General features: G+C 43.1%; 1 protein-coding gene across 3 annotated transcripts; it reads right to left on the bottom strand.

Annotated features, from left to right (window-relative positions):
• Window positions 1–11,807: 11,807 nt before the first annotated feature.
• Window positions 11,808–71,086, bottom strand: LOC122928191. 3 transcript variants are annotated; one of them, XM_044280777.1, is made up of 4 exons: window positions 70,812–71,086; window positions 65,289–65,360; window positions 64,798–65,168; window positions 11,808–13,298 (listed from the first exon to the last, which is right to left on the bottom strand). In XM_044280777.1, the coding sequence occupies exons 1-4, from the start codon at window positions 70,812–70,814 to the stop codon at window positions 13,106–13,108; spliced, it is 639 nt and encodes a 212-aa protein (XP_044136712.1). In that variant the 5' UTR covers window positions 70,815–71,086; the 3' UTR covers window positions 11,808–13,105. The 3 variants fall into 3 exon arrangements, with proteins under 3 accessions (XP_044136712.1, XP_044136713.1, XP_044136714.1); XM_044280778.1 differs by lacking the exon at window positions 70,812–71,086 and adding an exon at window positions 65,898–66,092; XM_044280779.1 differs by lacking the exon at window positions 11,808–13,298 and adding an exon at window positions 64,055–64,313 and having other exon boundaries at window positions 70,812–71,081.
• Between the last annotated feature and the right edge of the window lie 1,003 nt (window positions 71,087–72,089).

Here is a 72,089-nt window from a genome sequence, read left to right as displayed (position 1 = left end):
TCAGCTACTATGCAAGCCAAATATAAGATTTCCCCACTATACTGACCCTATAATGGATCTACAGATCAAAATACCTTTCAATCCATACATTCTCCTTCATGTTACCATACCCGGAAAACATACTCTTTCCCCCCTATCACGTCTTATTACACAGGGAGTTAAATCCTAGAAGGCCCACTTTAACTATCAGGAAATATGGAGTCCATGATACCGCACTTTGAAATTTACACCTATTTATCCTTGAAATATACAGGGAGACAATCCAAGCAATCTCTGGGTCTAGCATATTACGGACCAGCGATGCAATGAGTGCCTCCCACTATATTTCCATAGATTCCAATTCAAATATAACACCATGATGAGTAATATCCATAATATAAATATTTGGATATCTCAATACCATTTGAGATGGAAAGAACTAATAAAAATACCAATCATGTACATTATCCTTCAATATTAAATTGAACTCCATACTTTGCTAGATCTTTAATCTGCTGTGTTTGGGATGATAAACCATAATATAAAAATGGACCAGTAACCTATGTATCCAAAACATAGAAGCATCAGGTTCACTGACTGTCTCACCCGTATGATAGATTAAGGACCACCATATATATAGGACTGACCTGACATTATAAATTAATTTCTGACTCACTTAGCAAAAAAGACTAACCACTACATTGGAAGAATAATTGATATCAATCACCCTTAATTATGATTTCACCCTTAGATATACACATGTATATACATATATATGTCTACATATGTGATTATATAGATTAATATTTCTCACACCACTCTAACTTTAACCAAATAAGCTGAAAAAATGGGCATGAAAACAACTAATGAACAAATGAACCCTATTCAGTGAATTAGCCAATAAAGGAGTCAATCATTGCCACCCTATAAATACCACAACATGGACTATGATCCTCCACTTACTGATGAAGGGACTAAGTCCCGAAACGCGTTTAAGCAGCCGGGGATCATCACACTAATTGCGACTCTGAACCAGAGCAGGAGGAGCAGAAAATTCAAGCGCTGAATAGGATCGCTACTACGGGCCGCTGACGTCATTTCACAAAGACGCGCGAACCACGCCCCCAGCATCCAAGGCAACACGAGGGACGCCACTGAACACACAGCCTCCCAGGAGGTGCCGACCAGGAGTAGAAGAATACAGTACCAGCGCCAGGAAGGGTAAGTGATCTCTGTGGCCAGAGACAGTGCGGGACGCCGCACCCAGGCACAGAGCACCGCTTCCTTCTACAGCCTGTACCACAACTATATTTATATGGTAATGACATAGAAAAATATTGATACCCTGGATTAAGCGGCATTACTATCTATTGATGAACTGTCTCCACAAAAGAACAATACATTACCCGGGATATCCCTACCAAATATACTTGGTTTGTTTTTACCCTTTGAACAGCAGCTATTGAGATAAAGAAAATAGCACTTGAAAGACGTAACAGACATATCGTTCTTTCCAACTTTTTTATTGCAGCTGACCTTTTTATTGCAGCTGTCCTTTTTATTGCAGCCGTTTTTCTTGCATCATTTTTGATTTTAGACCATTTTTTATCGGAATTCTATTATATTGGACATCTTTTTATGCTACTTTGTCTCCAGGATATTCACCACAGAGTGATAATACCCATACAGCACTCCTATAACCACATATACCTAAACACTAAATTACCCAACATCTGATTATTATTCCAAAATAAATATTTATTAGAACCCAAATAGAGTGTGCCTGCTTAACTTCCTTCTTTTTATGATTACATGCCCCTGACTGGGTGAGTCAGATCTAGCAGCCTGCACCTCTAGCATTTACCTGAGTAGTAGAGCCGTCTATTCTATTCTAACTGTTCCTATATGCATATGTGCCTGGAACTGTTGAAGGACAAGGAGGGTTATAGAATTCTACCCTCCAATCCGACCCAGATATTCTTAGCCGAGCTGAAGCAGATCTTATTGCTCGGTTTGGAGAGCAAAGTAATTGGAGCATCGGAATTTGAATTCCTCCTACCTAATAAACCCCTAATAGTGACCTTTTACGGGCTCCCGAAGGGGACTAACCCGCTTAAAGGTCGTCCCATAGTGTCAGGTGTTAATTCACTCACCCAGAATTGTGGGATATATCTGGACAAGGTGTTGAGGGAGTTCGTTGTGTCCCTCCCAGCATATACGAGGGACACAATGGACTTCCTCAACAAAATTGATGCCCTTACCCTTGACCCTGAGTGCATGCTATGCAGCATTGACGTTGAGTCACTTTATAGCTCCATTCCACATCAGCATGGCCTTAGAGCTATTGAGTATTTTCTATGCGCCAGGGGCATTCAATTTGACTCACATAATGCTTTCATCATTAGGATACTTGAGTATACTCTTACTCATAACTTCTTTCTCTTTAATTCAAATTCTACCACCAGTTCAGGGGGACGGCGATGGGCAGTCCTTGTGCCCCCACCTACGCAAACCTCTTCCTGGGCTGGTGGGAGGATACTCATGTCTTTCCAGACCGCGATGTCTGGTGGTCCAAGAATATCCAGCTATGGACCCGCTACATAGACAATGTTTTCGTCGTCTGGAAGGGCGACTCCTGTAAATTTAAACGTTTTGTCTCGGACCTGAACTTGAATGATATCGGACTCCACTTTACCTTTGAATACCATCCGTCGAGCATTACCTTCCTTGACGTCAAGGTAACAATAGTGGGGGATCGATTATCGACCAACATACACAGGAAAATAACTGCAACTAATTCTCTTCTTCACTGGAGCAGTCACCACCCCCCTTCCCTTAAACAGGGTATTCCCAGGGGACAATATCTCCGTGTACGGAGGAACTGCTCCAGTGATGAAGCATTTTTTAGGGAGGCGAAGGCTCTCGAAGACAGATTTATAGCTAGGGGTTACCCACAACCAGTCCTTAGGGAAGCCTTTAAGCACGCACGGACCAGAGAGCGCAAGGATCTACTCAGTCCTAAAATGAGGACAACAGATAGCTCCCAACCATTGAGAATCATCTCAAACTTCGACACCGCCAATCCTAAATACTGGGCTATCTTAAGGATGGACCCCGATCTTCATCAGGTCGTGACCGAACGCCCATCTGTGTCTTATCGACGGGGTAGAAGTCTCAAAGATCGGTTGGTGGCCAGTCACTTTACACCACCAGTCAGAGTGGGTACCTGGCTAGACCGCAGACCAGTTGGTGTATACAAATGTGGTGGTTGTAAGGCCTGTCTATTCCTGAACACGGCCAAAACCATTACAGGATCCACGCTGGGTCAGACTTTTCAGATACGCAACTTCATTAATTGTAGATCTAGGGGTCTAGTGTATCTGTGTCAGTGCACTTGCCCCCTAGACTACGTTGGGAAGACTATTAGAGAATTTAGAAGGCGTATCCTGGAACACATTCCTTTTTCTCCTTCCCCATCCCACCCTTCCTTCCCTCTTGCCTTCCTCTGGATCAACTTGCAGGATGACAGGTCGAACTGGATGGACAAATGTCTTTATTCGGCCTTATGTACTATGTTACTATGTTACATCAATGATGTTATAAACAAGGAGGTCACCCCGATAGCGACACATGTGAACGATCACCATGGGGGCGATCCCGCATGCCTTCGGTTCACGGTACTTGAAGTGATACATCCATCGCCACGAGGAGGGGATTGGGACAGGAGGATCCTACAAAAGGAAAGTGAATGGATCCATAGACTCTGGTCCCAATCCCCCCTCGGCCTAAATGAAAGACTGACTTTTTCCTGTTTTTTGTAACCTGCTTCATCTATTGGCCTTTGGCCTCTACCAGCTACATCCGTATTCCCTTTCCTTTTTCTCCTTCCCCATCCCACCCTTCCTTCCCTCTTTCCTACCTTTGTCCTTTATCCCGGCAACATATGGGCTCGGATTGACTGTTTTGTCCATTAAGACTGGGCCGGGTGCGTGAAGCACCCAAAAGATTTAGTATCATGAACAGTGAATATGAACCGTTTCACTGGTCTAATTATCTTTTTATCTATAGTTTTCATATCTACTATTGTAACAACGTCTTGTCCTCACAATGGCCTTCCATTGATTTACTCGCTAGAGAGGTATTTATGTCCTCTAAGGAATTTTTTATATCCCTCTGAGAATATCTATGCAGATAAACTTATGTTATTATCATCCACCTTGGGAGCTGATTCCTACCTGTCGCTTAGTCATAATTTATTTTAATATCGCCTGACTGGTAGGGAATTATAGTGTATAACCACCCAATAGCGATCCGGCTATGTGTTTAGTTATTTTTCATATGCGTATTTTTAGGTTACTGGTAGGGCTAGATCTTGGATAACTTCTCTATATTGACCTGGCCCTATGCGTTCCAGCTTGGAACGCAAGGCCTAACTTGATGACGCCTTACCTGACCGCCTGGTTTGCATCGCATCGGTCTGGGATCACTTTGCGTTCCACACTGGAATGCATGGCTCCCTGACGTCACATCCGGACGGTCGAACCGGATGTTCTGCGGCGTGCGCTCCACAGTGGAACGCACGCCGGTCATGCTATAGCATAGACCGCATCCATGGCGGCACCGTAACTACACGCACCAGAGGGACCGCCCTGATACAGGTAACCCCACTTACCAATTAGGCGTTGTGTATAAATATGGCCAGTTTTAGTGATCAAGTATTGGACCCTGGGAGTACATCCACTGCACCTGAGGGATTCACCACCAACAGTGAGTAACCCTACCACACTATGCCTAGACACGAGCTGACTATATGTTTCTATTTGTGACACACACTTTCTTGTCACTAAGTGGACTTTAACCAGTGGATGGCCATATCCTGAGAGGCCGGGTTACGTTATCCAATCTACATCTTAAGGTAACTTCCCCATCCATTATTGTCATTACATCTGGTTGTTAGCTTATCTGACTTAACCTTTATTCGGTATTATATTACCTCTTAGTGTATCGTCACGCTGACTCTGAATTAACCCTGGGACACTAGGAATAAGACTGAGAGTACCAGTATATTGAAGACTCCGGTTTGTGCCTTTTGGTATCAATCTTGGCCACCATTGTGCTCCATACTCTGTCTTGACTTAGTGAGTTATCCCCTGTAATCTGGCATATGTTGGTGGTGGCGCCTCACGTTACTGGGTGGTTGAACTGGAGTACAATTGGACGTCTGTATACAGCATGTACTTTCTTTTTCTTTACAGACATCCATCTCTATTTGTTCGGTGTGACATGCACATACTTGATAGATCAAGACGTCTGGTATAAATATTTCTCTTCCCTCTAAGACCTCCCAGGAATATCATTTGGTCTAATCTTTTAACCTTGTATGTCTTTGTTTGACACCACCTGCCATACGGATATATCATGGATACGCCAACACTGTTTGGACCTCCTTCCGTCTGACATGGTCTTTTCCTTTTTTTCTTATCTACTTACCTTATTCTTATCCACCCCCTGATGATCCCACATCGTGGGGGAAACGCGTTGGGGTTATACACAGATTAGGTCTGTGATATTACTTACTATCCTTCTTTTTTGGTGTCTTTAGATTTATTTAATTGTACCGTGTACCTGCTGGTCTTTGTATCAGCAGGGCTGTATACACTGTGCATTGTTCGTTACTGATCCTCCGTGTCCACGCCTACACCAGCCCACCACATATAATCAAGGCCTTTAACAAACCTTATCTATTAGGGTATATCAGGAGTGTACAGGTAGGTTCGAGGACAGGGGGTCTCCACCATCAGGAGCCGCCCCTGGGCTTAGGGCCAAGGCTTAGGATTTGCAGCTTAGGGCTCTTTTATACATACACTCTGGCCTAATCATCTTGACGGTCTGGTGTACGCTTAATACAACACACCTTTAAGTGGCCCCTTTAAAAAAACTACATAAATACACCCCCTAAGGTGTTTAGGGCCCAATACATCAATGCTACTAAACAGTGTGGTGAAACCAACCTTGCCACTGGGTTTTGGAGGGGCCTGGTTGCTAGCCTCTTGCCCCAGGATTATGGCCCATACTAACTTTGAAGGAGAAGACAAACCGGCGGCACAGCTTAAATCTGTGGAACTGTTTTGGACAGGAAAGCCATGTTTGCGGCTGGCCAAATGTAACCTCCATGGAATTCAGGAACCCCTGCTCAGATCTGGGTGATTTTTGGATATGTTGTTCACCCAGATCAGAGCTATCCATGGATGCATAAATTATGGGGATGTGTGGGGTTTTGAGGTGTTTTCTGTGGGTGGGGGAAAATGTGTGTGGTCAGTCTAGTAGTGATTAGGTTAGCCTATTATGCTTGGCATTTGTATTTTGTTGATTGCGTCTTAGACAATGCCAGTGTGGTAGTTAATTGCGTCTCAGACAATGCCAGTGTGTTAGTTAATTGCGTCAAAGACAATGCTCATTGTATTTTGTTGATTGCATTACAGACAGAGGGAAGGGGGTTTTGTGTACAATTGCTGGGAAGGTGTCAATACTGTAAATGCATGTGATTGGCTGTTTTTTGCCAAAACCCTGTGGGTGGTAACCTTGTTGGAAGATGTGTATAAATCAATGCTGTGTGTTCAAATAAAGAGTTTCTCTTTTACCCTTTACCAAGTTGAGGCTGGTGTTTGGGTAACTGATCGACACTGGGGGATTGATATGCGCTGAAGATTTGCTATACTCCCCTGGCATAACTACTAGCTCTTGTAAGAGCTGTTCTGCTTTCTGGATGTAGGAGAGGTTCACCCACTGGAGCCTGGAGCCTTGTCGTAGGTCCAGGGTGGGTAGGAGACGGTGAGACCTCAACCAAGCTTCGGCGGTTCGTGGGGTCTGCAACGCTTATGGTGTCAAGTGGAGTGCTTGGAGTCCTCGGGAAGCACTAGGAGCATCTATCGACGGAGGTACCCGGTCGGGGTGCCAGGAGATCCGTTACATTGGTGGCTGCAGTGGCATGGCTTCCTAGTGTGAGGAGAAGCAGCTCGGAGACACCGTTCGTGGATTTACAAAATTGAGGGCAACGCTAGTATCCGTACAGCGACCCTGGATACAGCAGGATGGAATCGGCTAGTCTTCGGACAGTGTTTCATGACGAGGAGGAGGAGGCAGCCACGGATTACAGGGATGCAGACAGAAAGGAAGCCTGGTATGATGCCCTGGAAAATGCCCAGCAGCGGCGAGGTGAGAGTCTCCCCAGTTATGAGCAGCGGCTACTGAAGCGTGTGGCGATGCGGATGGGTCTCTTGGGAGAGAAGCCCCTGGACGAGTGGGTAACAGAGCTCGAAAGCCTGGTATGTAAGGAGCTTTGGCTAGAGGACGCTTACCAGGCCCTAAGGTGGCATGTCATTCAACATTCCCCCTGGATGGCTGAGCACGACAGACCCGAGGGTGAGGATTATGATGGACCTGGGTTACTATGAGAGGCCTTGGAGGAGGACATTGATCTCGACAGCACAGAGGAGTCTAGGTTTTGGGACATCTACGACTACCGGATGGGCATGCATGTTTATGCTGACGGATAGGAGGTGAGCAACGACATGACCCTCCTGGTAACCAGGGAGTGGGATCTGGAGCAGACTTACCAACACTTGCACAGCTCCATTCCACCCCAACCTACCCAACAAGCAGAGCCAGATCTGCTCTCCTACAACTGGGAAGACTTGGCAGCGATACCCCCTGCTTCCCTACTAGCTCCCAAAGTAGGGAACTTCATTGACTGGTTCTGGGAAGACCTCCCAATGGCAGGTAGAGATGGGACCGAAGTCTCTCCACCGGCCCTACAGGGATGCTGGGCAGCCGGCCCAGATCCCCAACTACAGCCAGCGTTACCCGGAGTCCAGACAGTCGGTCTGACTCGCCAATGGCAGCCAGAGTTCCAGGGAGTAGGGCCAGTCGGCCCTGCTCCCCAGCAGCAGAATGTTCTGCAGGGAGAGGAGACAACCGTCATCTCTCCACAACCACAGGGGGACAACACCCCTAACTCCGATGGGGCAGATGGGACCGCAGTCTCTGCACCAGGCCTACCGGGATGTTGGACACCCGGTATGGATCCCCCACCAACCCCGCAGGAATGCCAGGAGGAGGAGGTAAGCGATCCCTCCTCTCTACAGCTGATCCGCAACAAGGTCTTGGGGCAGGATTCCCTGACCCCATCCCAGCGGAAGAGCTGGCAGATGCCAGGGCGCAGTTGGCCTCTACCCTCCCCTATCTTCTTTTCCAAACCCGGACTTCCCACAGGCTATCCTAGCGGAAGAGCTGGCATCTGGGCAGAGCGCAGTCGGCCTCTGCCCTCCCCTATACTCTTCTCCAAAGCCGGACATCCCACAGGCTACCCCAGCGGAAGAGCTTGCATCTGGGAAGAGCGCAGTCTGCCTCTGCCCTCCCTTATCCTCTGGTCCAGAGGCGGACTCCCCACTGGCTAACCCAGTGGAAAAGCTGGCATCTGGGCAGAGCGCAGTCGGCCTCTGCTCACCAAGTACCTACAGCTCCAATCTAGAGAACAGCAATGAAGCAAGGAGTACCAGGTGCCCACTCAACAGCTGGGGATGTACAGAACAGAGCCAGGCCCCAAAATTCAACAGGTCCAGTATTTGGTGGCGGGTGGATTGCCAGACTAACTCAGGTACCGACCGGCGTGAGGTCAGGTACCTGGTCAGTCTTCCCTGGGAGGGAAACCAACCTCGCCACTGGGTTTTGCAGGGGCCTGATTGCTAGCCTCTTGCCCCAGGATTATGGCCCATACTAACTTTGAAGGAGAAGACAGACCTGCCGCACAGCTTAAATCTGTGGAACTATTTTGGGCAGGAAAGCCATGTTTGCGGCTGGCCAAATGTGGCTTCCATGGTATTCAGGAACCCCTGCTCAGATCTGGGTGATTTTTGGATATGTTGTTCATCCAGATCAGAGCTATCCATGGATGTATCAATTATGAGGATGTGTGGGGTTTTGAGGGGTTTTCTGTGGGTGGGGGAAAATGTGTGTGGTCTGTCTGGTAGTGATTAAGTTAGCCCATCATGCTTGGCAATTGTATTTTGTTGATTGCGTCTCAGACAATGCCAGTGTGTTAGTTAATTGCGTTTCAGACAATGCCAGTGTGTTAGTTAATTGTATCAAAGACAATGCTTATTGTATTTTGTTGATTGCATTACAGACAGAGGGAAGGGAGTTTTGTGTACAATTGCTGGGAAGGTGTCAATACTGTAAATGCATGTGATTGGCTGTTTTTACAAAACCCTGTGGGTGGTAACCTTGTTGGAAGATGTGTATAAATCAATGCTGTGTGTTCAAATAAAGAGTTCCTGTTTTACCCTTTACCAAGTTGAGGCTGGTGTTTGGGTAACTGATCGACACTGGGGGATTGCTATACGCTGAATATTTGCTATACTCTCCTGGCATAACTACTAGCTCTTGCAAGAGCTGTTCCTGCTCTCTGGATGTAGGAGAGGTTCACCCACTGGAGCCTGGAGCCTTGTCGTAGGTCCAGGATGGGTAAGAGACGGTGAGACCTCAACCAAGCTTCGGCGGTTCATGGGGTCTGCAGCGCTTACGGTGTCAAGTGGAGTGCTTGGAGTCCTCGGGAAGCACTAGGAGCATCTATCGACGGAGGTACCCGGTCGGGGTGCCAGGAGATCCATTACAAACAGTATTACTATTTATATAATATTATGCATATGAAGAAAACAGTAATACTACACTGAGCAAAAATATAAACGCAACACTTTCGGTTTTGCTCCCATTTTGCATGAGCTAAACTCAAAGTTCTGAAACATTTCTACATACACAAAAGACCCATTACTCTCAAATATTGCTCACAAATCTGTCTAAATCTGTGTTTCATATTGCAAGGATCTGTACACAATTCCTGGAAGCTGAAAACATCCCAGTTCTTGCATGGCCAGCATACTCACCGGACATGTCACCCATTGAGCTTGTTTGGGATGCTCTGAATCGGCATATGCGACAGCGTGTTCCAGTTCTTGCCAACATTCTTCAACTTTGCACAGCTATTGAAGAGGAGTGAACCAACATTCCATAGACCACGATCAACAACTTGATCAACTCGATCAGCGACGGATATTCGACGGAGATGTGTTGCACTGCAATGGTAGCCACACCAGATACTGACTGGTTTTCTGTCCCCCCAGTAAGGCAAAACTGTGCACATTTCAGAGTGGTCTTTTATTGTGGGCAGTCTAAGGCACACCTGTGCAATATTCATGCTGTCTGATCAGCTATTTGAAGGGGTAGCGGCACTCATAAAAGAGCGGCATCATCTTCTAAATTATCTGCTCACTGTCTCTATTGTAGAGGCAGCACATTGTAATTGAAACTGCTTGTCCCACTCAAGTGAGTGGGAACTCTGCTAATCTCATATTGATGACCTATCCTGAGGATAGTTCTTCAATATATTAGCACTGCAGAAAGTAAAAGGCACTCAGATCTTTTAATGTGGAAGGGATATGTAGGAATTTGCAATGAACAGCCCCAGAACATTCGGGCTGAGGTCGGCAAGTGGTATAATATGGCTTAGCGTAGTGTCCTTGTGTCACAGTGGTCCTACTTTCAGGCCATTGCTCCCTGGGGTTGAGTCAGTGGTAGATCCAAGGGGGGGGGGCTACAGTTCAATTGCCTACCCCCCCCCCCCCCCCCGAGAATATAGTGAGAGTGGGCGCCGCTCCGTTCGCCCGCTGTGGCCCTGTTAACTTCTACCGCGCTGTATGGTAACTGCTACTATAGGAACACCAGGGAGGAGTCTGCCGTTTTTCCCTGGGCCTTCCTTCTCCCTGGCTGTAGCGCTGTCCAATCGCAGAGCTCACAGCCAGGGAGAAAAAAGAAACAGGGCAGACTCCCCCCTGGTGTTCCGATAGTAGCAATTACCATACAGCGCAGGAGAAGGAAGCGGGGCCACAGCGGGCGAACGGAGCGGCGCCCAAGGTTAATAGTAAGTGCAGTGAGATCCCTGGTCGCCGCGCTACATATACAGATAGTTATCTTACAATGTTTGGACCCATGAAAGGTCCTCTTTAATACGTTTTTCATGGCCCCTTCACATACATTGGCGCAGCAGCGCCGGCGACACTGGTGGCCTGCCCTGTCCCTTCCACCGCCCCCCCGTGCATCTTACTGCCAGCGAGAATCAGACTGGTACAAGCCGCTGTTCTAATTAGGCCCACCAAGTTCCGGGCCCGGGAAATGGAAGTCCAGAACAGAGGAGCGCCGTGCGGGAGTCGGGACAGGGACGGGACCTCAGTCTGTCAGACTGTGCCCCTCCCGAAACCAGGCTCTGGATCCGCCACTGGGTTGAGTTGGAGAATAAAGAGACGTACAGACTCAGGAAACTGCTTGACTTTACATGAATAAACTTGATAATACAAGAACATTGCTTTAGTTGACTTAATTTCACTTCTCTTGGTCCCAGCAAGGTGCATGGTGGCAACAGTTGGCCCTACAGTTCCTATCTGACTTCAGTCTGTTTAGTGTCCCAAAAGAGTGGGGTGTCCTTAGGCTTTTATCCCTCACGTAAAGTAAAGTATCTTACTATTTCTGAGGATAATCTCTATGAGATACTTCCCTGGGCTCCTGCTACAAGAGGGGGGGAAATGCTTCCCTCACTGCGCCATGCTGGCTGTTGCACGAAAACTGGAAGGCGGGGACACATCAGAATTAGAACAAGAGTGCCGGCACACGGTATAAAACATACAATATAAGCCAAAAGAGAGAAAAAATACTGAGATAAGAGCAGCACATCTAAAAAGTATCAAATTTATTGAAGAAAACAGACACAACAGAGACAAATTAAAATCATTGAAAAACAATAATTCATGGCTGTGTGGACTGGATGAGTATCACAGGCCACCCTGACTCTACCACAAAACAATAAGCATCATCCCACATAGGTAAGTAATAGGTAAGATACAATTAAAATGCATGAAATCCATCAACATGAATGATATAAGTAAAATACTTATCATGGAAGTAACATGGTGGGAGTATGCGTGGTGGACAGGGAAAAAAGTCCAACGTGTATCGCCAGGCTCTGTTGGCTTCCTCAGGGGTGCCTGTTTACAGTATGTATCACATATGAGCTCATATATATATGCATAGTCATAATGAAATGAAATAGTAATAGTCACCTGTGGTGTGGGAGTACATGTGGTCTATTAGAGGGGCCCCCCAGGAAGAGGAGGTACTGGTCGTCAGTGTGGGCTCGGCGCAGAGGCAGAAATGCGCGCCGAGACAAGCGGCGGGTGGAACTGCCATCTGCGCATGCGTGAGTGCACGTCGATCAGATGGAGCAGCGCGCGCCGCGTTCCAATAAGCAAAAGCAGTATGTCGTGCTGGATCACAGCGTGCGCTGCATTCCATGGACCGGAAGCAGCATGACGCAATGAAAGCTCGACATGTACGCATGAAGACCCATGTGAGCAAGAGGACAAAAGGGGAGGGGAAACAAACAAAGGATAGGACATAAATAATAACATTAATAAATACCTTATAGGGGGGAAAGTGATAAGCATGAATCCCTATATATATATACATATTGGAACTGTGATCATAAAACATCAACCAGAAAAAAGGGAAGGAGTGAATAAGGTATGCATTCAAAGTATATACAGAATCCACACAATATGCGATGCAGTGAACTTGATTAGTGTACAGTATATAAAATAAAAAACTTATATTAAAACCCCTAACTTTTGAATTGTGTCAATTATTTTATATTATTTATATCAGTTATTTTATACATGATTTATTAATCTACATTATTTATACTTTTTATTTTTAATTAAGTTAATTATACTTCCTTATTTTTTATATTTATTAGTTTTTTTATTTTATTTATTTTTTGTTTTTTATATTTTATATTATTTATTATAAATTATATCTATTTTTATCTTTTAGATCCTAAAAAAAGAAGGAGTGGGGGTAAGACAACAGGGAAGGGGGAAGTAAGGGAGGGGAAGAGAAGGGGTGCTGCAGAGACAATATTTTGTCCTGTCGACCACAGAGTATGAGTCCGCAACTGAGGACCAGAGGAAGATGCTTAGCATAGTAAAGCATAAAGGAGACACAAAAAGGCCAGGGTCATTCATCAGATCAGTATAGTCCAAAAATGCATGTAGGGCGAACAAGAAATATCCTCCACTGCAGATCCAGGCAGAAGGTTCAACAAACGGTCCAATAGGTAACCAATACGGAGGTATTCCAGGGAAGGAAAGGAGAAGAATATCCAAAGTGCACCAAGTGAAGTTGTCCAATCAACACCCGTGCAAAAGGAAAAACATCTACAAAAAAATATAAAATAAACAAAAAAGTGAATATATAAAGCATACAATAAATTACCTAGTATAAAAACCAGTGAACAAAAGTTCTTCATTAAGACCCTGCTGAGACAAGCATCCCAAATTGTAAATCCATCGGGATTTAGCTTTAAGCAAACATTGTGTCATATGTGTCCCCCTAATGTTATGGTGAACCTTTTCTAAACCCACCACCTGGAGGCCATTATACTTGCCTCCATGGTGGTCCAGGAAGTGTGTTGCCACAGAAGTGAGCGGTTTCTCCTTTTCCGCCCTGTCCCGAGCAGCCAAAGCGATGTTTGACATATGCTGTTGAATCCGTTTCCGCAATTCCTGTAAGATCTGTCCCACATACAATTTCTTACATGGGCAAATAATTGCATAAACAACATTTCTTGTGCGGCAGGTAACATACTGTTTAAGGCATATGCATTCCTTACCATTTAAAAACTATCCTTGCCCAGCATAAATGAACAGACGTTTTGTGTGCCCTTTGGTTTAACCACCCCAGGACCGCCTAACGCATGGATGCGTCCTGGAGGCGGTCGATTCATTCCTTCTGGACGCATCCGTGCGTCATCTCGCGAGAGGCGAGATTTCCTGTGAACGCGCTTACACGGGCGCGCGCGTTCACAGGATCGGAAGGTAAGAGACTGGATCTACAGCCTGCCAGCGGCGATTGTTCGCTGGCAGGCTCTAGATGCGATTTTTTTTAACCCCTAACAGGTATATTAGACGCTGTTTTGATAACAGCGTCTAATATACCTGCTACCTGGTCCTCTGGTGGTCCCTTTTGCTTGGATCGACCAGCAGAGGACACAGGCAGCTCAGTAATAAGTAGCACCAAGCACAACACTACACTACACCCCCCCGTCACTTATTAACCCCTTATAAACCCCTGATCACCCGCTGTCATTGATCACCCCCCTGTCATTGATCACCCATTGATCACCCCCCTGTATGGCTCCATTCAGACGTCCGTATGTGTTTTATGGATCCACGCATCCATGGATCCGATCGGCAAAACACATACGGACGTCTGAATGGAGCCTTACAGAGGGGTGATCAATAACAGGGGGGTGATCACCCCATATAGACTCCCTGATCACCCCCCTGTCATTGATCACCCCCCTGTAAGGCTCCATTCAGACACCCGTATGTGTTTCACAGAACACATATGGACGTCTGAATGGAGCCTTACAGGGGGGTGATCAATGACCCCATAGAGACTCCCTGATCACCCCCCTGTCATTGTGTGATCACCCCCCTGTCATTGATCACCCACCTGTAAGGCTCCATTCAGACATTTGTTTGGCACAACTTAGCGGAAATCGATTTTTTGTTTTTGTTTGTTTTTTTCTTTTTTCTTACAAAGTCTCATATTCCACTAACTTGTGTCAAAAAATAAAATCTCACATGAACTCACCATACCCCTCACGGAATCCAAATGCGTAATTTTTTTTAGACATTTATATTCTAGACTTCTTCTCACGCTTTAGGCATATTGAGTCCATGAAAGATTGAAATTTTTGTACCAAGTTAGCGGAAAGGGAGACTTTGTGAGAAAATACAAAAAAATATCAATTTCCGCTAACTGTGCCCAAAAAAAAAAAAATTCCATGAACTCGCCATGCCCCTCATTGAATACCTTGGGGTGTCTTCTTTCCAAAATGGGGTCACATGTGGGGTATTTATACTGCCCTGGCATTTTAGGGGCCCGAAAGCGTGAGAAGAAGTCTGGGATCCAAATGTCTAAAAATGCCCTCCTAAAAGGAATTTGGGCTGCTTTGCGCATCTAGGCTGCAAAAAAGTGTCACACATGTGGTATCGCCGTACTCAGGAGAAGTTGGGCAATGTGTTTTGGGGTGTCATTTTACATATACCCATGCTGGGTGAGATAAATAAAGTTGTCTTTTGCCAAGATATTTCTCTCACCCAGCATGGGTATATGTAAAATGACACCCCAAAACACATTCCCCAACTTCTCCTGATTACGGCGATACCACATGTGTGACACTTTTTTGCCGCCTAGGTGGGCAAAGGGGCACACATTCCAAAGAGCACCTTTAGGATTTCACAGGTCATTTCTTACACATTTTGATTTCAAACTACTTACCACACATTAGGGCCCCTAGAATGCCAGGGCAGTATAAATACCCCACATGTGACCCCATTTCAGAAAGAAGACACCCCAAGGTATTCCGTGAGGGGCATATTGGGTCCATAAAAGATTGAAATTTTTGTCCCAAGTTAGCGGAAAGGGAGACTTTGTGAGAAAAAAAAAAAACTATTTCCGCTAACTTGTGGCAAAAAAAAAAATTCTATGAACTCGCCATGCCCCTCATTGAATACCTTGGGGTGTCTTCTTTCCAAAATTGGGTCACATGTTGGGAATTTATACTGCCCTGGCATTTTAGGGGCCCTAAAGCGTGAGAAGAAGTCTGGGATCCAAATGTCTAAAAATGCCCTCCTAAATGGAATTTGGGCCCCTTTGCACATCTAGGCTGTAAATAAGTGTCACACATGTGGTATCGCCGTACTCAAGAGAATTTGTGCAATGTGTTTTGGGGTGTCATTTTACATATACCCATGCTGGGTGAGATAAATATCGTGGTCAAATGCCAACTTTGTATAAAAAAATGGGAAAAGTTGTGGCTAACTTGTGACAAAAAATAAAAACTTCCATGAACTCACTATGCCCATCACAAACTACCTTGGGGTGTCTTCTTTCCAAAATGGGGTCACTTGTTTCCATATTCATGAGACTGCAAGTGCCATTAACAGACACATAACATTGAAATAACCATACATGAAGAAGGAGACAAAGGCTTGGACGAATAGGCTGCAGTGCTTTATTAAGGGCTTATAATTATACAACTATTAATATAGCTCAGCCATCTCGACTCGCGTTAAATAACCAATAAGCTGAACTAAAATTAAACCTACCCTCCCAGCCTTACAGTCTAAATTAAACCTACCCCGTACCGGTCACATCTACACCCGGCGCAGGCGCACTGAGGAAGGAGCGGCCAAGCGAGCGTTCTTCTCTCAGTGTGCCTGCGCCGACTGAAGACCGGTACGGCGCAGGGGCGAGATTTGGAACACAGACAGGGCCAGTCGGAGGAGGAGAGCGCTCGCTGGCCCTGTCAATCAACAGGAGGAGGGGTTTGATTTTTATAAAGGAGGATGCAGCGGCTACCAGCAAGCAACTGCCCTACTTGCTGGTAGCCAGGTAATTAACATATTATAAAAGTGTGGTTTTTAAAGAAACTAAGCCACAGAAAAAGGTAAGAGCACTATATATTGAATAATCGCACTGTAAGGATTTTAATTAGCCCAAAAATTACTTTCGGGGGGTGTCAGAAGCCCATTAAGGAGTAATGTGGTCCAGAGCTCTCAGTCTAGCTCAGCGGCTAAAGGAATGGCCCACCATCCAAGTGAAGTAAACCTTGCGACCTGAAACCAGAAAAAACAAATGCAAGATATATAGATTCTACCTAGAAGATGCCCACCTGCCTAGCTGCTCTGAAAAGAATGAGATGAGAATTTATAAACTGCTAAATGTAACATGAGAACCTGCGCAAAAAGTGTACTCATGCTTGTAGCGACAGCTATTCTGCTATTTGGAAGCAGCCTTGTTATACACAAAACAGGGACCTTTGTGAATGCTGGAATTGGACACAGTAGACTGCTTTTTAGTCGCAAATGGTCTCTGAGGGAGCATGGGATTGAACCAAAGACCAATTTTTAATGCCCCATTTCAATTGCCTATGGACAGATAACTTTAGACAACACTGTTCATTATAAGGGAACCAGGCCATGCCTCTGAAATGTATATACACCTCCAAAATAATATCTAAGTGCTGGAATAAACCACTACACTTATCAGGAAATTTCTCACCCAGCATTGACGAGAATATGCAAAAGGCTTGTAGCCAGTTGTTAAACATCCTGGTAGCTACCCACCGCTTATCATCTTTCCTCTCATCAGACATTTTATAAATTTTTGAGAATTCTCTAAAGGAAGGAAGCTGTACTGTCTTCTCTTCACCAATTACTGCATAGTTTGTTAATGTGTGTGTTCATGTGTGTGCTTTCAGCACCATCTAGTGACCTTTAGCTCTAAGTGCATCTTCTGCCTTGTTAAGTTATGCATATTCATTAGGTCACCTGACTTTCTGCTCACAGTGCTTTCTGGGAAAGAGACAGGCTCCTTCTTCCTTTTCTCCTCACCTCATGGAAGGGGCAGCTGCACATCGCGTGTCTCTTACTAAAGCATCATCGGTAAGGGATTAATTCATGTTTTGTATTGGTTTTGTGTACATTGTGCTGTATACTCAGTTCTTGTATGTTCATTTTCTTATATTTTACCTTATCGACTGCCGGTTAATAAAAACCACAGACTACAGAAACAAGTATCATCTTATTAACTAGTAAAATGGTGATATCTGCCTGTTTAACTGCATATAGACCCCGGGGGTACATGTTGTGAGAACAGGACAGTAAACGACGACTTCTAGCGAGAGAGACGCACCTGACTACACAGAAGTCTGTTATGGTCCACGCAATATCTGCAAACGGACACCACAGCGACTTCTATACAGTCCAGTGCTGCAAGGGGATAGCTGCTTCAAGCAATGTAGACACATTTGATTGCATACTGTGACCGCTCTCTAAGCACAGCGACCGGCATTCCACAGCACAGTAGTCTCCACGCGGTTAAGTGTCTTCACCAACACCATGTCGAGAAGCACAGTATCAAGCTACAAGACAAGATCAGAGAGGGATGGTTCCTCCAAGTCGTCTTCCGTTAGCAGTGTGGCTGCCATTGCCTGTGCAAAGGCAGAAGCAGCGAAGGTCAAAGCAGCCTTTGCCGAACAAGAAATTAAGATGAAAGAAGAAAAGGCACAGCTGGAAATGAAGATGAAAGAAGAAAAGGCACAGCTGGAAATGAAGATGAAAGAAGAAAAGGCAAAGCTAAAGGCTGAGAAAGAAAAGCAAAGCAACAGGCTTCAATAGACATGCAAAGGGTCCTCCTAGATGCAAAGCTAGAGAAACTCGCCGTAGAGAAAAAAACAGCAGCCGCCATAGCTAAAGCAGAGTTCTTGGAAGCAATGGAATACCCGAAAACCAGAAGTCATCGCAGTCTGCTTAGTCCAGAACTCGGCCAGCAAGATCCTGTACGACGCACTTCAGAGTACGTCCGTCAACACTCCATTCCCTGGAATCGAAGATGTCTCCTATGCCACAGAAGAATCATACCGTCCAGAAAAAGAAAGAGTCACACTCGGAACCCAATCCTACAAACAAGAGAGCACAGAGCCACGTGACAAAACTCCAGCTAATCTTCCCTGCACACCAAGGAAGCCAGCTTCCAGTCCAGCCTGCAGAGCCATCGTATCCTACAAGATGGTATGACATGGGCTGGCCTAAGTCAGAGACTCCATACAGGTATGATTACCCACCGCACTGTCACCGTGACTTTCCATCTCCAACTAACATTAGTAGTAACCATAGCACAATAGACTTTGCCAGGTTCTTTACTAAATGAGAGCTAGTTACAAAGGGACTGGCGAAGTTCAGTAATCACCCTGAAAACTATAGAGCATGGAGATAGACTTCCTTGTAGATCGGCTTGGAAAAGACTCTGTAGAACATGCCAAGAGAATCAGGGATCTTAATATAAACTACCCAGAGATTGATCTGGGATAGACTTGATGAATGTTATGGTTCTGCAGAGGTCATAGAGGATGCGTTGTTTAAAATAATTGACGAATTCCCTAAAATATCTAGCAATGGGTTCCAGAAACGTAGGGATTTAAGTGATCTACTGATGGAATTACAGGTTGCCAAAGCTGAAGGGGATTTACCGGGGCTTGCTTTCCTCGACACTGCCAGAGATGTCAAACCTATTGTATTAAAGCTTCCCCACAACCTGCAAGAGAAATGGGTCTCCCACGGGTCAAGGTACAAACATACCTACAATGTGCCATTCCCTCCCTTCAGTGTGTTTGTTGACTTTGTAAGGCTAGAGGCTAATATTCGTAATGACCCTAGCTTTGATCTATCACAGTCTTGTGCCACTCCCTATGACCACAGACCACACAAAGGATCAGTGGCAGTGCACAAAACTAACATTTCACCTGCAGATTCTTACAGGCATTACAGCTCCGCCAGCCGCGAAACAGTCAAAGATCCTGGTAAGCAGTGCCCTCTACACAAGAAGCCTCACCCTCTTTTGAAGTGCAGAGCCTTTAGAGAAATGTCTATAGGAGATCACAAAGCCTTCCTCAAGGAGAACCGCATTTGCTACAAGTGCTGCTCATCAACATCACATATTGTGAAAGACTGTCAGGTTAGTGTAAAATGCACAGAATGCAACAACTCAGATCACAACACGGCCCTACATCCTGGGCCTTTCCCATGGATCTCATCACAGAGTAACAGTGCCAGAGAGCATGGCGGGGAGGAAAGTACCTCTGAAGCTAACCCACCAGCAGTTACTTCACAATGCACTGAAGTCTGTAAAGGACTCACAGGCGGCAGGTCCTGCTCAAAAATCTGCCTCACAAAACTATACCCAATGGGCTGCAGAGACAAAGCCATCAATGTTTACGCCATCCTAGATGACCAAAGTAATGCATCCCTAGCCAAATCTACTTTCTTTGACATTTTCAACATCAAAGGACCCAACACTCCGTATTCTCTAAAGACTTGTGCAGGTACTGTAGAAACAGCGGGGTGGAGAGCTAGTGGCTACCTAATCGAATCCATAGATGGTAAAACGTGTTTTTCCTTATCAACTATTATTGAATGTAGCAAAAATTAAAAGTGAGGGCGAGCACTCAACACCTGGAATCAGTTAGTAATGCATAAAATAATTTATTAAATCACCATATAACAGTATGACATACAAATGGACCCTATAAATTAAAATCTAATGGATACATTAAAAACAATAAAAATGCCACTTGAAAATTAGTTGAATAATAACAGTCTTTTCTGTTCAGTGCTGCTAATATAGTAAATAGGTTTTGCCGCTATACTCTAGTATCCCATGCATATATTGCAATAGTCAGTGGAATTCGCTGGCTCTTAAGTGCTGCTCCGATAGCAGCCCCACAGTAGTGCAAGAGGATTCAGTATGTCCACCACCACATATAATCAGGGCTTGATCTCCTTAGATGCCAATGATCTTAAAACATGCACCTTCCGAAGGTACGCCTCACCATGTGAGGTTTGGACTGATAGTGTTCCTACCTTCCTCTGATTTCGAGGACGTCCCGTCGGACGTGTACGGTGGATAGGCTGCAGGCGGCTGTTCCGGCGTCTCCCTCGTGGTGTCTGTGATCTGTGATCAGCTGTTCCCAAGTCTCGCGGGATTTCGGACGTGGTATAACCCTGGACTGTACAGCGGTGGTTCGAAGTTCTGTACTTAGCGTCTCAAGAGTCTTGCTTCTTCCGCTAGTTGAATTGTTTGCATGGCCATGCGTCTATTGCGGAGATGCTTCTAATACAGGTGTACGGCCCAGACGCGTTTCGGGAACTCCTTCCCTTCGTCAGTGGTCCAGCTACACCTGTTTTACTCCGCCTTTTATACTTCCAACTAGCTCCAAAAACCTGGATCACCGGATTAGTTTTCAAATACATGGGATATACATGCGTTTTTTAGCGGTATTGGTGCGGTTTTCTTAAGGAACATGCGTTTTGATGTAAAATAAATTCCTTATGACAATCTATGTATTCTTCATAGGTCATATATGTAATTTATATTTATATTACAGAAGAAAGGGTTAGTCTCCAAATGGATAATATCATTTAACTGCCAACCTGCACTATAAATTCTCCTATTTGAATTGATTCAACCATAATAGATGGCATGAGTAACATCTAGGTATCTATGCTTATATATAAAAATATACAATAAAACTATATGAGATATGCATTACCAGTAGAACATGACTCCTGTGTATAAAAAATAGATATCTGTTCCACTGGTATCTTGGTACTATGTAATACATACATCTGTTTCAATATATAAAATGATAAAATGATAAAATAGGCTGAGAGAGAGATATAGCCTTCATAATCCCAAAATCTTGATGATATAAAATGTGTAAAATATAAAATATAAAAAAATATATAACATATAGAATTTTTTACAAAATTTTAAAAATTATAAAATTTGAAAAATGCACATTCAGGGCAGTGACGTCAGTTTCCATATTCTGGTTCAGACTGGCTTCATCCACTTGATGTGGTGAGTGAGATTGAGTGCCCACAATCGAGTCCACGACACTAAGTCGTGGACTCGATTGTGGGCACTCAATCTCACTCACCACATCAAGTGGATGAAGCCAGTCTGAACCAGAATATGGAAACTGACGTCACTGCCCTGAATGTGCATTTTTCAAATTTTATAATTTTTAAAATTTTGTAAAAAATTCTATATGTTATATATTTTTTTATGTTTTATATTTTACACATTTTATATCATCAAGATTTTGGGATTATGAAGGCTATATCTCTCTCTCAGCCTATTTTATCATTTTATCATTTTATATATTGAAACAGATGTATGTATTACATAGTACCAAGATACCAGTGGAACAGATATCTATTTTTTATACACAGGAGTCATGTTCTACTGGTAATGCATATCTCATATAGTTTTATTGTATATTTTTATATATAAGCATAGATACCTAGATGTTACTCATGCCATCTATTATGGTTGAATCAATTCAAATAGGAGAATTTATAGTGCAGGTTGGCAGTTAAATGATATTATCCATTTGGAGACTAACCCTTTCTTCTGTAATATAAATATAAATTACATATATGACCTATGAAGAATACATAGATTGTCATAAGGAATTTATTTTACATCAAAACGCATGTTCCTTAAGAAAACCGCACCAATACCGCTAAAAAACGCATGTATATCCCATGTATTTGAAAACTAATCCGGTGATCCAGGTTTTTGGAGCTAGTTGGAAGTATAAAAGGCGGAGTAAAACAGGTGTAGCTGGACCACTGACGAAGGGAAGGAGTTCCCGAAACGCGTCTGGGCCGTACACCTGTATTAGAAGCATCTCCGCAATAGACGCATGGCCATGCAAACAATTCAACTAGCGGAAGAAGCAAGACTCTTGAGACGCTAAGTACAGAACTTCGAACCACCGCTGTACAGTCCAGGGTTATACCACGTCCGAAATCCCGCGAGACTTGGGAACAGCTGATCACAGATCACAGACACCACGAGGGAGACGCCGGAACAGCCGCCTGCAGCCTATCCACCGTACACGTCCGACGGGACGTCCTCGAAATCAGAGGAAGGTAGGAACACTATCAGTCCAAACCTCACATGGTGAGGCGTACCTTCGGAAGGTGCATGTTTTAAGATCATTGGCATCTAAGGAGATCAAGCCCTGATTATATGTGGTGGTGGACATACTGAATCCTCTTGCACTACTGTGGGGCTGCTATCGGAGCAGCACTTAAGAGCCAGCGAATTCCACTGACTATTGCAATATATGCATGGGATACTAGAGTATAGCGGCAAAACCTATTTACTATATTAGCAGCACTGAACAGAAAAGACTGTTATTATTCAACTAATTTTCAAGTGGCATTTTTATTGTTTTTAATGTATCCATTAGATTTTAATTTATAGGGTCCATTTGTATGTCATACTGTTATATGGTGATTTAATAAATTATTTTATGCATTACTAACTGATTCCAGGTGTTGAGTGCTCGCCCTCACTTTTAATTTTTGCTACATATATTACTAGAGGAGGGGTGATCCTCTAAATTGGGCTAGCAGCACCATCCAGAACCCTGCCTGAGGTGAGCCACCAATTTTGAATTTCTAGACTATTATTGAATGTAACCAAATCCCTGATAATAGACACGAGATCCCTACACCAGAGGTAGCCATACATCACCCCCATTTACAGCGTATAGCCCATCTCTTACCAAAACTCGATCCTAATGCTCAGATAATCCTACTCCTAGGGAGAGATATCTTACAAGTTCATAAAACTAGAGAACAGATTAATGGCCCACATGGTGGTCCTTATGCCCAAAGGCATGACCTAGGATGGGTCATAGTAGGAGATGTCTGCTTAGAAAGCATACACAAACCAACTTCCATTAATAGCATGCTTACAAGCACATTATATAATGGATGTCCCTCTATCTTCCAACCATGTAAAAACAACTTCCTCATAATGGAATTACCACATGGTACTCACCTACCTTGTTCCTTCATAGACTCTTTAGACCATGACATAGCTTGTGACAGCGACAAAGACCACCTAGGTTGCTCAGTGTTCCGAAGGACTAAGGAGGACAATCAGGTAGCAATGTCCCACGAAGACAGATTGTTTTTAGAAACCATGCAAAAGGAAATCAGTAAGGATGAAACAAATAGTTGGGTCGCACCCCTTCCCTTCAGGCCTCAAAGGGAACGTTTGCCTAACAACAGAGAGCAAGTCTACAGACGTTTTGTCCCTCTAAGACGTAGCTTCCACAAGAAGCCAGAAATGAAAGATCACTTCTTTACTTTCATGAGGAAAATATTTGAGAATGGTCATGCTGAGGTAGCTCCTACCCTTAAAAACTCAGAAGAATGTTGGTATTTACCCATATTCGGGGTTTACCACGCAAAGAAGCCAGGTCAAATTAGAGTAGTGTTTGACTCTAGTGCAAAATATGAAGGCGTCTCCTTAAACGACGTCCTGCTCTCAGGTCCAGATCTTCACAACCAGCTCCTAGGAGTACTGCTTCGTTTTTGTAAAGACTCTGTTGCCTTCATGGCAGACATTCAGCAGATGTTTCATTGCTTTCTCGTTAAAGAGGAACATAGAAACTTTTTAAGACCCCACAAAAGATATCCCGGAGTACCGCATGCGGGTACATATTTTTGGTAACAGCCTCTCCCCTGCAGTTGCAACTTATGGTCTCAGACACTCTGCTCAGGAAGGCTAAATAGAATATGGGTCAGACGTCAGACAATTCGTAGAAAGAGACTTTTATGTAGATGACTGTCTAAAATCACTACCCACTGTTGAGGGTGCAATAAGTCTCCTTAAGAGAGCTCAAGAAATGCTTGCATGCTCGAACCTGAGACTCCACAAAATAGCCTCCAATAGTAAGCAGCTGATAGAAGCGTTTCCCTCTCAAGACCACTCAAATGACCTACAGAACTTAGACTTAGGGACTGACTCCCTTCCTATACAACGTAGCCTTGGTCTCCTCTGGGATCTAAAATCAGATACGTTTACCTTCCAAGTCAGCCAGGAAGAGAAGCCCTTTACCCGTAGAGGTGTCCTGTCTGCAAAAAACAGTCTTTATGATCTCTTGGGATTCACGGCCCCCGTTACAATCCAGGGCAAATCACTACTTAGAGACTTAACTCAGGAGACATTGGATTGGGATCTCCCACTTTCCCCTGAAAAAAGAAACTTATGGATAGAGTGGAGAAACTCCCTAAAGACTTTATCTAGCCTCCATGTTCCACGTTCTAACACTCCTGTGCCATCCACAGAAGTAAAAAAAAAAACACTTTACGTATTCTTTGATGCGTCCGTCAAAGCAATTGGCGCTGTAGCTTACCTTAAAACTATAGACAACAAAGGTCAGTGCCACACAGGGTTTGTCATGGGCAAAGCAAAACTCGCACCACTTCTCGAATATACAATACCCAGGAATAGAACTCTGTGCTGCTGTATTAGCCGTGGAACTAGCGGAATTAATTACATCAGAGATAAACCTAGAGATTCGAGACACCGAGGTTTTATACAGACAGTAAAGTGGTCCTGGGCTACATTTACAACCAAACTAGGGGTTTTTACATTTACGTTAACAACCGAGTGTTAAGAATCAGGAGGTCCACTTTCCCAAAACAATGACACTTTGTACCTACTGACCATAACCCAGCAGACTTAGCAACCAGGTCAGTTGCTGCCAGTAATCTTAAGGACACAGTTTGGTTCATGGGTCCTGATTTTCTATACAACTCAGAACATTCTTCTGTCTGTGACTCATATAAGCTGTTAGATGCAGATTCTGACAAAGAAATCCGCCCCCAGGTATCTGTGCTACTTACTGTAAATTCATACAATCAGCTTGGTAGCCACCGTTTCATCAGGTTTTACACCTGGAAGTCACTTGTGAGAGCTATCTCCTGCTTAGCACACGTTGCCCGTTCCTTCAAGCATGCCCCATTTGTTATGGAATGTAACTGCAAAGGTTGGCACCATTGTAAGAATAGATACTCCGTAAGTAAGCTAGAACAATCGAAAAATCGAATTATTTGTTCCATGCAACAAGAGACATTCGCTAAGGAAATCTACTGCATCAACAACAAAAAACCTGTGTCAAAAGACAGTGTGTTAGTGAAGCTCGATACAGTCCTTGATGAGAATGGTGTGCTAAGAGTGGGAGGGCGGCTTATAGAGGCCAAATTAAGGTTTAATGAGAAACATCCTATCATAATACCTGGTCATCATCATTTAGCTTCCTTGCTTGCAGAGCACTACCACAGTAAGATAAAACACCAGAGCCAACTATTCACCGAAGGGGCGTTACGTGCTGCTGGGCTGTGGGTCGTTGGTGTAAAAAGGTGTATTAACAAATGTATATTCAAATGCATCACTTGCCGCAAGCTACGCGGGGGTTTACAAATGCAAAAAATGGCCAATCTCCCATCCGACAGGGTTAACATGGACCCTCCATTTACTAATGCGGGCCTTGACGTGTTTGGTCCCTGGTCCGTTATCACACGTCAAACTAGAAGTAGCCACGCTAGCTCCAAGCGATGGGCAGTCATTTTCAGTTGTATGTCAATTCAAGCCATCCACATTGAAGTTATTGAGTCTATGCACACTTCTAGCTTCCATAAATGCCCTCAAGCGCTTTATTGCAATCAGAGGTCCTGTAAAACATATCCGCTCTGACAGAGGCACAAACTTTGTTGGAGCTGTTAATAAGCTAAAGATTCTCTCCAACTTGGATAATAACAGTGTAAAAAGATTCCTTAGTGAGCAAGGATGCACTTGGATTTTCAATTCCCCTCATTCTTCTCAGATGGGAGGAGCCTGGGAAAGAATGATTGGCATAGCCCGCAGAATCTTGAACTCTATTTTCCTACAAGTGGGCAATGCTAGACTCTCTCATGAATGCCTTACAACCTTTATGGCCGAAGTCTCAGCCATTATCAATGCCAGACCCTTGGCTCCGATATCAAATGACCCAGGAGATCCAATACTGCTTACACCTGCCTCTCTACTTGCCCAAAAGACTGGTATAGTGAGTGCTGCTTCTGGACAGTTTGGCACCAAAGATCTCTACAAACACCAATGGAGACAAGTGCAAGGCCTTGCCGTTACCTTCTGGAATAGGTGGAAGAAGCAATATCTTCCCACCTTACAGACAAGAACCAAATGGCACACAGTTAAGCCCAACCTAAAACCTGATGACATTGTTCTTGTTAAAGACTCTCAGGCTCAAAGAAATCATCGGCCTTTGGGCCTCATTACTAAAGTGTTCCCAAGTGAAGACGGACATGTCCGTAAAGTTGAGGTCAAGATTTTCAAACAAAATGAGACCAAACTGTTTATCAGACCTACTTCCGAACTAATCCTACTGTTATCTGTTGAGGACTCTAATAGTGACATCGGCTGATGTCAAGCGGGTAGTGTACTGTCTTCTCTTCACCAATTACTGCATAGTTTGTTAATGTGTGTGTTCATGTGTGTGCCTTCAGCACCATCTAGTGACCTTTAGCTGTAAGTGCATCTTCTGCTTTGTTAAGTTATGCATAGTCATTAGGTCACCTGACTCACAGTGCTTTCTGGGAAAGAAACAGTCTCCTTCTTCCTTTTCTCCTCACCTCATAGAAGGGGCAGATGCACATCGTGTGTCTCTTACTAAAGCATCGTCGGTAAGGGATTAATTCATGTTTTTGTATTGGTTTTGTGTACATTGTGCTGTATACTCAGTTCTTGTATGTTCATTTTCTTATAGTTTACCTTATCTACTGCCGGTTAATAAAAAACACAGACTACAGAAACAAGTCTCATCTTATTAACTAGTAGAATGGTGATATCTGCCTGTTGAACTGCATATAGTCCCCGGGGGTACATGTTGTGAGAACAGGACAGAGGCAATGATAAAATATCGATAAATTCATTGCTCCAGATCTTTTCTTTAATAGAGGGGGGGGGGAACAATTCACAAGAATGAGTTTCCTTTAACCCCATAAGGACCCGCATCGTACATGTATGGTGCAACCGAACGTGACTTAAGGACCAGCGCCGTACATGTACAGCGCAAGGTCCGCGGGGCTCTGGGGAATGATCGGGGTAGAATTGCAGCACCATGGCTGCTCTTACTGGCAGGCAGCCATACCAGGTAAGGACCCCATGGTTCTGCACCGCCTCCCTGCAGCTCTAAGCACTGCGATTGGCCGGTCAATGAAGATCAGCACATCATAGCTCAGGAAGCAATATAGAGCTGCAGGGGGGGGGAGTGAGGGAAGGCCAGGAGGAGGTCTCCTCCGAGGTGAGGCAGGGGACACCATTGTTTGGGGTCCCCTGCCAGCGCTGCGATTGGCTGGAGCAACACTCCAGCCAATGTCAGGGCTATAGCTGCACAGGAAAGGGCAGAAACCTCCTTGCATGCAGCCATTCTAGCTGGTTACTGCATGCAGAGAGGTTCAGTGCCTTTCTGTGCTGCTTGTGGCTTGCTGGGACTTGTGGTGCACCACCACTGCGATTTTAACCCTTTGCTGCTGCCGTAGCTCCATTCAAATCAATGGGTCTGCCCAAAAAATGGAATGCATACAGAATGCATCCGCATTTCTTCTGTATCCGTTCAGTTTTTTGCTGAACCATCTTTTGAAAATTTTATGCCCAGCCCAATTTTTTTATGTACTTACTGATTAAACATTATTGTATGGTTCCCTTTTCCGATCCTCAAAAAATGGATCACAAATGGAAACCAAATGGAAAATCGGAAATTAAATGGAAACACTACTGAAACAAGAACAAAACAAAAAAAGATTCGTTTAAAATGGACCGCAAAACCATACGGTCGTGTGCAGGAGGCCTCAGCTCTTTGTCTGCTGTGCACCAATACAACAGGCTACAAGCACATATAGGGTGTTTCCTAAATGGGGATAAAATAGGGAACACATACTGGGGTGCATTTTCTACTTTAACCCTTTGTGAATGTGAAAAATTGGGGTCTGCTAGTAATTTTTTCCCCCACAAATGTGTGCTTTGAAATCGCTTAACAAGTGTTTCTGCCTTCTGTGAGACACCTGTTTGCTGAAAGGTACCCTTTCTACAACTTGAAAAATTCGTACGGGGGTGCTCTTTCCAAAATGAAGTCACTTCTTGGGAGTTTTCATTTCTGGGGACCTCAGGAATCTTTTTAAGACGACATGGCGCCTAAAATACATGTCTGTTTATTTAGGTCTGCAAAAACCATTTCCCTTACGTCCTACCAGCAGCACAGATGGGGTTAACCAACCCCCGTCGACTTGTAGGATCAGCAGAATTTTTAATGAGCCCAAGTAATCAAAACAATAAAACAATTAAGTATCCCCTATAAAGGAGGGAATCTCCCCAGCCCACTGTTTTAGTCCTCCCGGACAGATGGACTAGGCAGTGATCCCCCCTTTTTTTTCTAGGGGGATCTTATTTCTTTTTCAGGTGTCTTGGTGTGCTACCCCTATTTTTTCCAGGCTTTTGCACTTTATTTCTTGAGCAACTTGGCCGGCAGCTAACATGCTGCTGACTCTGCGCAGCCGCGCTTTGCTGCATTTCAGCCGCGTCCTCGGTCCAGTTTTCTCACGGCCGCTGGGCGCCGCCATTCTCCGGAAGTGACGTTGGAGTGCTCTGGCGTCACTTTCGGCCTTTCCTCGCAACGTGGTTTCGCGCTCGCTGAGGATTTTATGATGCACTCTGCGTTTACTATCATAAAATACTGTTTGGAGGATTTGCTTCTCAAGCAAGCTCCTAGTGTTTCTCCACTTATTGGTGCCTTATTCTTCTGGTCCTCATTTTCAGCTTACGACGGTCTGCCTCTTACCTTTTCTACTTAATATTTATATGTAATTTACAAAATGTTTTACTTGTCTTTTTTCAGGCAGTGATGTCTTCTCAATGGGATTCGGAAGGCAGATTGTAACGCTCTTTTGGAGGATAGCTGTCCCTACTCCAGGTGTGACAGCTGCCGTCCGAGTGTCCAATGGGTGAAGAGCTATATGGATGGGTCCATCAAGGGAGTCGTAAGCCTGGTTGATGAAAGGCTTCCTGCTCAGACCCCTATGGAGTCCTCTGCTCCTGTGGAGAGACCTTCTGTGGTCTACTTAGTTTCTTCCTCCTGGGTTGAGGAGGAGCTTACTTCGTGATTTTTTCCTCCAGAAAAGACACAAGTTACTCAAGTCCATCAGGTCAGGCACTTTGTGTGTCATGCATACAGAATGGAAGAAACCTGGTTCTAACCAAGAAATTTATAACCATGTTCCCAATGGCTAAATCTTTGGTGGAATCCTGGGGTTCCATTCCCAAGGTGGACATTGCTATTGCCAAGTTGTCCTGACGTACTATGGTTCCAGCGGACGATGGGTCTAGTCTGCAGGATCCCCTTGACAGGAGAGCGGAGTGCACTCTGAGGAGAGGTTATACGGCAGCCGCAGCTTCCACTTCTTCAGCCATTGCTGCTACCGAGGTCTCTACGTTCCTCCGGATTCACCTGAACCAGATTCAGACTGACGTGGATCAGAAGGTAGATTCTGGCTGCTTTCAAGAACGTTAACCTGGCAACGGATTTCTTGTGTGATACTGCGCAGCTTCAGCTGAAATTGGTGCCAAATCCATGGCCCTTGTGTCAGTGGCCCGTAGGCCTTTGTGGCTTAAGCCTTGGGTCCCCGACAACTCCTCTAAATATAACTTATGTGGCCTTCCCTTTTAGCCCAAGCGTTTGTTCGGCTCAGAGCTAGGTAAAATTATGGAAGGCATGTCTGATAAGAATGGGAAGAGTCTTCCCCAGCAGCATTTTTGAGGGCGGGGCAGACAGAACCGTGGTGGTAGGTCTGGCCAGCAGTCAAGAGCTCAAAGGGACTGGGGAACGCAGCAAAGAGGTTTGAGGTGCTCTCGCGAAGGAGCCAAGGATAAAAGATCCACCTCCTGACTATGGGCCTCCTCAGGGATTAGGGATCTACTCACCAGTTTTTCTGGTTCCCAAGACGTCAGGAGATCTCCGGATGATTATCGATCAAAGATATTTTTATCGATGTATAAAGAAGGTGAAGTTTGTATGGAGACCATCAGGTCAGTGGTTCACATTCTCAATCCTGGAGATGTGATGGCAACCCTGGACCTCAAAGATGCATATCTGAACATCCCGATTTATCCTGCTTCCAGGAGATATCTCAGAATCGCGGTCCAGGTTTCGGTTGTCGTCAGACACCTTCAGCTTGTTGCCCTTCCTTTTTGCATTTCTTCTGCCCCTCACACTTTTACCAAGGTGGTGGTTTCTGTGGTGGCGGATTTAAGACTTCAAGGACTGACCATCATTCCTTATCTGGACGATTGGCTTTTAAAAACCTCTTCTCTAGCGGTCTTAACCCTGCCATCTTCATGTAGCAATCTCCTTTCTGTTCCGCCTGGGTTGGATTATAAACTGGCAGAAGTCGAATGTGAGCCCGTTGACTTCAGTAAGATATCTAGGCTTCCGTCGGGATGTCTCTCCAATTGACTCCAGAAAGAAGATCCCGAATACAGAACACGGCAGAGTTCCTATCTGTTCCTCGGCGAGTCCCAATTCGGACTCTCATGAAGATGTTGGGGCTCTATGGCACCTCAGTCCTCTACAGTCGGAGGTCCTTTCCAAATGGAATGGCAGCCCCGCTGGGCTAAACTCCCTGTGCTCCCTGTCTTGGCGAACTCGGTATTCCCTCAGATGGTGGTTCCATCTTTCAGACGGGAAGTCGATGACCAACCTGGATCATATTGGCAACAGATGCATCCCAAGTAAGCTGGGGCGCTCACCTAGACGACTTTAGTCCACAGAACCTGGTCTCCTCAGGAGTGGCTTCTCTCATCCAATCTCCGCGAGATTCAAGCTATCCGGCTAGCCCTCACTCACTTCGCCCCTCAGATCAGTCCAGTAAATATGACTGCGGTACTTTACATCAACAAGCAGGAAGGCAGAAGATCACTTCCCCTCTTATCAGAGATCGGGGTGATTCTGGATTGGGCAGAGTCGAACCTTTCCCACTCATCTGCGATCCACATTCGGGGCTCCCTCAATATGATAGCGGATCGGCTTACATCCGGAGATATTCAAGCAGATAGTCCTGAAGTGGAAATGTCAGAGGTGGATCTTATGGCAACAAGGTTCAGTGCCAAGGTGGAGAGGTTTTGCTCCCTTTACAGGGAGGACAACCCCCTGACGATAGATGCTCTGTCAATATCCTGGAGGTTCAGGCTGGCATACATCTTCTCTCCGTTTTGCATGATTCCGAGGGTATTGATGAAAATCTGTCAGGATCAGGCCTCGGTGATAGCCACCATACCGGTTTGGCTGAAGAGATCCTGGTTAACCCAGCTCACCCAAAAGAGCAGAGGGCAATATTGGAGGCTTCCACCTCAGCAGACCCTGGTATCGTGGGACACTTACCTCTGCTGAGATCTGCACAGGTTCAACCTGACAGCCTCAAGGTTGATCAGTCCCTTCCCAGAATAGAAGGGCTTTCAGAGTTGGTCCTGATAACGCTGTCTCATTCAAGAGCGGACCCCAACAAGAGAACCTACTAACGGACTATGAGAATTTTCTCATCCTGGTGTACCTCTAAGGAGGTGGCGTCTGCAGATCCGCCCCTCTCCGCCATCCTTCAGTTCCTGCAAGATGGCCTTGACAAGGGCCTTGCTCCATCTACTCTGAGGGTTCAAGTTTCAGCCATCTCAGCTTGCCTCAACAAGTCTTTTTCTCAGGACCCGCTCATCAAACGGTTCCTTAAAGGAGCTGAAAGATTAAAGCCTACAATACTGAGACCAATTCCTCAAAGGGATTGATCAGTAGTTCTCAAGAAGTTAGCAACTCCCCGCTTTGAGCCTTTGGAGGAGGTGGATTTCATGTTTGTCACATGGAATCTTGTTTTTCTCCTTGCAGTGACTTTGGCCAAGAAGGTCTCTGAGCTTTAACCTCTTAGGGTGTCCTGATGTGCTGCTGCTTGCCCCCCCCCCACGTTTTTGGGGTGCATTTTTTATTTTTTTTGTGTACGCTGACTGTGGTCAGCACTCTTACTGTCCGGCCACTGTTAGCGTATCGCACACCCCACCGCTGATCAACTTCGGACGGTTGATCAGCGGTTTTGAATTTTTTTCCCCACATTTTTTGCCCTTTTTTTTGTTATTTTATTTTTTTTTTCTGTTCGTTTTAGGGTTAAGTCCGCGAACCCCTGTGCCCCCACACACACGCACACCAAATAAAGATTTCCACACACGCACATATACACGCAGACACACACTCCCCTATGGCCCGCCAGACGTTCTCGGCCGAGGAGGCATACGCCCAGCTTGCCTCCGACTCCGAGAGTCCCAGTGAGGACGAGGATGACCCCACATTCCTCTTGTCATCCGCGTCCTCCTCATCATCTAGCGATGATGATGAGCCCCCAAGGCGGCGAAGACGCCGCCAGGCGGAGCAAGGGGATCGCCATGTTAGGGACCCTGTGGCCCACACTAGTACGAGCAGCTCTGGGACTCGTGTACTGGTTTCCCGGCCCACCAGTTAAATCCACCGGAGCACCCTGCCGGTGAACTTGTCTGGTGTAGCCCATAGCGATACGAGCCCGTGATTCCTGATTTTGTAGGCCAATCAGGAATCCAGATTTCCACAGTGGGCTACACTGAATATGACTTTTTTTGTCATTTTTATAGTGACCCACTGGTAAATCTGATGGTGGAGCAGACGAATCTGTACGCCCAACAGTTCGTCACTCAACACCCGGCCTTTTTGGCCAGGCCCGGTGGCTGGACGCTGGTCAGTGCAGCTAAAATGAGGACATTTTGGGGCCTCGTGCTGCATATGGGCCTGGTCAAGAAACCCAGTGTCAGGCTGTACTGGAGTGGGGACGTCCTATATCAGACCCCACTTTACAGTACAGCCATGACACGCTCCCGGTTTGAGGCCATCCGGAAATGTCTGCATTATTCCGATAATGCAGCATGTCCCCCCCAAGGTGATCCTGCCCATGACCGTCTGTATAAGATACGGCCGGTCATCGATCACTTTGGGGCCAAATTAATGGAGGCCTATGTACCTGGAAGGGAGGTCGCGGTTGATGAGTCTCTCATTGCGTTCAAGGGGAGACTCATTTTCCGCCAGTATGTGCCCTCCAAGCAGGCAAGGTATGGTGTGAAGCTATACAAAATTTGTGAGAGTACCTCAGGGTACACTTACAAATTTCGTGTATATGAGGGGCGAGATTCCTGGATTCAACCCCCAGAATGTCCCCCCACTCTGGGTGTTACCGGGAAACTTGTGTGGGACCTTATGTACCCACTGCTGGATAAGGGTTACCACCTGTACGTGGATAACTTTTATACCAGTATCCACTTGTTCCAGTCCCTTGCCGCCAGATCCACGTCCGCTTGCGGGACCGTACGGAAAAATCAACGCGGCCTCTCTGCCCACCCCCTCCAGGTACCTATCCCCAGGGGTGAGACCCGTGCCCTTACCACTGGAAACCTGTTGCTGGTCAGGTATAAGGACAAGAGGGATGTCCTTATGCTGTCCACAATTCATGGTAATGGCATCACCCCTGTCCCTGTGCAAGGTACCGCGGCAACGGTCCTCAAGCCCGATTGTATCGTCGACTACAATCGGTATATGGGAGGAGTTGATCTCTCGGATCAAGTCCTCAAGCCATATAATGCCATGCGCAAAACCCGGGCATGGTACAAAAAAGTTGCGGTCTACTTGGTACAGGTTGCCATGTACAACTCTTTTGTACTATCCCGCAGCGCTGGCAGCACAGGGAAATTCCTCCAGTTCTATGAGGCAGTCCTCAAGGCCCTGATCTTTTCGGACCGGGAAAGAGCAGGCCAGAGTACCTCGGGAACTGTAGGCGCCTGGATCGTCCCTGGCCAACACTTTCCAGGTGTGGTCCCCCATACTGGAAAGAAGGGACGAACCCAAAAAAAGTGCAGAGTGTGTCGCAGGAGGAAGATACGGAAGGACACCACTACTCAGTGTGACACGTGCCCCGATCATCCGGGCCTCTGCATTGACGGTTGCTTCAGGGAGTATCACACTTCCATGGAGTACTAAATTTGTATCCCAATTTAGCACTGACATCGGATTTTAAAAAAACTGGTTCTCAGACTTGAGACTCCCCAAAAAACTAAGATAATTTATTAAAAGTAGACATATTAGGTATCGCCACGTCGGTAATAATCTCCTCTATAAAACAACCCCATGACCTAACCCCCCAGATTAATACGGTCCAGAAAAAAAAAAATATAAAGTTTTTTTTGTCACCTTACATAATAAAAAGTTTAATAGCAAGCGATCGAAAAGTTATTTAGCCCCCAAAATAGTACCAATAAAACCGCCATCTCATCCCGCAAAAAATGAGCCCCCACATAAGATAATCGGATAAAAAAATAAAATTACACTTAGACTAAAACTTTTTTTTGTATCAAAAAGGATAATATAGTCAAAAACCTAAATAATTGTAAAAAAGTAGACTTATTAGGTATCGCCACGTCCGTAAGAATCTCCTCTATAAAAATACCCCATGACCCAACCCCCCAGATTAACACGGTCAAAAAATAGATAAAAAATAGGTGCAAAAAATTCCAGGGGTGCATCAGGGCGGGTTGAAACAGGACACGGTGTAAATAAACCGGTCCATAAAAATCAGCCCTCCAAAAACCAAACGGCGCACCTTTCACTCTACGCCCCGCTGTGTGGTCGTACAGTAGTTTACGGCCACATATTGGGTGTTTCTGTAAACGGCAGAGTCAGGGCAATAAAGATACAGTCTTGTTTTGCTGTTAGCCCTTGCTTTGTTAGTGGAAATAATGGGTTAAAATGGAAAATTAGGCAAAAAAATGAAATTCTCAAATTTCATCCCCATTTGCCAAAAACTCTTGTGCAACACCTAAAGGGTTAATGACGTATGTAAAATCAGTTTTGAATACCTTGAGGGGTGTAGTTTCTTAGATGGGGTCACTTTTAGGGAGTTTCTGCTTTAGGGGTGCATCAGGGGGCTTCAAATGGGACATGGTCTAAATAAACCGGTCCATAAAAATCAGCCCTCCAAAAACCAAACTGCACACCTTTCACTCTACGGCCCGCTATGTGGCTGTACAGTAGTTTACGGCCACATATTGGGTGTTTCTGTAAACGACAGAGTCAGGGCAATAAAGATACTGTCTTGTTTGACTGTTAACCCTTGCTTTGTTAGTGAAAAAAAATGGAAAATTAGGCAAAAAAAAGAAATTTTAAAATTTCATCCCCATTTGCCAATAACTCTTGTGCAACACCTAAAGGGTTAGCAACATATGTAAAATCAGTTTTGAGTATCTTGAGGGGTGTAGTTTCTTAGATGGGGTAATTTTTGGGTGGTTTCTATCATGTAAACCTCGCAAAGTGACTTCAGACCTGAACTGGTCCCTAAAAATTGTGTTTTTTTTCAAGATTTGCTTCTAAACTCCTAAGCCTTGTAACATCCCCAAAATATAAAATATAATTCCCAAAATAATTCAAACATGAAGTAGACATATGGGGAATGTAAAGTCATCACAATTTTTGGTGGTATTACTATGTATTACAGAAGTAGAGAAACTGAAACTTTGAAATTTGCTAATTTTTCCAAATTTGGGGTAAATTAGGTAATTTTTTGTGCAAAAAATATTTTTTTTTTTACTTCATTTTACTAGTGTCATGAAGTACAATAAGTGCTGGAAAAACTGTCTCAGAATGGCCTGGATAAGCCAAAGTGTTTTAAAGTTATCAGCACTTAAAGTGACACTGGTCAGATTTGCAAAAAATGGCCTGCTCTCTCAGCACACGCGCCCTATAGTATCTTTATGCAAGATTGGGTCCTTCTAAGGTTTCTCCCGTACTTTACGCCTAAAGTTCCTAAAGTTACATAATATCAACCAGCTGATATCCCTCCTGATTCTTTCTACACCTTCCACCTCCTCCGAGGAACCTGTTAGACATCCTCTGGACGTCTCGAGATGCCTCCGGATCTGTGTGGATAGATCAAAGGAGTTCAGGAAAGATGAAAATCTTTTAATCCTGTTTGTCGGTAAATTTAAAGGCCATAAGGCATCTAAACTATCCATCAGTCGATGGATTAACGAGGCTATTAGGGAATCCTTTGTTTCCCAATCTCTGGAACCTCCGCAGTTTGTGAAGGCCCATTCTACAAGGGCCGTAGCTGCTTCTTTTGCCGAGAGGAGTCTTCCTCCTCTCAACATGATTTGCAAGTCTGCCTCCTGGAGCTCTGTATCAACATTCATCTTCCATTATAGTTTGGATAAGCTGAATACTCGGCCTTTCGGCAGACTATACTTTATTCTGCCAAGCATGAGGGCCCTCCCTAGGGGTTCTCCTTGCTATCTCCCCATCTGTGCTGTTGGCAGGACGTTAGGGAATCGTTAATTTTTAACGATAATTTGTTTTCCCTTAGTCTTAACAGCAGCACACAGATATCCCACCCTAGTAAGGTTAGTTCTCTTCTTGCTATAACACAGTGGGCTGGGCGTGATTCCCTCCTTTATAGGGGGATACTAAATTTCTTGATTGTTTTGATTACTTGAGCTTATTAAAAATTCTGCCGGTCCTACCAGTCCACGAGGGGTGGTTAACCCCATCTGTGCTGCTGTTAGGACTAAGGGAAAACAAATTATCGTTAGAAATGAACGATTTTTGCACTTTGACTCTAGAGCCCTGCTGTACACCCATACTGCAGGCTACAAGCACATATGGGGTGTTTCCTGAATGGGGAGAAAATGGGGAACATATACTGGGGTGCATTTTCTCCTTTAACTTTATGAAAGTGAAAAATTGGGGTCTGCTAGTAATTTATTAATTTTTTTACAAAGGTGTGCTTTGAAATCCTTTAACCCCTTCCCGACACTGCGTTCCCGCAATTTGACGTAATAGCACGTCATGGTGATCTCGTGGGCATCGGAGCAGTGCGCGCAATCAACACGAGGGCCTGGCAGTCCCTGGTAGCCCCTGCTGTTTCTGCCGGCATCGCTGTAAAAGCCGATGCCAGCGGAATAACCCCTTCTATGCTGCGGTCCGCGCTGACCGCGACACAGGGGGAGTTTGTGTCAGGTGAGTGAGAGCGTCGAGTCCCCGTGCTGCTGTGGCAGGGACCCGATGGGTGGCAAGGCAGCCCAATGCCGTGCAGAGGCTCCGCAATGCCTTGCACAGCATCGGGACCTGCCTTCTATGGGTGCCGTGGACATTCAGCCTCAGGCTGGGTCTCCAAGGCAACCTGCTAGTGTATAACTCAGTGTCATACACTAGCAGGCAATGCATTACAATACAGATGTATTGTAATGCATTGCAGAGGGGATCAGACCCCCAAAAGTGAATATCAGAAATAAAGTAAAGAAAAAAAGTAAAAAAAAGTGTTTTTAATAAAATTAATAAAGTAATACAATTAATAAAGTAAAAAAAGAAAAAAACGCCCCTTACCCCTTATTTTATGATAAAAAACACAGGAATAAAAAAATCACACATATTAGGTATCGCCGCATCCGTAATGACCGGCTCTATAAATATATCACATGATCCACCCTGTCCACTAAACACCATAAAAAAAATGTGTAAAAATATGCAATTTTTGTCATCTTACATCACAGAAAGTGCAACACCAAGGGATCAAAAAGGTGTATGTCCTACAAAATAGCATCAATAAAACCGTCACCTCATCCCGCAAAAAATGAGACCCTACCTAAGATAATCGCCTAAAAAAATAAAATAAACTATAGCTCTCATAACATGGAGAAACTAAAACATAATTTGTTTGTTTCAAAACTGCTATTATTGTGCTAAAGTGCAATACATAAAAAAAATATACATATTAGGTATCGCCACATCTGTAACAACCAGCTCTATAAAAATATCACATGACCTAACCACTCAGGTGAACACTATAAAAAAAAGAAATGTGTAAAAAAAAAGGCATTGTTGTAACATTACATCACAAAAATTGCAACAGCAAGTGATCAAAAAGGCATATGCCACCCAAAATAGTACCAATCAGACAGTCACCTCATCCTGCAAAAAATGAGATCCTACCTAAGAGAATAAAAAAAATTAAAAGCTATCACTCTCAGACAATGGAGACACTAAAATATCATTATTTTGGTTTAAAAAATTCTATTATTGTGTAAAACTTAACCACCTCAGCTCCCCTAGCTTAAACCCCCTTAATGACCAGACTACTTTTTACAATACTGCACTACACTACTTTCACAGTTTATTGCTCGGTCATACAACTTACCACCCAAATTAATTTTACCTCCTTTTCTTCTCACTAATAGAGATTTCATTTGGTGGTATTTCATTGCTGCTGACATTAAATCGAAATTTACCAATTTTTTTTTTAAATTACATTTTTCACTTTCAGTTGTAAAATTTTTCAAATAAAACTACATTTCTATATAAATTTTTCTCTAAATGTATTGTTCTACATGTCTTTGATTAAAAAATGCAATAAGTGAAGATTCTTTGGTTTGCGCAAAAGTTATAGCGTTTACAAACTATGGTACAAAAAAGTGAATTTCCGCATTTTGAAGCAGCTCTGACTTTCTGAGCACCTGTCATGTTTCCTGAGGTTCTACAATGCTCAGACAGTAGAAACACCCCACAAATGACCCCATTTCGGAAAGTAGACATCCTAAGGTATTTGCTGATGGCATAGTTAGTTCATAGAAGTTTTTATTTTTTGTCACAAGTTAGCGGAAAATGATTTTTTTTTCTTACAAAGTCTCATATTCCACTAGCTTGTGACAAAAAATAAAAACTTCCATGAACTCACTATGCCCATCATGAAAAACCTTGGGGTGTCTTCTTTCCAAAATGAGGTCACTTGAGTATTTATACTGCCCTGGCATTTTAGGGGCCCTAATGCGTGAGAAGTAGTTTGAAATCCAAATGTGTAAAAAATTCCCTGTGAAATCCTAAAGGTGCTCTTTAGAATTTGGGCCCCTTTGCCCACCTAGGCTGCAAAAAAGTGTCACACGTGTGGTATCACCCAGCATGGGTATATGTTTTTACATATACCCATGCTGGGTGATACCACATGTGTGACACTGTGACACCCCAAAACACATTGCCCAACTTCTCCTGAGTACGGTGATACCACATGTGTGACACTTTTTTGCAGCCTAGGTGCGCAAAGGGGCCCAAATTCCTTTTAGGAGGGCATTTTTAGACATTTGGATTCCAGACTTCTTCTCACGCTTTCGGGCCCCTAAAATGCCAGGGCAGTATAAATACCCCACATGTGACCCCATTTTGGAAAGAAGACACCCCAAGGTATTCCATGAGGGGCATGGCGAGTTCATAGAAGATTTTTTTTTTTTGCCACAAGTTAGCGGAAATTGATTTTTTTTTGTTTTTTTCTCACAAAGTCTCCCTTTCCGCTAACTTGGGACAAAAAGTTCAATCTTTCATGAACTCAATATGCCCATCAGCGAATACCTTGGGGTGTCTTCTTTCCAAAATGGGGTCATTTGTGGGGTGTTTGTACTGCCCTGGCATTTTAGGGTCTCCGCAATCATTACATGTATGGCCAGAATTAGGAGTTTCTGCTATTCTCCTTATATTGAGCATACGGGTAATGAGATATATATTTTTCCGTTCAGCCTTTGGGCTGAAAGAAAAAATGAACGGCACAGATTTCTTCATTCACATCGATCAATGTGGATGAAAAAATCTCTGCCAAAAAAAAAAGGAGGGTAAAGGCATCTGCCAGGATATAGGAGCTCCGCCCAACATCCAAACCCACTCAGCTCGTATGCCCTGGCAAACCTGATTTCTCAATTCACATCAATCGATGTGGATGAATAAATCATTGCCCGGATTTATTTTATTTTTTATATACAAAGTGTTTGCCAAAGCATATGAACACCGCCCCTCAGCTCATAAGCCTCGGCAAACATATCTTTTTTACTACAGAGGAGAAATATCGTCTTGCAGCGCCGCATACACCGACTGTTGTGTAATCTGACAGCAGAGCAATGCTTCTGTCAGAATGCACATCAGTGCTGCAGCTGGTTGTTTGGTTCACCTAGAAGCTCACCGGTGCTTTTTTTTGCTTTGCTTTTTTTTACCTTTATAGGACAAACCTCTCCCCATGGGACAATGTGCAAAGTGCAAATCGCCCAGAGATGTGGCGATGTACATTATGCACTTTGTCCCAGGTGAAAGGAGAGGTTTGCAGCAGCTGTGAGTGAAAGGGCCCTAAGAGCTCTGTGTGCTTGTCCTGTGTGACGCAATCCCTATGCTCATAGTGTACCTGTGTGTGGTACTTCTGGAAACACTCCCCTAAGCATAGGGCAGGGTGGTCAGGGCAGACAGGACAGAAATAGCGGGTGTCATGGCTTATTCCACTCCTGCTACAGACACAAAAATTTTTTCGGGGTGGCGGTTGGTTTGATGTACCAGCAACGACATTGGGGAAATGTCGCTCATGTAGACGGCTCACTACACTGGTGGTTGGGGCCACGGAACCTCCTGGATACAGGAGGTTCTCGATGATCTCTTCCTGAAATTTGAGGAAGGATCTTGTTCTCCCAGCTTTACTGTAGAGAACAAAACTATTATACAGTGCCAATTGAATTAAATATACAGGCACCTTCTTATACCAGCGTCTGGTCCTGCGGGAAAGTAAATAAGGAGCCAACATCTGGTCATTGAAGTCGACCCCTCCCATGAGCGAGTTATAGTTGTAGACACACAGGGGCTTTTCAATGACTCCAGTTGCTCATTCAATTTTGATTGTCGTGACTGCGGGAATGGAGGAGAGCATGTAAACGTCACGCTTGTCTCTCCATTTCACCGCGAACAGTTCTTCATTACACAAGGCAGCCCTCGCCCCCCTTGCAAGATGGGTGGTAACGAGCCATTGGGGGAAGCCCCGGCGACTAGGTCGCGCGAAGCCACAGCAGTCAATCTGTTCTAAAAACAAATGCCTGAAGAGGGGCACACTTGTGTAAAAATTGTCCACATAAAGATGGTACCCCTTGCCAAATAAGGGTGACACCAAGTTCCAGATTGTCTTCCCAGTGCTCTCCAGGTAGTCAGGGCAACCGACCGTCTCCAGGGTCTGATCTTTACCCTCATAGACTCGAAATTTGTGCGTATAGCCTGTGGCCCTTTCACAGAGCTTATACAATTTAACCCCATACAATGCCTTGGCTTCAAACAATACATCCCAAGCAAGAGCGCCCGGTAAAATGTATAAGGGACTCGTCTATGCAGATGTTTTGCTCAGGGGTATACAAATCTTCAAATTTGGTGTTAAAGTGGTCTATGAGGGGCCGAATTTTATGGAGCCAGTCAAAAGCTGGGTGGCCTCTGGAACGAGAGGTGCTGTTGTCACTAAAGCGCAGGAAACGCAGGATGGTCTCAAATCGTGTTCTGGACATGGCAGCAGAGAACATGGGAATATGATGAATTGGGTTTGTGGACCAATATGACTGTAATTCATGTTTTTTTGTCAGGCCCATGTTGAGGAGAAGGCCCAGAAAAGTTTTAAATTCGGAAACTTGGACAGGTTTTTACCAGAAAGACTGGGCATAAAAGCTTCCTGGGTTGGTGGCTATAAATTGAGTGGCATACCGATTTGTGTCACGACTAAGTCCAAGAGCTCTGCAGTTAAGAACAGCTCAAAAAACCCCAGTACCGATCCGATCTGTCTCAACCCGAACTCCAGACTGGGCAGTAAAAGGGGGAACTACTGGTGGGGCTGAACTTGGGGGCTGCCAATACCTCAGGGACTCTATGGGCCTGTCTGTGCGGTGGCTGCGATGGGGTAACTAATGCACATGCCACGGTACCAGCTTCAACTGCCCTTCTGGTGTTCACCACTTCACAATGTTCTACAGCAGTGCTGGTACTAGGTCCAGGTGGTATCAGGGACCTCAACCTCATCATCCGAACTTTGGGTCAGACTGCCACTGCTTTCTACAGGTTTATATTTTGACCCGCTGGATTCATCAGATAAGGGTTCCCATTCCTCATCCGACTGGGTCAGAAGCCTGTAGGCCTCTTCAGAAGAATACCCCTTACTTGACATTTAGTCAACTAAATTTAGGGGGTATTCCCTGAGACTACCCAAGAAAAAAAGCAAGCCTGTCTTACAAATGGGAAGCCGCTGCGATTGATCAAAAATATCAAAACTGATTTTTTTTATCGCCGCAGCGCTTGTAAAGTGATTGTGCAGTGATAAAAATTGTCACTGCGGCAGGGTGGGCGTGGGTGAACGCACGTATGGGCGACCGATCAGACCTGATCGGGCAAACACTGCATTTTGGGTGGAGGGCGAACTAAGGTGACACTAATACTATTATAGATCTGACTGTGATCAGTTCTGATCACTTACAGATACTATAAAAGTACCAATGCTGATTAGCGATACGCTAATCAGTGACTGTGGTGCGGTGGGCTGGACGCTAACCGACGCTTACTACCTAACAAAGGGGCCTAAACTATCCTAAAACCTAACCGTCAATACTAGTGGGAAAAAAAGTGATAGTTTACACTGATCACTTTTTCCCCTTTCACTAGTGATTGACAGGGGTGATCAAGGGGTTAATTGGGGTGATCTGGGGGCTAAGTGTAGTGTTTGGTGTACTCACTGTGATGTGTGCTCCTCTGCTGGGACCAACCGACAAAAAGGACCAGCAGAGGAGCACAGAAGCCATTTAACACCTTATATTTATAAATATAAGGTGTTAAATGGCTTCTGATTCGATTTTTTTAAAAGTCACCAACCTGCCAGCGCTGATCATTGGCTGGCAGGCTGGTGACGAACTTCTGATGTAACGATTCCCGGCCCGCACTGCGCATGTGCAGGCCGGCTCTGCCCGATGTCTCGCGTCTCGTGAGAAGACGCATCAGCGCGTCTAGGAGGAACAACAAGGCCGCCGCCAGGACGCAATCTTGCGTGCGGCTGTCCTGAGCTGGTTAAATAAAAAGTTGACATATTAGGTAATGCTAATATAAAACAATACATTTTTTGGTCACCTTGCCTCATAAAGTGAAATAATGAATGATCAAAAAATCATATGTAACAAAAAATGGTACCAATAATAAGGTCAACTCTTCCTGCAAAAAATAAGCCCCTGCACATCTGGCATCTGACGATCGGCAGAAAAAAATAAATAAATAGGGCGTTCAGAAAATGGAGATACAAAAAACAAGTTTTTGTTTTCAAAAATGTTTTATTATGTAAAACTGAAATAAACATCATAGAAAGTAGACATATTTGATATCATTGCGTCCGTAACAACCTGCTCTATAAAAATTGTGCATGAGCTAACCTGTCAGATGAATGTTGTTAAAAATAAAAACTGTGCCATTTTTTGGTTACCTTGCCTCCCAAAAAACGCAATATAGAGCAATTAAAAATCATATGTACCCCAAAATAGCATCAATAAAACCGCCACCTTATCCTGTAGTTTCCAAAATGTGGTCACTTCTTTGAGTTTCTACTGTAGGGGTGCATCAGGGGGGCTTCAAATTGGACATGGCATCTAAAAACCAGTTCAGCTAAATCTGCCTTCCAAAAACCATATGGCGTTCCTTTCCTACTGCGCCCTGCCGTGTGCCCGTACAGCAGTTAATGATCACATGTGGGGTGTTTCTGTAAACCGCAGAATCAGGGTAATAAATATTGAGTTTTATTTGGCTGTTAACCCTTGCTTTGCTACTGGAAAAAAATTGATTCAAATGTAAAATCTGCCAAAAAAGTGAAATTCTGAAATTTCATCTCCATTTTCCATTAATTCTTCTGGAACACCTAAAGGGATAACAAAGTTTGTAAAATCTGTTTTGTATACCTTGAGGTGTAGTTTTTAAAATTGGGTAATTTTTAGGTGGTTTCTATTATGTTAGCCTCACAAAGTGACTTCAGACCTGAACTGGTCCTTAAAAAGTGGGTTTTGGAAATTTTCCAAAAAATTTCAAGATTTGCTTCCAAACTTCTAAGCCTTCTAACGTCCCCAAAAAAATAAAATGTATTTTTCAAAATGATCCAACCATGAAGTAGACATATGGGAAATGTAAAGTAATAACTATTATATGAGATGTCACTATTAAAAAAGTAGAGAAATTTAAATTAGAAAATTTGGTCTGCTAGTAATTTTTCATTTTCAGTAATGTGTGCTTTGAAATCCTTTAACAAGTGTTTTTGCCTTCTGTGAGACACCTGTTTGCTAAAAAGTACTCTTTCTACCAAAATGGGGTCACTTTTTTGGGGTTTTAATCTCTGGGGACCTCAGGAATCTTTTAAATGCGACATGGCACCTAATATCAATGTCTGCCAATTCTAGAACCCTCCTGGGCGCCCATACATCACATGAGCACATATTGGGTGTTGCCCAATTTGGGGGGGGGGGGATGGGGAACAAAATGTGGGGTGATTTTATCCTGTGACCCCTTGTGAAAGTGAAAAATGTGGGTGTAAAGCAACTTTTTCTGGAAAAAAATAAAAAAAAATCTTTTCACAGCCAAGTGTTTCCTTAGGCTACATGCATACGACCTTAAGCGTTTTGCGGTCCACAAATTGCGGATCTGCAAAAAAAAACGGATGACGTTCAGTATGACATCCGTTTTTTTTGCGGATCCATTGTAATAATGCCTATCCTTGTCCGCAAACTAGAAAAAATATTTGTTTTGCTGAGCAACGTAACGGACATACGGATGCGGAGAGCACACGGTGTGCTGTCCGCGTTTTTTGCGGACCCATTGAAATGAATGGGTCCGCATCCTATCCATTAAAAAAAAACTAAAAACGGTTGTGTGCATGAATCACATAGGGGTGTTGCCGTATTCGGGTGGAACTGGTGAACAAAATGTGGGGTGCATTTTGTCTGGTTACCCTTTGGGAAAGTAAAAAATGTGGGTGTAAAGCAACTGTTTTGTGAAAAATGCTATTTTTCATTTTTACTTCCAAGTGTTTCCTAATTCTGTGAAACTCCTGATGGGTCAAAGTGCTCAGTACACACCTTGAAATATTCCTTTAGTCGTCTAGTTTCCGTACTGGGGTACTGGGGTTTTTGGGGGTGTCCACTGTAGGGCCACCTCAGGTTATCTTCATATGCGACATAGCTCCCAATTACCATTCCAGCTAAATCTGCTCTCCAAAAGCCATATGGCACTTCTTACACTCTGAAGCCTGATGTGCACCCATACATCAGTTTTTGAGCACACATGGGTTGTTTATGGAAACTCCAGATTCAGGCCTCTTTCACACTACAGTATGTTGAATTCAGTGTTTTGTGTTCCGTTTTTCACGGATCTGTTGTTCCGTTTTTTGCTTCCGTTGTGGTTCCATTTCCGTTCCGTTTTTCCGTATGGCAAATACAGTATACAGTAATTTCATATAGAAAATTGGGGTGGGCATAACATTTTCAATAGATGGTTCCGCAAAAAACGGAACGGATACGGAAGACATACGGATGCATTTCCGTATGTGTTCCGTTTTTTTTGCGGACCCATTGACTTGAATGGAGCCACGGATCGTGATTTGCGGCCAAATATAGGACATGTTCTATCTTTTCAACGGAACGGAAAAACGGAAACGGAATGCATACGGAACACATTCCGTTTTTTTGCGGAACCATTGAAATGAATGGTTCCGTATACGGACCGTATACGGAACGCAAAAAACGGACCGCAAAACGGAAAAAAAAAACAGTAGTGTGAAAGAGGCCTCAGGGTAATAGATTTAGAGTTTTGTTTGGCTGTTAACCCTTGATGTGCTGCAGAAAAAATAGATTAAAATGTTAAATTTGCTAAAAAAAAATGAAATTTTATTCCCATTTTCCTTCTCGCGGGGCACCTAAAGGGTTAATGCAGTTTGTAAAATAGGGTGATTTATGGGTGGCTTCTAATATGTAAGCCCCAGAAAGTGACTTCATAACTGCACTGGTCCTGAAAAGATAGGGTTTTGGAAATTTTCTTAAAATGTTTAAGATTTGCTTATAAACTTCTAAGCCTTCTAAAGTCCCCCCCCCCCCCAAAAAAAAATTAATACTTTTCAAAATGATCTAAACATGAAGTAGACATATGGGGAATGTAAAGTAATAACAGTTTTTGGAGGTATTACTATTATAAAAGTTGAGAAATTGAAATGTGAAAATTTGCTAATTTTTCAAAATTTTTGGTAAATTTGGGATTTTTTCATTAATAAAGGTTTAATATATTAACTCAAATTTATGATTATCATGAAGTACAATATGTTCAGAGAAAACAATCTCAGAATGGCTTGGATAAACAAAAGTGTTTTAAAGTTATCACCACATAAAGTGACACGTCAGATTTGCTAAAAAATAGCCTGGTCCTTAAAGGGATTGTCCCACTTCATAAAATAGCTTTTATCTAATCTATTTACCCCCAAACAACAAATGTTCCTATTCATGTTATAAACCAAAAGCTACCTTTCCTTCAAAAAATCATGAAAAGCGATTCCTTTGTTGTTTTCTGTCTCCCTGGGATACGGCCACTTTCCTCCGGCCGAATCGCTGTGCCGCGCCTGCGCACAACGGCCCTACAAATTATCGTGCCGCCTCTCCCTTCCTCTGAGTACGCGCACGTTCGCGCATGCGCTGTTTATCCTGTGTGTCGGAGATAGCGCAGCGCATGCGCGAACATCCGAACAGTTCGGGCGAGTCTGCGGAGCGAGAGGACGGACGTCGGAGGCTCTGGATATTTCATAAAAGGTAAGTATAAGATCTAGTGGCCCACTCACCACCGAATATTGAGTATTGGACAATAAAGGGGGCATTTTTAGTGACACTGTGGGCAACAATATAGGGTTTTTAGTGACACTGGGGGCAACTATCCGAATTTTAGGGACACAGGGGGCAACTCTATGAATTCTAGGGACACTGGGGGCAACAATATAGGGTTTTTAGTGACACTGGGGGCAACTATCTGAATTTTAGGGACACAGGGGACAACTCTATGAATTCTAGGGACACTGGGGGCAACAATATAGGGTTTTTAGTGACACTGGGAGCAACTATCTGAATTTTAGGTACACAGGGGGCAACTCTATGAATTCTAGGGACACTGGGGCAACAATATAGGGTTTTTAGTGACACTGGGGGCAACTATCTGAATTTTAGGGACACAGGGGACAACTCTATGAATTCTAGGGACACTGGGGGCAACAATATAGGGTTTTTACTGACACTGGGGGCAACTATCTGAATTTTAGGGACACAGGGGGCAACTCTATGAATTCTAGGGACACTGGGGGCAACAATATAGGGTTTTTAGTGACACCTGGGGCAACTATTTGAATTTTAGGGACACAGGGGGCAAATATATGTATTTTATGGACAGTGGGGGCAACTATATGTATTTTATGGAGGCTGGGGGCAAATATATGTATTTTATGGACACTGGGGGCAACTATATGTATTTTATGGACACTGGGGGCAACCATATGAATTTTAGGGACACTGGGGGCAAATATATGTATTTTATGGACACTGGGGGCAACTATATGTATTTTATGAACACTGGGGGCAACCATATGAATTTTATGGACACTTGGGGCAACTATATGTATTTTATGGAGGCTGGGGGCAACTATATGTATTTTATGGACACTGGGGGCAACTATTTGAATTTTATGGACACTTGGGGCAACTATATGTATTTTATGGAGGCTGGGGGCAACTATATGTATTTTATGGACACTGGGGGCAACCATATGTATTTTATGGACACTGGGGGCAACCATTTGAATTTTAGGGACACTGGGGCAAATATATGAATTTTAGTTATGGACACTGGGGGCAACCATATGAATTTTATGGACACTTGGGACAACTATATGTATTTTATGGAGGCTGGGGGCAAGTATATGTATTTTATGGACACTGGGCGCAACTATATGTATTTTATGGACACTGGGGGGCAACCATATGAATTTTAGGGACACTGGGGGCAAATATATGTATTTTATGGACACTGGGGGCAACTATATGTATTTTATGGACACTGGGGGCAACCATATGAATTTTATGGACACTTGGGACAACTATATGTATTTTATGGAGGCTGGGGGCAAATATATGTATTTTATGGACACTGGGGGCAACTATATGTATTTTATGGACACTGGGGGCAACCATATGAATTTTATGGACACTTGGGGCAACTATATGTATTTTATGGAGGCTGGGGGCAACTATATGTATTTTATGGACACTGGGGGCAACTATATGTATTTTATGGACACTGGGGGCAACTATTTGAATTTTATGGACACTTGGGGCAACTATATGTATTTTATGGAGGCTGGGGGCAACTATATGTATTTTATGGACACTGGGGGCAACCATATGTATTTTATGGACACTGGGGGGAACCATTTGAATTTTAGGGACACTGGGGGAAAATATATGAATTTTAGTGACATTGGGGGCAACTATATGTATTTTATGGACACTGGGGGCAACCATATGAATTTTATGGACACTTGGGACAACTATATGTATTTTATGGAGGCTAGGGGCAACTATATGTATTTTATGGACACTGGGGGCACCATATGAATTTTAGGGACACTGGGGGCAAATATATGTATTTTATGGACACTGGGGGCAACTATATGTATTTTATGGACACTGGGGGCAAGCATATGAATTGTATGGACACTTGGGACAACTATATGTATTTTATGGAGGCTGGGGGCAAATATATGTATTTTATGGACACTGGGGGCAGCTATATGTATTTTATGGAGGCTGGGGGCAAATATATGTATTTTATGGACACTGGGGGCAACTATATGTATTTTATGGACACTGGGGGCAACCATATGAATTTTAGGGACACTGGGGGCAAATATATGTATTTTATGGACACTGGGGGCAACTATGTGTATTTTATGGACACTGGGGGCAACCATATGAATTTTATGGACACTTGGGGCAATTATATGTATTTTATGGAGGCTGGGGGAAAATATATGTATTTTATGGACACTGGGGGCAACTATATGTATTTTATGGACACTGGGGGCAAATATATGTCTTTTATGGACACTGGGGGCAACTATATGTATTTTATGGACACTGGGGGCAACCATATGAATTTTATGGACACTTGGGACAACTATATGTATTTTATGGAGGCTGGGGGCAAATATATGTATTTTATGGACACTGGGGGCAACTATATGTATTTTATGGACACTGGGGGCAACCATATGAATTTTTGGGACAATGGGGGGAAATATATGTATTTTATGGAGACTAGGGGCAAATATATGTATTTTACGGACACTGGGGGCAACTATATGATTTTCTGCACAGAGATTCACTGACAATATGAGTATAAGGGTCATTGAATAACACACTTTATTTTATTGATACAAAGGGGACACATTTACCTAATATACAGACACAGAGTGGCTTATAAATTGTATTGTAGGGACAATGAAAGACCACAATATTTTAGGGACACAAAGAGGACACATTTACATAATTTACTGACAAACAGTGTCTAACAAATTGTATTGTAGGTGCAATGAAAGACAACACTATTGTGTGGAACAAAGGTGACACATTTACCTAATTCTGGGACAGAGGGGTGCTAACAAAGACAATAGGTGTGGCACACTGGAGACAGTAATTTTGACATCAATATAGAATATAGGGACACAGTGGAACACTGTATGATATGGATGGACAAAGGGGACCAGTGTATGGGATGTAGGGACTCACAGGACAACTGTATGGGATGTCGGGACTCAGGGGACGACTGTATAATATGGACGGCTGGCGGTGATAAAATTAGGCAATAAAATAGACACTGTGGACTATTCAATTGTATTTAGAGAATTTTTTAACAATTTTATGTATTTTATGCTGTGTGTTAGTACAATGAAAATTGGTTTGTAAATATAATTTAACATTTATTGTATTTATCTGATACAGTACCACATAACAGTGATTGCAGTGATTTAAAATTCGATTCACGAGTGTCATCAAGGTAATTTCTTGAAACCGATCAACTAACAGACATCGGTTGAAAAAAGAATTCTTACGTCTGGCACGTTTAAAAGGTAAAGTATTATTATTTTGGTAACACCATTTTCTCATGAACCTCTGCGCTCCTTCTTTGTCTTGCGATCCTCTATGGTTCATTTAAAAAAGCATTTGCTTAGTTGAGTGCCCATTATACCTCACGGATGTATTAAAAATTTTTTCAATGCTTAAAAAAATCCAGAGATGCTCAACACAAGCATTTAACATAACCTAATAGAAGCACTAAAGAGTGATTCCGTGGGGTTGGCTCCCGTACTTCCGTTCAGCCACAAATAAAAATATTTATTTGTAAAAATCATTTTTATGATTTGACCAATGTTCTTTATGGGTGTACAATCTGGTGCAGCTGCCAAAATTGTTGGTGTATGATAGCACGCAATTTTAAAGCTGTAATAAGGCCATCCATTGTCAAGTGGGTAATAATGATATCAATATGCACTCATTGTTTTAAAATGATATATTCATATTTTATTTAACTGTATATGAAATTTAACAAAATTGTAATTTTTTTTTTTCACATTATAGATAATTACAAAAAACAAAAACCATGCCTTCCTGTATAATAAATGGTTGTAGAAAAACCCGGAGTGACAAAGGGAAAAATATAATAATGCATGTTTTTCCGAAAAATCGCGGGATTATCCGTAAATGGATTGAACAGGCACCGGATCATTTCCCCAATATTAAAGAATGGCTAGAAAAAATATTTGAGTCAAAAAAAAAAAAAGACAATTACCGATTGTGCTCTCAACACTTTGATTTTCATGCTTACGAAGAATGTGGTTTACAGAAAAGTTTACGTCGAAACGCGATTCCAACCATTTTCCCACCAATAACTGACAGTACCCAAGATTCTTCAGAGACATATGCAGGGACAGTAGAAGAAAGGCAGTCTAGCTCTGAATCATTCACGAGTTCAGTCTCACGATCATCTACACCTTCTGCAAATTTTTCGGATACTCAAGACGAATCTTTAACAGTGCCCATCTTACAGACTATGCCATCTGTGAAAAGCAGGCCTAAGAAAAGAAAGGTGTCTAATCTGCCTCCAATTCAAGTTAGTTCTGATGCAGGAACATCTACTGGTAACAGTATATTTGCCAGCAAAAAGAATTTGGTGGGAAGCACTATACAATTGAATCTTCCTTTGTCGGCTACTGTAAGTGATATGGATGTACAAATTGCTCCTCCCAGTCAACACCAAAAACAGGACAAATTGACCAATACAGATTTGTATTGGTCCAAATATCATAAGACATTTGTTTTGGATACAAGTTTCGTGAAAAAAGCCAATATCGGTATACAAACTAAAAAAATAAGTCGAAGGCAACAAGGAACACAGTGCCGTTTATTGTTGGACCCGATCAAATTTCAAAAGGAACCCATCTCTTTAAAGAGTAAGAGAAAACAAAAAAAATTACAGGAAAAAATTAAGACAAAAGTAATTGAACAACCAGAATTGGAGGAAAATGAATCTTCCGAAAATGAGGACATCAAACTCTGTATATTAGAAAAAGTTGAAAAATCAAACCAATCAGACAGTAGCAATATAGAATGCCTCCCTGAATCCATAGACCAATCGCCTGATATTTTATCATCGACACCATTGTGTGCTGCCAAAAATTCAAGGAGATTAGAAATCCCTACTTTGTCTCCTTTAAAAAAAACCAATTACCAGACTTTGTAATAAAATTCATCTTGTAAAAGAACAGGATATTGCCATAGAAGCAGAGGAGGACCCACAGTTTTCTTTGGGTGAAGATTCGGAGTCAGAAGGAGAAGAGGATGAAGATTTATCAGCCTATATTGATGACTTGGATGATGAGGTAGAACCACTTGAGGAAATTACTAGTGCTACTGATCTAATGGAAATTTTAACTGGCGAAAAAAAAGATCCTGTATTAGAGAAAAAATATATTGTGTTTCAAAGTTGTATTGAAAGTTTGGTAGCAATGATACCGTGTCAGTATAGAAAAACCTGTGGTTCTATAATAACCCATATAAAGATCAGAGAGAAAGGATCATCGATAAACCTTGATGTTAAATGTGTAAGAGGACACATACAACAACTGTGGACCAGTCAGCCAAGAGTCAATAGAATTCCTGCAGGAAACCTTATATTATCTAGTGCTATAGTCCTTAGTGGTAGCCATTTCAACAAAGTAAAAAATTTCTTTGAGCTGATGAACGTGCCTATTATATCCAAAACAACACATTACAGATACCAGCCCAAATTTGTTTTTCCAATGATAAGCGAAGAATGGCAAGACGAACGGAAAAACATAATATCCACACTGGGAAGTATACCAGTATGCTTGGCAGGGGATGGTCAATCAGACAGCCCAGGATTTTCGGCAAAATATTGTATTTATACACTGATGGATACAGAACTTGGTAAAATTATTGACTTTAGTGTTCAACAAATAATTCCACCAGCCAATTCTGTAAGCCTGGAGAAGAAAGCCTTTAAAGAAACTATAGACCGTGTTATTGATAGCAATGTCAACGTGCGAATAGTGGCAATGGATAGGCATGTGGGCATAAGAAAACTGATACGAGAAGAATATCCCCGGATCATACATCAATTTGATGTATGGCACCTTGCAAAGTCTGTTGGACAGAAGCTGCTAGCTGCATCAAAAAACAGAGATTGTGCCACAATTGCACCATGGATAGCTTCAATAAAAAATGATCTTTGGTGGTGCGCAAGAAATTGTGACCGAGACCCAGCAGAACTTTTGGTCAGATGGAAATAATTATTACAACATGTACTAAACATCCATGAATGGGAATCAGACGAAAACTACTACAGGTGCCATCATGAAACAGGTCTACAGGATACAAAGTGGCTCTCAGATGACTCTGCAGCATATGATAAACTGAAAAATATACTTATAAATAAGGCACTACTAAAGGACCTAGAACATCTTTCTTTTTTTTTGCCACACAGGTGAATTAGAAGTTTTCCATTCAAGTGTGCTAAAGTATAGACCAAAAAGGGTACATTTCTATTTTGATGCAATGGTTGCTAGAACCACGCTAGCAGTTTTGGACCATAATTCTAATGTGGGCAGAGTTCAGGCTGTTTTGAAAGAATTTGCTGACACGGATGGTGAGGAGGCAACAAAAAGATTTAGATTTGAGTATAGTAAGGCACGGAAAGCATGGGTCGTAAAAATACTCTATGAACCAAGATCAAATGAATTTCTAAAGCCTATACTCTCTCGAATTTTGGACTTTGTGGAAGGAAAAACAGATACAACATGGCAATCAGCCATGCTTGGTTTGCCCAAAAATATAGCTCCAATTGAAAGGCCGCCGAAAGAGGATTTGATTGGTAGACATTTGTTCCGCAAATAAAAAATTCATAACTTACAATGTTGAATTATTGTTTAAAAAATGTTGGTGGCCTGGAGCGCACCAAGAGCAGACGCATGTCTCGGTAGCTCCGCTTCTCCCAGTCTTAAAGCGGCTCAAAGGACCCTTTTTCAGAAGCGATTATTAGCCTAAATCCGTCTCCAACACCTAAAGACTTGATCCTGCCATGCTCAAGATGCCGAGGGGCAAAAGAAGACCTGGAACGCCAGCTAAACTTACAAGCTTCTTCAGCCCGGCATCACTCCAAAATGGCGCCGGCGCGCGAGAACCTACATCTCCCACGAGTGAAGAAGCTGTCCCTGCTTTCGGATCTGCTCACAGCTCACCAGCGAACAGCTCACCGTCTTCTGCATCACACAGATCACAAGGCAAGTCGCAACCTTCCTCTTTATCCCCTGACCATCCAGAGTTCATGGGTGCAGGGAAAGCTCATAATGCGGATCCCATAACGTTTGACGCCATGAAAGAGCTACTAAAAGTCCAGCAATACAGATAGCGAGCTTATACTAAGACGGGGTATCAATGTGTATCAACAGTTAGTCCAGCAAGAGTACCCTGTTTATTCATTAAGTAACTAAATTTAATAGGTAATTTCAGAATTTACATATACACAGACAAAACAGTTCTATGCAAATGATCCATGTAGAGGCCAGAATATGAATACCTAAGATACAGGTATACACAGGCGGGAGGCCGGGGAAGGTTATCCCTAGCACTGATTCCCTGATCTGGTCCTCTGCCCAGGGACGTCTCCTGATGGTGGGGGCGCCCTATCCCCGTACCTAAACTCCAACTCCTAATTATCCCTGGTGAGGTGAGTGGTGGAGTGGGACGATATACGTGGTGTCTAACATGGAAAACAAGCACAGATAGAAAGGATTAGTTACAAAGGTGTCCACTGCATACTGCCCTCGTGGCGTAACCAGGAGGTACAGGGCACACCTAGAAGATAAAATATACAAACAAAACGCACAATTAGGTATAGATATATTAAGATAATTATAGATGACCTACAAACCCCGACGCGTTTCACCCATACGGAGGGTTCATCAGGGGGTTACGTGTAGTAGGTAACATAGTAACATAGTAACATAGTACATAAGGCCGAAAAAAGACATTTGTCCATCCAGTTCGGCCTGTTATCCCGCAAGTTGATCCAGAGGAAGACTCCTCTCTAGTAGCTATAGCCTGTAATATTATTACACTCCAGAAATACATCCAGGCCCCTCTTGAATTCCTTTATTGTACTCACCATCACCACCTCCTCAGGCAGAGAGTTCCATAGTCTCACTGCTCTTACCGTAAAGAATCCTTTTCTATGTTTGTGTACAAACCTTCTTTCCTCCAGACGCAGAGGATGTCCCCTCGTCACAGTCACAGTCCTGGGGATAAATAGCTGATGGGAGAGATCTCTGTACTGACCCCTGATATATTTATACATATTAATTAGATCTCCCCTTAGTCGTCTTTTTTCTAAAGTGAATAACCCTAATTTTGATAATCTTTCAGGGTACTGTAGTTGCCCCATTCCAGTTATTACTTTAGATGCCCTCCTCTGGACCTTCTCCAGCTCTGCTATGTCTGCCTTGTTTACAGGAGCCCAGAACTGTACACAGTACTCCATGTGCGGTCTGACTAGCGATTTGTAAAGTGGTAGAACTATGTTCTTATCACGGGAATCTATGCCCCTTCTGATGCAACCCATTATCTTGTTGGCCTTGGCAGCAGCTGCCTGACACTGGTTTTTGCAGCTTAGTTTGCTGTTTATTAAAATTCCTAGATCCTTTTCCATGTCAGTGTTACCGAGTGTTTTACCATTTAGTATGTACGGTTGACTTGCATTTTTCCTTCCCATGTGCATAACTTTACATTTATCAGTGTTAAACCCCATCTGCCACTTATCTGCCCAAGCCTCCAGTCTATCCAGATCCCTCTGTAGTAGTATACTGTCCTCATCAGTGTAAATTACTTTACACAGTTTAGTGTCATCTGCGAAAATTGACACTTTACTGTGCAAGCCTTCTACAAGATCATTAATAAATATATTGAAGAGAATAGGGCCCAATACTGACCCCTGAGGTACCCCACTAGTGACAGTGACCCAATCTGAGTGTGTACCGTTAATAACCACCCTCTGTTTTCTATCCCTCAGCCAGTTACTTACCCACATACAGATGTTTTCTCCCAGTCCGAGCATTCTCATTTTATATACTAACCTTTTATGTGGTACAGTGTCAAATGCTTTGGAGAAATCCAGATATACGACATCCATTGATTCGCCGCTGTCAAGTCTAGAACTTACCTCCTCATAGAAACTGATTAAATTAGTCTGACATGACCGATCCCTCACGAAGCCATGCTGATATGGCGTTATTTGCTTATTTCTGTTGAGATGCTCTAATATAGCATCTCTCAGAAAACCTTCAAACAGTTTACCCACAACAGATGTTAAACTTACCGGCCTATAGTTTCCAGGCTCTGTTTTTGGCCCCTTTTTGAATATTGGCACCACATATGCCATGCGCCAATCCTGTGGGACATTCCCTGTCAGTATAGAGTCTGCAAATATCAGAAATAAGGGTCTGGCTATGACATTACTTAATTCCTTTAGGATACGGGGGTGTATGTCATCCGGTCCTGGCGATTTGTCTATTTTAATCTTTTTAAGTCGCTGATGTACTTCTTCCTGGGTCAGACAGGACACTTTTAATGGGGAATTTATTTTTGCATTCTGCATGTCATCTGACAATTTATTTTCCTCAGTGAATACATTGGAGAAAAAAATATTTAACAGCTTTGCTTTCTCCTCATCGCTCCTCTGCGACTTCCCCCTCATTACTCTTTAGAGGGCCGACACCTTCAGATTTATACTTTTTAACATTTATATAATTGAAGAACATTTTAGGGTTAGTTTTACTCTCTTTGGCAATTAATCTCTCGGTCTCTAGTTTGGCCGCTTTTATTTGTTTTTTACATGTTCTATTTTTTTCCTTATAGTTTTTCAGTGCTTCCGTGCTCCCCTCCTGTTTCAGTGAATGATATGCTTTCTTTTTGTCATTTATTGCTTTCTTTACAGTTCTATTTATCCACATTGGTTTCTTTTTGTTCCTTAACCTTTTATTACCATACGGTATGTACCTCTCACAATGAGATTTTAGGATGTTTTTAAAGATATCCCATTTTGTGGCTGTATTTTTATTTTTGAGGACTTTGTCCCAGTTAGTTTGGCCTATGGCCTCTCTTAGTTGGCTAAATTTAGCTTTTTTGAAGTTTGGTATTTTTGTTCCTCCCTGTAGAAACGCTCTTTTGAATGATAATTGGAAGGTTATAACTTTGTGGTCACTATTTCCCAGGTGTCCCCCAACCTGCACATCTGTTGTTCTGTCCGGCCTGCAAAGATAACGGGTATGCAGACCCATTATTCCACACCACTGACCACACCATGTATCCTCTGGGTGGGTAGCCCGGCATCCTGGGTGACTAAACTGGGGCACGCATACCTTTCGTGCTGCACTTCAGCCAGGTATATATGCTCTTATTTATGAGCCTCCTCAGGAACGACCTTGTTTGCAATATTTTATTGCTAACCTCAGTGTGTATGTTGGCAGTCGAGTTCACTCACCATGCTGCCAAAAACGTATGTAAACTGCCATTTGGCAATCGTTTCATTACTGTGGGTCTGCAGTGTCATAAAGGATTGTTTATTCCTGTTATATATGCACACACGCATCACTGAACTGGGGCGGCCATAACCATTGACAATGGTCCCGTTATCTTTGCATACCTACTACACGTAACCCCCTGATGAACCCTCCGTATGGGTGAAACGCGTCGGGGTTTGTAGGTCATCTATAATTATCTTAATATATCTATACCTAATTGTGCATTTTGTTTGTATATTTTATCTTCTAGGTGTGCCCTGTACCTCCTGGTTACGCCACGAGGGCAGTATACAGTGGACACCTTTGTAACTAATCCTTTCTATCTGTGCTTGTTTTCCATGTTAGACACCACGTATATCGTCCCACTCCACCACTCACCTCACCAGGGATAATTAGGAGTTGGAGTTTAGGTACGGGGACAGGGCGCCCCCACCATCAGGAGACGTCCCTGGGCAGAGGACCAGATCAGGGAATCAGTGCTAGGGATAACCTTCCCCGGCCTCCCGCCTGTGTATACCTGTATCTTAGGTATTCATATTCTGGCCTCTACATGGATCATTTGCATAGAACTGTTTTGTCTGTGTATATGTAAATTCTGAAATTACCTATTAAATTTAGTTACTTAATGAATAAACAGGGTACTCTTGCTGGACTAACTCATGAAAGAGCTACTGTCTGATTTAAAAACTTCATTTAATAATGATCTAAAGACAGCTCTCTCTTCACTAAAGGCAGATGTCACTGCCATAGGGGACCGCACAGCTCATCTTGAAGAGAAAATGGAGGAGTTCACAAATGCACACAATTGCCTTGTAGATGCTCACAATTCCGCCGACGATGACATAGCAGCTATTAAGCTAAAGTTGGCAGACATAGAAGATAGATCTAGAAGGAACAACATCCGTTTCAGGAACATCCCAGAAACAGTACAGGATGACCAATTGCAGGACTATTTGATTGATATGTTCTCGGCTCTGCTACCTCACGCCTCCAGTACTGATCTGCTGATAGACAGAGTCCATAGACTTCCCAAACCCAAATCTATCCCAGCCTCTCTGCCAAGGGACACTATAGCAAGGATCCATTACTACCATATTAATGATTCAATCCTGAAGGCTGCTGCCAAAAAGCCAGACCTTCCTGAAAGGTTTCAAGAAATCTCTCTGTTCACAGATCTGTCACCTGCTACTCTTGCCAGACGCAGGGAATTTATTAAAATTACACAAATACTAAGAGAGCAGAAGATTCTCTACAAATGGGGCTTCCCAGTTAAACTTATAGTTTACTACAATGGACGCACTATGGTATTGATCTCACCTAAGGAGGCAATGAACTTTCTATCAAAGAATGCTCTTATCAAAGATCCAGAGGAACCAAGAAGCCCTCCAAAGAAAAAACAACACACTCTTGCCCAGGAATGGACAGTAGTAGGCTCTCCTAGAGCTAATACCTCCCCCAGACAAACAACAACTTAAATACTGGCTAGTATTTAGATAGCTGTTCTATTTTCAGTCTGACCTAAACAGTATCAGACTGGTGCGGTAATGTTAGAAGCAAAGTATTTCTCTAACTTTCACCTCCACCCCCCATGTTATAATGGTGACCTGGGGTCGCATTGGTTCACATAGAACCGGACTTTACCATCTCACTCTTATGTTTTTATGTTTTCAGTTCTACTGTACTTCAATGTTCTACTGACAGTTATTCGTTTGTGGTACATTAACAATTTATGGTACTATTCACTATTACAGGTATACTATATGTTATATCTCCTCTGTGCACTTCTTTCCTCTAAAAAATTATGGTCATACAGATTGCCTCCTTGAATGTTAAGGGCCTTAATAGCCCTGCCAAACGCTCTTTTCTATGGAAAGAAGCTCACAGATTAGGATGTGATATACTTTGTGTTCAAGAAACACATCTAAATGAAGCAGATAGCTCTAGAATTGGTCATAAAGACTTTCCCACTATCCTATTCTCACATGCTGTTAACAAAAAAAGAGGGGTTTTAATCGCGGTAAAGAAATCTATCCCCTTTCAAACTCTTTCTTTGGATGTAGACCCTATGGGCAGATTTATTATGGTTACATGCCTAATTAATAATTCGCCATATACGATTGTGTCATTATATGCCCCTAACTCTAGAACTTTAAGTTTCATTAGGTCTATCTTGGAGTCTCTCTCAACCAAAAAGAAAGGCTCCATCATCATCTGTGGAGATTTTAACCTGGTAATGGACCCTCGTATTGACAAATCTTCTCCCGTAAGTAGAAACGATAATTACAAACTTAAAGATTTGTGCCACAAAGAAGAGCTGTTTGACGCATGGAGGTCACTGCATGCTTCTGAAACAGACTACTCTTTTTTCTCCAATCCACACAACTCATATTCCCGGATAGACTTCTTTTTGGTTGACAAATGGTTACTCCAAAAAATAGTAGACTCCAAGATAGGCCTGATTACTTGGTCTGACCACGCCCCTATCACAATATCCATACAAGAGGACTTCAACCTCAAACATTCCTCTCCATGGAGGTTAAATAACCTATTATTGTCTAACAAACATTACAAGGATTTAATCTCAAAAGCACTAACAGAATATTTTCAACTTAACTCCAATTCAGAGATCAACCCAACTACGCTGTGGTGTGCCCACAAGGCAGTAATAAGAGGGCTTTTTATTAAATACTCCTCAGAGGAAAAAAAGAAAAGATTGCTTAAATTAGAAGAGTTACACAAAAAACTTAGAACCTTAGAAGTAGTAAACCAAAAATCCCTAACTTCCCCTACTTCTCAAAAGATTATCAGCACTAGACATGAAATATATCTCTTGATGCAAAATAACTTTGAGAGACATCTCAGGCAATCCAAAGCACAATTTTATAGACAAGGAAATAGAGCGTCTAAAATGTTAGCCAACAAACTTAAAAATAAAGCAGCAAATACTCAAATTCCCTTTTTGTGGTCTCCCAATAAGAGCAAAATAATTAATCCTCTTAAAATTGCTGAAGAATTCGCCGAATATTATCACTCTCTTTACAACTTAAAAAATGATCCTAACTCCCACCAACCAACCACAGAAGACATTAACTCCTTTTTATCTAGTATATCACTTCCTCTATTATCCCCGGCTCAACTTTCCTCTTTAAATAAACCTATTTCTCTACAGGAAATACTGGACACAATCTCCACTCTTAAAATAAATAAATCTCCGGGTCCAGACGGATTTATAAACGAGTATTATAAATCTTTTTCCCAAATATTAGCTCCCCATTTACAGTCCTGTTTTCATCATATGATGTTAGATAATGGCATTCCTACAGAGATGCTCCAAGCAATAATAATTACCTTACCCAAACCTGGAAAAGCACCCAACACACCAGCTAATTTTAGACCTATCTCCCTTTTAAATTCTGACCTAAAGTTATTTTCCAAGATCCTAGCGAATCGTATAGCAGACATTTTACCGAGCCTGATAGATCCTGATCAAGTAGGCTTTGTCAAACACCGACAAACATCGGATGGAACAAGGCGTTTTCTAGACCTAATTGAAATAGCCCACACCCGTCGAACGCCTTCCATGCTCCTTTCCTTGGATGCGGAGAAGGCGTTCGACAGGGTTCACTGGAGATTTCTTAGTTCTGTCCTGAAGAAATTCAGATTTAATGGCCCCTTATTATCTGGTATTTTAATCCTCTATTCCTCCCCTCAAGCTTTTGTATACTCTTCTGGGTTTAAATCCAATCTCTTTCCCATCTCAAACGGCACTAGACAGGGCTGCCCCCTGTCCCCACTAATTTTCGCCCTAATAATGGAACCACTTGCTACCCATATTAGATCATCCCCCCACATTACCGGTATTTCAACCCAGGGAAAAGACCATCGTATAGGGCTATTTGCGGACGACGTTCTTTTACTACTATCTAACCCAGCCACATCCCTTACACACGCCTGTAACATTCTCTCCGCCTTTACGAAGGCTTCCTATTACAAGATTAACACTACAAAATCTCAAATCCTAAACTTGGGAATCTCAAGAAAAATTGTAATATCCCTAAAACGGGCTTTCCAATTTAACTGGGTTAAAAAATCAATTCCTTACTTAGGAATTAACCTAACAGCTATTCCAAGTGAAGCATTTGCCCTTAACTATATCCCTCTATTTCAAGACATCAAATCTAAACTAGCTAACTTTAAAACACAAGGCATTTCCTGGCTAGGCAAAATTGCCGTTATCAAAATGAGCATTTTGCCAAAAATTTTATATTATTTCAGGAACCTCCCTATCCCAATTCCCATCAAATACCTTAAGGACCTTCAGAAATCCCTTTTAAATTTTATATGGGGAGGCAAATTCCACAGGGTAAAGGCGGATATACTATATCTTCCCAGAAAAGAAGGTGGTTTGAATTGCCCCTCTATCATACAATATTACAGAGCTACAATTTTAGATCAACTCAAACACTTATGGCATAACGACCAACACAAAGAATGGTCCCGCATCAAAAAACTTTCCCTTGGGAAACACTTTTTAAAGGACATTCTTACAGCCATGTCTCTGTTCAAATTCACTCCCAAAAGCACCTTGGCCACCGTAAAAGCTATCTTTAATACGTGGGATATTGTCAGCAACAAACGACACCTTTTTACATTACCCCTTCAAGAGTACAACATCTCAATTTTGGAATCTTATATTCCAGATTTAGATATCTTATTGTGGAAAACAAATGGGTTACATCATATTAATGACCTCCTAACCAACAACATTCTTAAACCCTTTTCAGAACTATCACAAAGTTATGATCTCCCTGCGAGGGATTTCTATAAGTATCTCCAAATCAGACATGCTATTACCAACACCATGTTTACACAATCTCCTAGACCAAGTAACAAAAACCCATCCTCGGTCCATTTCACAAAATGGCTTTTGAATCATACTATCAATAGTAAAGGAATCTCCAAGTCATACAGAGTTCTCAGTATTCCCTTAGAAGACCCCCTACAAACGATTAAGTCTAAATGGTCTCATGACCTTTCCATTGAATTTTCTTCTGAACAGTGGTCATCTGCACTTGATGCAATTTTTAATGTATCTAGATGTATTTCTCACTTAGAGACATCTAGGAAAATTCTTTATAGATGGTACTATCACCCGATGAAACTAAATATAATTTTTCCAGATACATCCTCGGAATGTTGGAAGTGTGGAAACCTACAAGGATCCTTCTTGCATTGCTGGTGGGATTGCCCCCCGGTCAAATCCCTCTGGAAGAGATCATTCAGTATATTCACAAAAATCTGTCATCTTCCAATTGTACTCTCACCACAATTGGCACTTCTTTTTATTGGCATTGAAACTATTCCTTTGGAATTCAGAACCATTTTTGGTCATATATGCATTGCAACACGTTATCTTATCGCCACCCACTGGAAATCTAATCAGATTCCCAATAACCTTGATATTGTTAAACTAGTCGATGACAACTGTTGGTATGAAGGTGTAGCTGCTTCTGCTCTCTTTAAAAAAGGGAAATTTTACAGTCAATGGGGTGTGTGGTTGAAAAGTAGTTTCCACGCTAACTCCATTACAGTAGACTCACTAGCCATTTAATTAAATGTAACTAGCTCAGATTGATATATCGCTACCCATTTGTTTTCTGTTATTAATATCCATAATGAGATATAATGTATACCTATGAATATCCTTATTAATGTACCACCTTACGTTATTTTTCGTTATTTTACGTTAATGTACTCAACCTAAGCTTGTCTCTAAGGTTATCATAAATTACTGATTGTCTATGAGAAATCGTACCTTTTACAATAGGCATCATCAGTAAATCTGGTTTGTTGATTATGTATCATTTTACTATCCTATGCCCCTCCCTCTCCTATCCCCTCTCCTTCCAAACCCGTATTCTTACCTCTTTCATTCTCCCCCACCCCTCCCCTCACCTCCCTCTTCATCCCTCCCCTCCTCCACTCCTCTCCCCCCACAAACTCCCTTAAGACTATATTTGTATTCATTGCTTGATTTGTACAATTATCATTATTTCATAATTATTTGAAAAATTATCAATAAAAACTTTCATGTTTCAAAAAAATAAATAAAAAATGTTTCCATGATTGTAAAATTTGAGTTTGGTAGAAAATTGAAATGTTTTAAAATATAATGTTTTTCCTTTCTAAATAAATAATTATTGCATAATGCATAAAAAAAAAAAATTGAAGAAACAAAATAATTATATCACATGTCAAAAACTAATTTATAAATTAATTATTTAGAAATAAATTATTATAAATTATTAGAAAATATAACAATTACAAATTACAACAACAAATCAGTAGCATAATGTTTTAACAAAGAACTTTATAAAATAAAATAAATACAACATGGTTTATGCTAATTTTTAAAAATTCAAATCAAAATCTGCTGAAGCAAGGGGAACATCCTGATAGTATCGGAAACAAGTATATCTTCCTTCTGAGTCTGGAAATGTCTCCCCTATTCTTCTTGTTACACAAGAGGGAATAGGTATTCGTACATGTTTCCCAAGAAATCCATAGATCCAGGTAGTAAACTGCCGATATACTGTTAGTCTAAGTCAGCTTAAAATAAAAAATAAATAATTAAATTATGTAATACATTATGCTTTTATCTATATTGCATACTATTCCCTTACACTGTGAATTTTGGTTACCAAGAAGAAAATATACTAATATGATAAAGGGGTATTCTATTTTAACAAAACGGGGGCCAACATTGTCTGATAGGGTCGGGTACCACGTCTGCAACACATAAATATATTGCAAACGTGGGCCCGTAAGTGAAGGACGACGTAGCGTGCATGCGCAGCCGCCCTCCATTCTTTTCTATGGGGCCTCCGAAAATAGTCGCGTAAGCGCTCTGCTATTGTCGGAGGCCAAAAAGAAAATTCACTTACGGGGTCACGTTCTCAATAGAGCTTTGAGTCCAAGCCGTTGGACCCACGCCTATCAGACAATGGTGGCATATACTAGTGATATGCCCACATTGTCTGAAAGTAGAATAGCCCTAAAAGCAAAGAGTAATATATGTGATAACTGAACATACTTTGGTTTTCTATAATCAATACTTCTTCCGTAATTGATTGTTTGCGTAATCATTGCTGTCACCAAAGTTTCTTGATCGAGACATCGAGAACTAAATTCTGTGTTTTGGGTAACACATGTGACGCTTTCAGGCAGGAAATGCTCCAAAACTTCCAACTCCAAGCAACAAATTGATTCTGTCACTGATTTCATGGCTGTACAATTATGACATTTACACCACGTCACATTATTCAGCCGTTTTTCTGGGTCTGGTTCAGGTCCTGGACGTTCTTCACCTGGAGCCCATATAGGGTCATTTTGAAAGCAATAATCTGGTCCTGGATGTAAAGCCTTTGTTTTTTTTTTCATTCTGCTCAGTAATTCTTGCAGTTCCTTTTTATATTAAAGAAAATTATATAAAAGTATAAGGAATATTGGTAAGTCGTAAAGGACAGTAGACTAACCACACTGACAAGTTTAGTAGCTTTCCAAAAGATGCTTTGTAATGCATACCTCATCATCCGCTTTCTGACGATTAACAAAACTAGTCTCCAAATCATCCATACTTTCTTCTAACTCAGATATCTAAAAAAAAATATATATCATTTTTTTTTCAAAAATACATAAAAAAAAATACATTTACTAACTATTCTTTTAACGGCCTAATAAAATAAATAAATAATAGCACTTTTTGCATGTCAGGAACGCCGTTACCATTCAGGGCAAAAGGACCAGGAAGTGGTGAAGACTTTGTACTCATCGCTTCCTGGTATGCGCTGGTACATTCTCAGTGATTGGTGAAGTGGGGATTATCAATATATGGCATATAAAGAATGGTGAAGAGATAGGGTAATACACTGATATGTGGCTGAGTTGAATATGCACGTTAATACTCTAATGTAGTACCGCTCTAATGGTAACAAATCTGCATCTGTGCTGTTCAGTGAGTTTTTTTTTATAGGAGACAAAAAAACTAATCATATGGATACAAGCAGACATGCATTTGGGCTGCAGTAAATTACAGTTTCTGCTGCACAGATAGGCTTTGGAATAGATATGAAAACTTTTAAATGTGTAGTTAGTATTCAGGTCATCTAAATGGTAGTCTATAAAATCACTGACCGTGCTCCACGGATTGATCTGAGTCCACAGCAGGAGAGATGAGCTTCACAGACACTTCCTGGTGCCAGCCAAACTGGTGAGTCATACTTTTCACATGAACGAGCACGTAGGACTCAGCTCTCAGTGTGATGTCATAAGTAGGCGTGGACAGGCTTCACTCTAGCTGCCTAAGCCCGCCCAGCCTTAGAAACAGAAAAACAGGAAGTAATTTGTGAAGTAACTGCAACTCTGGCTGATTTTGCAAGATGGGAATACCCCTTTAAGGTGAAAAATGGCTGGGTCCTAAGGGGTTTTAACCCCTTCAGGACGCAGGGCGTACCGGTACGCCCTATTTCCCGAGTCCTTAAGGACTCAGGGCGTACCGGTACGTCCTAACTTTAAATCGAGATTCCAGCGCTGCGGGGGTTAATCGGAACGGGACGCCGGCTGAAATCATTCAGCCGGCATCCCGTAACAGTCAATTCAGACCTGCGGTTTTCTGCGTTTCAGGTCCATTCGGGTGTCCTGTGACCCGATGAACCGGAAAAACACTGTGATCGGTGGCGTGATTACACACCACCAATCACAGTGCGAAGATTTGCAGAGGCGGTGCTGGGCCTGGTGCTGAACACTGCTGTCCAGGGTGCTGATTGGTGCAGGGGAGAGAGGCGCGAGATTCCTGCGCTCCTCTCTCCCCTCCTCTTCCTGTTCTGCCCGAGCACCCGGCAGCATCGTCCAGCACCAGCTCCTGTGTCCCCCTAATCGGCATCCATCGCCACCCAGGTAGGTTAGGGTCAGTGAGGGAGAGGCACTGTTAGGCAGGGAAAGAAGGGAAAAGTTAGTTAGGAAAAAAAAAAGCACTTTTATTCCAAATTTTCTTTGATCCATCTATCAGACCCCAGACTTGCGTTGTACCGCTGATCAGCAAGTTTGAACTTTTTTTTTCCTAACACTTGCCCTTTTTTTTTTGCCTTTTTTTAGTACGCGAACACCCGTTGCCCCCACACACACGCACATATAATAAAGTTTTCCACACACGCACACCTACACGCACACACACCCATGGCCCGCCGGATGTGCTAGGGATCCTGTGGCCCACCCTAGTACGAGCCGCCCTGTGGTTCGTACTGGTTTCCCGGCCCACCAAATAAGTTCACCGGAGCCCCCTGCCGATGAACTTAGCTGGTGTCCCCCAGTGGACTTTGAGCCTGAGATTTCCGGATTTTGCTGGCAATCCTGGAATCCAGATTCCCACAGTGGGGTTTACTGAAATAGACTATTTTAATATTTTTTTCAGTAACCCACTGGTGAATCTGATGGTGGAGCAGACGAATCTGTACGCCCAACAGTTCGTCGCTCAAAACCCAGGCTCATTTTTGGCTAGACCCGGTGGCTGGACGCCGGTCAGTGCAGCCGAGATGAGGACATTTTCGGGCCTCGTGCTGCATATGGGTCTAGTCCAAAAACCCAGTGTCAGGCAATACTGGAGTGGGGACGTCCTATACCAGACCCCACTGTACAGTATGGTCATGACACGTCCCCGGTTTGAGGCCATCCCGAAATGTCTGCATTATTCCGATAATGCAGCATGTCCACCCCGAGGTGATCCTGCCTATGACCGGCTGTATAACATACGGCCGGTCATCGATCACTTTGGGGCCAAATTCATAGAGGTCGCGGTTGATGAGTCTCTCGTTGCGTTCAAGGGGAGACTCAGTTTCCGCCAATATATTCCCACAAAGCGGGCGAGGTATGGCGTGAAGCTATACAAAATTTGTGAGAGTACCTCAGGGTACACTTACAAATTTCGTGTGTACGAGGGGCGAGATTCCCGTATTCAACCCCCAGAATGTCCCCCCACTCTGGGTGTTAGCGGGAAACTCGTGTGGGACCTTATGTACCCCCTGCTGGATAATGGTTACCACTTGTACGTGGATAACTTTTATACCAGCATTCCCTTTTTCAGGTCCCTTGCCGCCAGATCCAAGTTCGCTTGTGGGACAGTGCGGAAAAATCAACGCGGCCTCCCTGCCTACCCCCTCCAGGTACCTATCCCCAGGGGTGAGACCCGTGCACTTACCAGGGGAAACCTGTTGCTGGTCAGGTATAAGGACAAGAGGGATGTCCTTATGCTGTCCACAATCCACGGTAACAGCACCACCCCAGTCTCTGTGCGAGGTACCACGGCAACGGTCCTCAAGCCCGATTGTATCGTCGACTACAATCGGTATATGGGAGGAGTTGATCTCTCTGATCAAGTCCTCAAGCCATATAACGCCATGCGCAAAACCCGGGCATGGAACAAAAAAGTTGCGGTCTAATTGGTACAGGTTGCCCTGTACAACTCTTTTGTACTATCCCGAAGCGCTGGCAGTACAGGGACATTCCTCCAATTCTATGAGGCAGTCCTCAAGGCCCTGATCTTTTTCGGACTGGGAAAGAGCAGGCCGGAGTACCTCGGGAACTGGAGGCGCCCGGGTCGTCCCTGGCGTGGTCCCCCATACTGGAAAGAAGGGACGAACCCAAAAAAAGTGCAGAGTGTGTCGCAGGAGGGGGATACGGAAGGACACCACCACTCAGTGCGACACGTGCCCCGATCATCCGGGCCTCTGCGTTATCGATTGCTTCAGGGAGTATCACACTTCCATGGAGTACTAAATTTTTATAATCCCCAACAGTTTACTAGAGAACATAAAACACTATGGCTCTCAGACTTTGGAGACACGGAAACAATTTTTTTCCCCCCAAAAAATATTAGTTTTAGTGCAGGCATCCTCAAACTGCGGCCCTCCAGATGTTGTAAAACTATAACTCCCAGCATGCCCAGACAACCTACAGCCATCAGCAGGGCATGGTGGGAATTGTAGTTTTACAACATCTGGAGGGCCGCAGTTTTAGGATGCCTGCTTAATGTCTCCAAAGTCTGAAAGCCATACATATTGGGCATCGTCGCGTGCGTAAAAGTCGTCGCGATAAAAATAACTTTTGACCAAACGCCTCGGATGAACGGTGTTAAAAATATAAAATAAAAACGGTGCCAAAACACCAATTTTTGGGCAAAATTCCCATTTGAATCCTTTTTGCCGGTAATAAAGCAAGGGTTAACAGCTAAACAAAACTCAATATTTATGGCCCTGATTCTGTAGTTTGCAGAAACACCCCATATGTGGTCGTAAATGGCTATATAGCCGCACGGCAGGGCATAGAACGAAGGGAACGCCATACGGTTTCTGGAAGGCAGATTTTGATGGACAGTTTTTTTTTGGACACCATGTCCCATTAGAAGCCCCCCTGATGTTGCCTAGACTAGAAACTCCAAAAAAGTTACCCCATCTAAGAAACTCCACCCCTCAAGGTATTCAAAAGTTACTTTACAAACTATGTTAACCCTTTAGGTGTTCCACAAAACTAAATAGCGAATGTAGAAACAATTTTAGAATTCAATTTTTTTGTTACATTGCCTCAAAAAAGAGTAATATAGAGCAACCAAAAATCATATTTACCCCTAAAATAGTCCCAAAACAACCACCTTATCCCGTAGTTTCCTAGATGGGGTCACTTTTATGGAGTTTCTACTCTAGGGGTGCATCAGGGGGCTTGAAAGGGTACATGGTGTAAATAAACCAGTCCAGCAAAATCTGCCTTCCAAAAACCATATGGTGTTCCCCTCCTTCTATGTCCTACCGTTTAGCCAAATAGTAGTTTACAACCACATATGGGGTGTTTCTGCAAACTACAGAATCAGGGCAACCCATTTTGAGTTTTGTTTGGCTGTTAACCCTTGTTTTACTCCTGGAAAAAATTGATTATATTGGAAAATTTTCCAGAAAATAGAAATTTCGAAATTGTTTCTCCATCTGCCATTAACTCTTGTGGAACACCTAAAGGGTTAACAAAGTTTGTAAACCCAGTTTTGAATACCTTGAGGGGTCTACTTTCTTAGATGGAGTCACTTTTTGGAATTTCTATTTTAGGGGTGCAACAGGGGGCTTCAAATGGGACATGGTAGAAACAAAACCAGTCCTGCAAACTCTGCCTTCCAAAACCCATATGGTGTTCCCCTCCTTCTATGTGCTCCTGTTCGGCCAAACAGTAGTTTACAACCACATATGGGGTGTTTCTGCAAACTACAGAATCAGGGCAACCCATTTAGTGTTTTGTTTGGCAGTTAACCCTTGTTTTACTCCTGGGAAAAATAGATTATATTGGAAAATTTTCCAAAAAAACAGAAATTTTGAAATTGTTTCTCAATCTGCCATTAACTGTTGTGGAAGACCTAAAGGGTTAATAAAGTTTGAAAAAACAGTTTTGAATACCTTGAGGGGTGAAGTTTCTAGAATGGGGTCATTTTTGGGAGGTTTCTATTATCTAAGCCTCACAATATGACTTCAAACCTGAACTGGTCCATAAAAAGTGGGATTTTGAAGATTTCTGAAAAGCCTTGTAACATCCTCAAAAAATAAAATATCATTCCCAAAATGCTACAAACATGAAGTAGACATATGGGGAATGTAAAGTCATCACAATTTTTGGGGGTATTACTATGTATTACAGAAGTATAGAAACTGAAACTTTGAAATTTGTTAATTTTTCTAAAAATGTGGTAAAAATTTTATGAAAAAAATTAACTTTTTAGACCCAATTTTAGCAGTGTCATGAAGTACAATATGTGACGAAAAAACAATCTCAGAACGGCCTGGGTAAGTCAAAGCGTTTTAAAGTTATGAGCACTTAAAGTGACACTGGTCAGAGTCCTTAAGGGGTTAAACAAGTCTCACTAACACCAGAGGGACAACATGCGCATTAGAAGCAGCAGCAGGAGACACAGTAACTCTATCTGCTAACACTGAATTGGTGCTGGTGTCAGGGATAGCATCCATTGCAGACCTAAATAGATCCTGTAAGGTGCGGGAGGGGACCTCCTGGTCATCTCACCATGGTCCTGGGCAGCACTGCAGCAGATGGTGGAGAGAAGGTGACAGGAGGATAAGGATAAATGCTGCTGACAAAACCGATGGTGCCAGCAGCTATGGCGTCAGCTCCTGAATTCCTTCGGATATTTTAGCCATCTTAGAAGATGCTGAGAAACTGCAGATGGCAGCTTTACCCTGAATGCGGCAGAAGCCTGCAGTCCCCATGGCTGGTAGACGGTGGTGGGCAGAGAGGGTACTGCCGTGCACCATACACGTGCTGGCAGGATCACTGCAGCAGGAGGAGCCTTGAGGTGGGAAGCAGCATCATTCTGCAGGAGGTCCCACAAGGAGGGAAGCTAAAAATACTGCCCTGCTGCGGCCCCGCCCGCCGCTCACTGCAGTCCCTTCTCCAACCGTGGTGGTCCATGTTGTAGCCAGCACGCGGAGACATGCTCACCTTCCTCATCGTGTCTGGTGGCTCCATCTGGCTGCTTGTGGGTAAGAGCCTGCATGCTGGTGGTCTTCCTCACCTCACCTCTAGCCTGTAGTTGTAATGGGTATGCGCCCACTATAGAAGCCGACTCCTATGGGGAGCACTAATGGTCTATGTTACCTACATGAAGCTGAACCTGCTCTCTATATATCTATATACCTATATAGAGAGCAGGTTCAGCTTCATGTAGGTATATAGAGAGCAGGCTCAGATTCATGTAGGTATATAGAGAGCAGGCTCAGCTTCATGGAGCTATATGGAGCTGAGCTTGCTCTCTATATACCTACATGAAGCTGAGCATGCTCTCTATATACCTACATGGAGCTGAGCCTGCTCTCTATATCCCTACATGGAGCTGAGCATGCTCTCTATATACCTACATGGAGCTGAGCCTGCTCTCTATATCCCTACATGGAGCTGAGCATGCTCTCTATATACCTACATGGAGCTGAGCCTGCTCTCTATATACCTACATGGAGCTGAGCATGCTCTCTATATACCTACATGGAGCTGAGCCTGCTCTCTCTATACCTACATGAAGCTGAACCTGCTCTCTATATCCCTACATGGAGCTGAGCATGCTCTCTATATACCTACATTGAGCTGAGCCTGCTCTCTATATACTTACATGGAGCTGAGCCTGCTATCTAGCAGGCTCAGCTTCATGTAGGTATATAAAGAGCAGGCTCAGCTTCATGTAGGTATATAGAGAGCATGCTCAGCTCCATGTAGGGATATAGAGAGCAGGCTCAGCTACAATGTTTGTTGCCCAATCTTTTAATGTCGATGGCCTATATTTGGTCAGTG

The sequence above is a fragment of the Bufo gargarizans genome, chromosome 2 (assembly GCF_014858855.1).
Source record: "Bufo gargarizans isolate SCDJY-AF-19 chromosome 2, ASM1485885v1, whole genome shotgun sequence".
Lineage (NCBI taxonomy): Eukaryota > Metazoa > Chordata > Amphibia > Anura > Bufonidae > Bufo > Bufo gargarizans.
This window is presented reverse-complemented; position numbering and strand designations above follow the sequence as displayed.

Excerpts from the sequence above, each read along its gene's own strand:
- LOC122928191 (XM_044280777.1), bottom strand. Across the intron at positions 65,169-65,288 it reads GTCAGAAAGCGGATGATGAG|GAACTGCAAGAATTACTGAG; the intron begins GTATGCATTACA and ends TAATATAAAAAG. Across the intron at positions 13,299-64,797 it reads ATTGATTATAGAAAACCAAA|ATGTTTTTCCTTTTGCACGG; the intron begins GTATGTTCAGTT and ends ATTTTTTTGTAG.